The 72089-nt window shown below is 34.9% G+C and overlaps 5 protein-coding genes across 10 annotated transcripts; 3 read left to right on the forward strand and 2 right to left on the reverse strand.

Moving 5' to 3' along the window:
- Positions 1-15643: 15643 nt before the first annotated feature.
- On the reverse strand, positions 15644-28710 carry LOC108469612 (uncharacterized). 5 transcript variants are annotated; one of them, XM_017770543.2, is made up of 11 exons: positions 28568-28710; positions 28395-28468; positions 18482-18690; positions 17761-17912; positions 17406-17501; positions 17248-17310; positions 16988-17056; positions 16762-16864; positions 16601-16672; positions 16310-16398; positions 15644-16220 (listed from the first exon to the last, which is right to left on the reverse strand). In XM_017770543.2, exons 3-11 carry the CDS (start codon positions 18654-18656, stop codon positions 16068-16070), a joined length of 972 nt encoding a protein of 323 aa, XP_017626032.1. In that variant the 5' UTR covers positions 18657-18690; positions 28395-28468; positions 28568-28710; the 3' UTR covers positions 15644-16067. The 5 variants fall into 5 exon arrangements, with proteins under 5 accessions (XP_017626032.1, XP_017626034.1, XP_052887562.1 ...); XM_017770545.2 differs by having other exon boundaries at positions 28395-28464; positions 28568-28697; XM_053031602.1 differs by lacking the exons at positions 28395-28468; positions 28568-28710 and adding an exon at positions 20936-21093.
- Positions 20137-24820, forward strand: LOC108469614 (phosphatidylinositol N-acetylglucosaminyltransferase subunit P). 2 transcript variants are annotated; one of them, XM_053031603.1, is made up of 6 exons: positions 20137-20510; positions 21507-21550; positions 22309-22594; positions 23306-23378; positions 24148-24266; positions 24436-24820. In XM_053031603.1, the coding sequence occupies exons 3-6, from the start codon at positions 22408-22410 to the stop codon at positions 24459-24461; spliced, it is 405 nt and encodes a 134-aa protein (XP_052887563.1). In that variant the 5' UTR covers positions 20137-20510; positions 21507-21550; positions 22309-22407; the 3' UTR covers positions 24462-24820. The 2 variants fall into 2 exon arrangements, with proteins under 2 accessions (XP_052887563.1, XP_017626036.1); XM_017770547.2 differs by having other exon boundaries at positions 20155-20510; positions 24458-24820.
- A 446-nt stretch (positions 28711-29156) lies between the features above and the next one.
- On the forward strand, positions 29157-38905 carry LOC108468282 (protein HAIKU1). The gene is given in 5 exon segments (XM_017769174.2): positions 29157-29288; positions 30618-30701; positions 34870-34945; positions 35153-35946; positions 38672-38905. Coding segments are annotated over 5 exon segments (1320 nt in total).
- A 722-nt stretch (positions 38906-39627) lies between these two features.
- On the reverse strand, positions 39628-40613 carry LOC108469359 (uncharacterized). The gene is made up of 4 exons (XM_017770250.2): positions 40507-40613; positions 40262-40402; positions 39999-40184; positions 39628-39911 (listed from the first exon to the last, which is right to left on the reverse strand). The coding sequence occupies exons 1-4, from the start codon at positions 40585-40587 to the stop codon at positions 39759-39761; spliced, it is 561 nt and encodes a 186-aa protein (XP_017625739.1). The 5' UTR covers positions 40588-40613; the 3' UTR covers positions 39628-39758.
- A 2241-nt stretch (positions 40614-42854) lies between these two features.
- LOC108468280 (adenylate kinase 4-like) lies at positions 42855-45378 on the forward strand. Its single transcript, XM_017769172.2, has 5 exons — positions 42855-42979; positions 43862-44007; positions 44103-44222; positions 44678-44685; positions 45072-45378. The coding sequence occupies exons 1-5, from the start codon at positions 42868-42870 to the stop codon at positions 45376-45378; spliced, it is 693 nt and encodes a 230-aa protein (XP_017624661.1). The 5' UTR covers positions 42855-42867.
- Positions 45379-72089: the final 26711 nt, after the last annotated feature.

Below are 72089 nucleotides of genomic sequence, written 5' to 3' on the forward strand. Positions count from 1 at the left end.
TTTTCTAAGTAAATGGCATTTTTAGTGGTAGTTCTTTACTAATATGGACCAAAGGGAAATAATATTTTGTGTGTTTATTTAAGAGGAAATTCATATTTATTCTAATTTCATAAACGTATTATAATGAATTTTTTAATAATTTTATTATTGGGTAGGTGACATCAAATTCAGTTAATTATTTTATAATAATATAAGATTTTATTATTAAGTTGATATTACTAAATCAAATAAGATCAAACTTAATCAATTACTTTACAATAACTAAATTATAATTGTATGATGATGAAATAACAAATTTATAAGAAAAATACATAAAAACTTAATATAGTTAGGGTTGAAATGATAAGATTAAGGGAATGAATATCGTGATGTTTTAGGTTTAAATATCATCATGTGTATATATTTTAAAAATATTTATAAAAGATAAAATTATAAAAATAATAATTTTAGTAATTTTATAATTAAATTAAAATTAGATTAAATAATAATACTAGTTCAATCAAACTCTTTAGATATAAATGAAATTAGAATTACAAGGTTACCATATCCAATCAATGTGCAATTGTGTGAGAACTGAATCCTAAATGTTGAAATTTTGGTATAAAATTGTATTACGATTTCCATGTATTTCTTCTCTATCCTCTGCTGCTACATAAAAACACTCAAGCATGCCTACTTATATATATGACTTTTAAATATTGTATTATGCATGATGTTTTCATGAGACATGTGTAATTTATTTTGTATAAAAAAAGTTTTTAAAATTTTTGGCGGAAAAATGTTAATATTTAATTAACTTTAGCACTAATTTATATTATATTTTATATAAATTTCTATTTTCAATTTAGAATCCCTAGAAAAAAAATAATTAAGCTCCTTTTCTTATTGTAGTCCTTAGCTTCCAAATTCTTTTACTTCGAAAACTCATACATATAATAATAAAATAAACTTTAGAATTATTATTCTGAGATTATATGAACTTTTGATAATGAAATGCACACATTATTTAATTATCAATGTGCTTTAATATTTGAAAATTATTAAAAAATAAAATTTCAAATTCATTAAATAGACAATCAACTAATCCATAAATAATTTTTTTTTTGGTGGAATCCATAAATAATTTTTTATGTAACAAAAGAAAACCTAATCCATAAATATTTATGGTACCTCATTGATGTATTCCAAGTTATTCAGTTTGTCAAATTAACTTCATGTTAATGTCACATGGTACTGAAATAAATCTATAGCTAAAACCTCAACAAACTTTCCTATTTTTTGGGCTACTACTAATTACCCTTTAGCGATGCAGGCTTCAATTGGGACTAAATTTTTATAATGAAAATCTAGCAACAGTAGAGTTATCAATTAACAGAGGGACTAAATCTCAAAAGCCTGAATAGTACAAGGAGTGAAGGCACATTTAAACCTTTTATTTTCCATAATATCACTCAACCATTAAAAGTGAAGCATATTTTGTCAATAAAAAATTGTTAAAATCAACCACCTAAAATACCCACCTTAACGACCAACCATGTTTTAGTTAAGCTATATCAAACATGTGTTTTTATCTCTTAGAGCTTTTTTTTTTTTTCAGTTTGTTTCTTATGCTAAATTTTTGTATTGATGGGTTCCATAATAAAAACAGTAATTTAATTGTAGGTTAATGTCGTTTGTGATGAACTCTTTCAGGCCTGCAAATGCAACCCTACTTCTTTCAAAGCTGCATCGCACACAGATATCATCTATACCCACCTTTCACTTCAATTTTCCCAAATTGTAAACCATAGTAACAAACATTCCCATAAGTCAGATAAGATAAGAAAAAAAAAAAAAAAAACACCCCATTTCTTCCTTGTCATTTTCTAGTTTTTCTGATCCAACCTGTGCTCTCTTTGTCACCTCAATAAAACTTTTGTTATCCTGTAAGAACTTTAAACTCCAACTATCATTGAACGTGTATTTCTCTGCCAAACCGTACTAATATGGGGTCATGCTTTTTTAACCATATAATACATGGTAATTTATTTCTCGTATATATATACATTGTGGTCCATTGGATTCGAGAGTGAGGTGAACAGTGACCCACAAGAACTCGTGGCCAGAAATTGAATTTTGGGTTAAGCTTAGCTAGCCATGTGATGGTGGAACTGCTGAAGAAGCACTTGTACCATTTATTGCTGGATCATAAAAATACATATATCTTGATTAATTATGGAAAAAAAAATAAGGCTTAGGATTTAGAAGAAAACGAAAGAATAAGAAAAACACATGTTGGTTAAGGAGTTCAATGTCCTTGCTATCGAATTTGAGTCTTGATTTAGTCCGGACACCAGTGAAAATTTGCTGAAGAGTGATGATATTTATTGATAAATATAGTATGTATGCAGTATGTACGATACTGAAATAATTTTAGAGATACTAGTGTTGGACCACTTCACTTCCCTTATCAATTGGCTGAAGCTATCGATGCATCGATGTTCGAGGAGTCGGTAGTACCTACTTTCATACAAATACATGATCCCCTGGTTTATCTCTTTATCTTGTTTGTGTTTTATCAACTATACTGCAGCAAGGAAAATTTGAAAGTACAAATTTCTATATATACAGCATGCAGTGGAGCTTAAAAACATAGGCTTCATACATCTAAGTTCCATGCATGATGGTTTTCAGTGTATCAGATGTCACTTCATTTAAAGTTGTTAAAAGGTAAATACAAATAATTTAGTTGAAGTAAAAAAATTACTGAACCGCAGATGCTGGATGGATCCATACGCGCATCAGTACAGTAGAGAGTGCAGATGGAAAAAAGAGTAGGTTGCAAGCAGACAGTGATGAGTCTATGCATATATGTTGAGAGAGATCTTTGTTTGCTCAACTTGTTACTACTGACAGGTGACTGCTGGGTTCAGTGCTGGTACATTATCCTTTCAGCTTTTGCCCTGTCTACGACCCCACCCAAAATCCGTAAAAGCCAGCCAGCTAAGAGACCAGCACCATTTATAGGGCTTGGAGATGGTTTTAAATTAGCTAGGTCCCCCTTCCCCCACTGATCTTTTAATCTCTTCCCCTTTGCGTCATACATAATAAACGTTGATACATAAATCCAACGAAGAAAAATCCATCAACCATGAATTCAATGTCCCCCCTAGGCCTACCTATTTCATTTATAGCCCCTCATCATCTGCAACACCGTCTTTTTCGTTCTTTTGTTTGATGAAATGAAAACCTTTTTTTTCTTTCTTTTTTTTCCCCTTATTTTCGACCAAGATTCTGATAGTTAAAAAGTTAAGAGATGAGGTACATGAATGGTGGTGGGGTCGTTTAATTAAGATTTTAAGAGTAAAATAAAAGAAGAAAAAGTAATGAAGAGATGCAGCAAGTGAAATGCGTGCATGGGAAGGTGAGTTTTAAGGAATGGTCAAGGTCAGTGCATGGGGTGGGCTCATATTCCCAGGTCACCCACTCTACGCTCTAACAAAGTCAGTAATCATTATCTTTCTCTTATCTTCATCTGCATGGGAAGCCCCCTGCCCCTCTCTTTAACAACCTCTGTAACTGTTAAATACGATCACACTGTCTCCATTAAACTCTGCAGCTAGAAATTAAAGAACCATACTTTGTTAGCCCTTTTGAGCTTGCTGGTGTTTTAGCAAAACAATATTCAAACCTCATTTCTCTCAACTTACTTTTGGCTGCTAATGCTATGATTTTCTCTCTACTTATGAAGAGAAATAACACTTTATAAAAAATCAAGTAGAAATGGGAAAATACTAACCACGAAAAATAAATCAGAAATTTAGGGTTTTACCTGAAGTTCCATCCCTTTATTATAAAATATGCCTTGGGGGGATTCAACCTTTTTTTATACAGAATTACATTAAAAAAGGCTGGGCCTGGGCTCCTCTTCAAAAAAAATTAAGTCTGAAGATGACCAAATTTGGGTGATTCAAAGGGATACTGGGGAAAGGCCCATTTCCATTTTGAATTGGGTAAATATCAAACAAGCTCAATAAAGTTTCAATCTTTTATTCTGCTTTTTGAATTCGACCAGCCTCTAGCTTAAATGGTCTATTTTCAATTACATATTTTAAAAAATAAAAATAAAAATAAAAATTCCTCTATTTCACCTGCTGCACCCGTTTTATCAGCTAAACTGAATAAATCAAGAAAACTAAATTGAATATATTGAAATAATTTGGTTTTCATTATCATTTTCGGTTTGTTTTTTTGTTTTAAATATCCAAATCGAATAAATTGAATCGACCGATTAAGTCTGGGTTCATTGGAATATTGAGAACATAGACAGAATCAAATTGATGTCGGGAGATTGAAGTGTTGCTGGTTACTATGGAAAAATTGAATAAATTTATTTTTAACAAGGATAATTTATGTAGCAGGAACATTCTTAGTGTCACCCTTGCGTGGACTGGTAGTATATCTGATGGCAAGAAGAGCAGGCAATACGGATAAAGGTTGTTGCATATAAGCAAGGGAGGCGGTTGGCTACTGATGGTGCAGTGTCGAGAGTCAATGGAAGCTCGGCAACTAGGGGCATAATTCGAGATGCAAATGGGAAATGGATATGAGGATTGTCACGGAATTTGAGCATATGTTGAGTTCTCCAAGTAGAAGGTTGGGCAATATATGAGGGTCTGCATAAAGCATGGAGTATTGGTTATCGCAGGGTCGTGGTAGCATATGATAAAGCAGAGCTCGTAGAAGTTTTAGTGAAGTAGATAGGAGATACGAATAGTGAAGTTCTGATCAGACATATTAGCCTCCTTTTTAGCCATAGTCGGAAGGTCCGTAACTCCGTTTCCAGAGTATCAATCGTAATCCAAATTGTGCAGCTCATCTTTTGGCAAAGAAAGGACTTAATAAGGAGCCTTCTGTGGTTTACTATGAAAATCCTATAGTTTAGTAGTTTAATTGTGACACATATAACATTCTGCTAGTTTCTGGTTTTTTTTTTTTTCTACAAGACATACAAATATAAAATTACCTAATCTGCTGATTGAGTTTTAGCTCAATTGATATCGGCATTATTTTCAGTGCAGAAAGATGCAGGTTCGAGTGCGTTAAAACACATTATCCTCCTATTTAAAAGTTTAAGAGGAACTATTAATAATTAATTCTAAATATTGTATCAAAAACCTAGATAAAGAACTTATAATAAGGTTAATAAAAGACAAGAAAAATTACCCAACCCAATTATATTATTCACATATAAAACTAAATACCCAAATATAAAATAACTCAATAAAATTAATTAATTAATTAATTAAATATAAAATAATCAATTAATTAATTTCAATAAATAACCCAACTCAATTAAACTATCCAATTAATTATCTAAATAGAAAATTAAATACAAGAATATTAAGTAGTCCAACTCAATTAATTAAATTAATCTAAATATAATTTTCAATGAATTTATTTAGATAAATATATATTAAAATGTTTTACATATAAAATTAAATACCCAAATATAAAAGATCCCAACTCAATTAATTAAATTAGTCTAAGTATAAAATTTTGATATCTACCGAAAAATATATATAAATTCGATAAAAATATTTAGATAAAAATATAATATTTTTAAAATGAGACAATTTTTTTAAATTTATAAATAAATCTTTAAAATACAGATAAAAAACAACCTAACCATAAAATTATTCAATTTTAAATCTAAATTATTGGATTCTTGATATGCCTCTTAACTTATTTAGGTTCTAAATCCACTAAGAGCATTCATTCTTCCGACTAATTTACCTAAAAAGGCTCATTTCCAAGTATATTTACGGAAAGGAGCTGATTACACAATTATTTACTGAAAAGGGCCGCTTTTTGCAAAAGCGCCTACGTGGCCGCATTTAAGAGGGGAAATGCCAGCAAAGCACGCCCTGGGGAAGCGCTTTTTGCCACGTTAGCCAAAAATGCTCTTACGTGGAAGCATTTTGCTGACGTGGCAAAAAAGCTCCCCCAAGGGCACGCTTTGCTCCGTGTTTTTATATGTTTGGGATATTTGCATGTTTAGTCATTAGGGTTTTCAAGGTTAGAGTTTTACTAAAATAAGTTAGGGTTTAGTGTTTAGGTTTTTGTTAAGCAAGTTAGGATTTAAAGTTTTAGTAGATTTTAAAAATAAATAAGGATTTAGTGTTATTTTATAAAAATTATTTTAAATTAGGTGTAATAGGCCTATTTTGCCCGGCCCTGGCCCAAATTAAGGAAACAAAACCAAAACCAAAACCAAAACCAAAACCAAAATAATTAAATAGTCCAAAGTCCATTTACAAAGTTTAGTAGCCCAAACAAACTTTGACCCAAATAAACCCAAACCCTGACCTAAAATTAACCCAACCTTAACCCAAATACAGAAAAGGCCCATTGGCCCGAAACCTAAATAGAAAATTAGACTTAGAAACCCTAGCTCACCCTAAAGACGCCGCACCCCTACGTGCCTTGTCAGCACGTCCACCGCCCGAGGTGGCTCCTTTTCACCAAAATAGCCAAGCCCCCTGCCCCGTTGACTCTCCTGACACCTGCAAACAATGCAAGAAGAAACGACAGAAGCAGTACGAAGATGGCAACAGAAAAACCAACAAACAAAAGCAAAAGGCATAATATTGTATCTCATTCAGCTATAAAGCCACCACAAATGAATGTATTTTAGGGGGATTTTTTTAAATAAAAAAAACAACAGATTCGAAAACAAAAAGATACAAAAGTTTGAAGGTTATTTTCTATATACTCTTCTTCTTAAAATCCTTCCCTTTTTACATACGAAATAAAAAAGAGAATTAAAAAAAAAGGGTTTTGGGGTTCACCTGGGTCGTCTGTCGTCGGACAAAGAATCCTTCCCGATTTAGGCATTTTTAGGCCACTTTCTGGGAAAACTAACCCTAGATTCGGAATCTAGAGTTCAAGAGGGAAAAAGGGAGAAATTTTGGGCTTCCCGGCCACCGTGGACGGCGGCGCCGTTGCTGGCAACTGGCGGCCGCCACGGTGGTCCGGTGATCGAACATGGGTCGGAGACATGTGTTGGCGAGAGAACTTTTGAGGATTTTTGGAGTTTTTTTTTTAAAGAGTTGCTGAAATGATTTTATTTCTGGTTTTTTTATCATTTATACTAAGATCGATACAACGTAATTTTGGGCCTAAACTTCAGGCGCCAAAACGACATCGTTTTAACAATAACCCGCACGTTGACCCGACCAGTCTAGAGGATCCGCGCGTTTTTGCCAAAAGGGTTATTTACCCTTTTGGTCTTTCCACTTTTTTAATGTTTTTAATTCAGTTTTTTTTTAAATTTTTTAATTTACCCATTTTATTTTATTTCTGTTTCACTTCAGTCCATGTTGGAACTGTGCGTTTTGGGGGACGGGGATAATTTCCCATTTGATCCCCCATTTCATCTGCGTGTTTCAAATAAATCTATTATCTTATTTTTTACTCCGACTTTTTCCTTTTTAATTTTGTTTGATTTCAATCTAGTACAGGTTTGATTAATTTCATTATTTAAATTTTTATTGTTTTTTTCTTTTTAAATACTCAAATTTAAATAATATTTATATATTATATTTATCTCTCTATTTATTCATTATTTGTTTTTTTTATGTTTAGACTTGATTTATCATATTTATTTTTTATTATTCTCTTAACCATCTCTTAATATTTAAATTTAGAATCATTTATTTGTCTTATTTATTTGTTTGTTTATTTTTATGTTATTTTTTGATTTATTTTATCATTTTTTTACTCTTTAATATTTAAGTTTGATATTATTTATATTTTCTTTTCATTTATTATTATTATTATTGGTATTCATGTTTTATTTACATATTTCGTTTATTATGTATTCTATTCATTTTTATTTTATTCATTTTATATATATATATATATATTATATTCTTTTATTTTGCTTTATCTTTTAGTATTATTTTTGTAATTTATTTATCTATTTATTACCTTTTAGAAATATAAATTTATATATTATTATTACCGTTGTTATATTTTTATCTCGTCTTTACCATTTTTATTACTTTTACTTTTTAAAATCTAAATTTAATATTATGCATATTTATTTTATTTATTTATTTATTATTATTCTATACGTATTATGTACATATTAAAGTTTGTAAGGTTAATAATTTCTTCATAAATATTTGTTGATTCGTATATTTTCTCACGCCAAAATTTGCTTATTCATCTATTTGTTTCCTTTTACACATGGTTTCATTATTTCATTGATTCTTAAACATCTTTATGTTATGTTTGTTTGTTTTATATCGGGAATTTTCGTCTTATTGCTTTAATTATCGAGACTTATGTCTTAATATTATTCATCTTTGCAATTACATCATTGTTATTATAATATTTTAACATACATCATTACAAATGTCATTCATTTTCACCCAAATTAGTAAAAAAGAAAATTCTCTAATAAAGGCAATATTCTGTGTTTGGAAATTCGAGAGATCATGCCCTAATGTATTGGGTTTCGATTTTTCTCGTTTGACCCAAATGACCGAATATCCTTTTAAAATTAAAACGCATGAGTTTTGAAAATAAAAAGACAAGCTTACTTTTGAAGGTTTAAAATGTTGTGCCCTAACATACTAGATGTGACATTTTATTACTTCGGGACAAGAAGGTTTTTAGCATCCGTTTCGATTTGTTCAAGCAAACTCTTTGTAAAAATCAACATCAATAAAGAAGAGATCGTATTTTAAATTCTTTTCGAGTTTCCAATTTTCGACGTTAAGATATTAATTAATCAATTAGGTACGAATTTTGGGCGTTACGAGGGTGCTAATCCTTCCTCGTACGTAACCGACTCTCGAACCCGTTTTCTCAAATTTCGTAGACCAAAATTATTGTTTTAATAAATCAAAACGTTTTATTAAAATGATCAAACATATGGTGATCTGATCACACCTTGTAAAAAAAGATTAGTGGTGACTCCCCTGCTCGTTTTCATTTTCAAAATAAAAGTCGACCCGTTTTTAAAAAAAATGGTTTCGACATTAGGGTTTATGGTTTTTAAATAAATTAAGTAAATTAGGGTTTTTAGGATTTTAAATAAATTTAGGGTTTAGGGTTTATGGTTTATGGTTTTTAAAAAAATTAAGTAAATTAGGGTTCTAGGGTTTAAATAAATTAAATTAGGGTTTAAGGTTAAATTTAATTAAATTAGGGCTTAGTTTTTTTTAAAATAACATTATGTTTATTTTTTTAACAAAATTGACTATTTTTACCTTGAAAAAATAATTTTGAGAAGACGTTTTTGAACAAATAGTATAAAAACACTTCAAACAGGATGCACTGTCAGCAAAAATACAGAAAAAAGCTCCTACGTGGGCACTCTTTTTCTACAGTAGTTCCTAAAAAAATAATTTTGAGAAGACGTTTCTGAACAATTAGTGTCAAAAACACTTCAAGCAGAATTCACTGTAAGCAAAATTACGGAAAAAAGTTACCACATGGATGCTCTTTTTCGATAGTAGTTCATGAAAAAATAATTTTGAGAAGATGTTTCTGAAAAAATAGTGTCAAAAACACTTTAAGCAGGATGCACTGTCAGCAAATTTATAGAAAAAGCTCCTACGTGAACGTTCTTTTTCAATAGTAGTTCCTAAAATAATTTTGAGAAGATGTTTCTGAACAAACAGTGTCAAAGACGCTTCAAGTAGGATGCAATGTCAGCAAAATTTTTGAAAAAAGCTCCCACGTGGACGCTTTTTTTCTACAGTAGTTCATAATTGACCTTAGGCTATAAACAATGCAAATTTCATTATCAAGATGCACAAGTTACACTAAGAAAAATTAGAGAGGCTAGGCAAAATAGAAATTGAAGATGAGTGAACGTATTAATACTGTTATTTACTATGATGGTGAGGTCCGTGACACCGAGAACAACATTGTTTTTTTATCAAAGAACACAGCGCGAATGGTTTTTAACCAGAGTATAGATTTTACAAAATTTCGTAAAAGAATTAAGCGCAAAATCTTCGAAACGGCGCCAAGTAGGGTTTTTTCTATTAAGTATCGATTTTGTACTTTGATTCATCCCGTGACATATGACTTATTTGATATCAAAGGTGTTCGTAGATTTGAGACGATGGTGCAGACTCATCTCGCTAGTAGATCACCCTATCTTGAGTTATATGTTCAATTTTAATCACCAAATAAAACATTTGCAACTTCAACATCAACTGTTGTTCAAGAGGAATACACAACCCCTAACCGACACTCCGTTAGTGGGAGGCAGAATACAGAAGCGCTTGTGTTTGGTGGCAGTATGAAAAACACAACTCCTGCACGACGCTCGGTTAGTGGATGGGGCATGTACATTGATGGGTCGATGTTTGATGCTGGAAATACGTATTGGGGAATGAAATCAACTTATAGTGGTTGACAATCCACATATGATTGGGGACGTTACAAAACGTCCACAAGAAGGGATAATGTACTCCCTACGACATCCACCGGCGAGGAGACCTTGTATGTTGTAGATGATGGTGAGTTCGATGTGGATCCACCTCGAAAGCTCGATCCTGATGGTACAAAAGTTGTATTATTTTTTAAACTGGAATCTATTCCATCCGAACCTGAAGACATTGAAGGGTGTTCAGATGAAGAAGAAGAAGATCTGCAATGCAGGGCATACTCGCTTCCAGCTCACATGCATAATGTTAATATATCGATAGATGATGTGTTGGAGTTTCCAGATCTACCACACAGAATGCGTGACCATACAGGTTCGACATTGGATTCGGGTGATATAAAAGTTAGTAAGGAGTTTTCTAATAAGGATAGTTTTCTTGGTGATTTGAAACAATATAACATCAATCACGGGGTTAACAGCAATGTGGTTAAATCCAAATCCGAGAAATTTGAGGCCAAGTGTGCAGTGCAAGACGGTACATGTTCATGGAAAATCATGGCTTCTTTTAGGAAAAAGACAAGCTTGTGAGAGATAAAAAAGTACAAAGGTCCACATACTTGTATTGCCGGTACAGTATCACTGAGTGTTTAGGGTTTTGAATAATAATGTTATTACTTAATGTTACATTATTTAACATACTTCATTGACAGGTGTTTCACAAGATCATCCCAAAATGGATTTAGGCATGATAGCTAGCTAAATACTACTGATGTTGAAGGCGGATCCCAGGACTTATATGTCATGTATAATTGCCAGTATTCGTAGCCAACTGAGGTACTCACCCTCTTACTGCAATATTTAGATAGCTAAGCAAAAGACGTCGAAAAAGATGCATAGTGGATGGGTCAGGTGTTGGAGAGGTACGTCTCAGGTTGATAATAGACTTTGAAACGGTCCCTGCATACTACAACGACCGATTACTCCGTGGATGCCAAGTGTTCAAACGTCTGTTCTAGAGCTTTAAGCAATGTTGGGACGCATTTGTGTACTACAAGCCATTGGTACAAATTGATGGTACCTTTATGTATGGTAGATATACCCATCGACTATTGGTAGCTGTGGCACAGGATGTCGATGGAAGAATCCTTCTAATTATGTTTGCAATAACACCAGGCGAGTTAGCTGATGACTGAGATTTCTTTCTTTCTAGGTTAAAGAGGCATGTATGCCTCTAACCTGATATTTGCATTATATCGAATCGGGGCACTGGAATACTAGCCGCAATTGAGCGACATGGAAGCCTATGGGATCGCACACCTTATCGGTATTGTCTAAGGCATGTTGCATGCAACTACTATAGGCAATATCGGTTTACGAATAAACGAAAGTAAGTGACCAACATGGGTATTTAATCTCTATTATTATACTTTCGGTTGTAATATTCAATTTATTATGAATGAAATATTGGTATATAATTTTTGCTATCAACTGATATTAGCAGGGCATGAGATCAATAAGGATTGTTTTTATGAGATGTTAGGGAATTTGCGTTTAGTTAATGATTAAGGTGCAAACTACCTCTGTAACATACCTTTCGAACAATTGACACAAGAATGCAACGACAGTCATATGACCACAAACTGGATGAAGGCATAAATTTTGTTCTAAAAGAAACGTGTTATTTCCCAATAACCTCGGTTGTGCGAGAGACATATTTTCGTTTGATGACACTATTTTCAAAGTAAACAGCAAGTTATAAAGGCCAAATGCAGGGAGGTCATGTATGGTTACAGAAGATATTGCAAGAAATTAACAAGGCGAAAACGCGGGCCAACACGATGTACATTGTGTGTCACGATCGCGACAACCTATGGTTTCGTATGACGGAGTTTGACAGACCGAGCCAATATATTACCAGCGGGCAATATCGTGACACCTGATAAATAGGACTTGCGACTGTGGGACATTTGACGCACTTTGTTATCCATGCGCTAATGCAATTGCCGTTTGTCAAAATCTTCGTTTGGATCCTATGAGATATGTCGATGAACTGTACAAAATAGAATACATGTACAATGTATGGAGACACGTATTCCCACCGGTCTCAGATGAACGTAAGTGGTCATTTGTATTGCTTGCTCCATTTAAGTTGTTACCAAATAGAGAATTGCGTCGAAAACCAAAAGGTCGACCTTGCTCGAGGAGAATACATAATAATATGGATATTCAAGAAAGAACGAACCAATAGAAGTTGTGTGGATGGTGTAGGAACCCAAGTCATACAATTCGATCATGTCCAAATCAAAATAATTGATAATTGCTGTTATGAAACAATGTTGCATTATTTCTATTCCGCCTTATTCAAAAGAACTTATATTTTATTAAAAATATAAAATTAATTTACGATTAAAATATTAAAAACTTCTTTTTATTAAATGAAACAATATAGAAACAACTTCTACAAATATATTAAAAAAATCAATGTATATGCCGGTCGAAATCAGTGTCACATGAGGGTAGACGATGATTACGCGTTATATTCCTCCTTCTTTGCTCTGGTGGGGGTTGTGGTTGCTTCGGCGGAGGTTGTGGTTGCTCTGGTTCTGGGTGTTGAGAGGATGACCAACCTTGGTAGAATAAATAATGTAGATGTGTTTGTATCACCCACGATGGAGGTGTTTGAATCCTATAAGGTGATGGGGAATGGTAATGAGATGAGCTCGCTGACGGTGCATCGTGCGATCCTTCAGGTGACGATGGCCTATATATCATCGGTTGAGTCAGAGTCATCGGGAAAAGAGATTCACCGAGCCATGCATTCCAACCTGGCATAAGATTGGAAACAAGGAAACAAATAAAGATTAGGATACATATAAGGGTTAGGATACGCACCTGGCATAATCTGAAGGGACTGTGATGTGGGTGTCGTCGGTTGAGGCATTGGGCCCGGTGATTGTGTGGGTACTGTTGATGGGCTCGTGCTCGTTCCCTTTCTATATTGATTTATCGACGCCTCTACTTTTCCGACAACAAATATGACTTGCCATGGATCCAAAACCATAGCATGTAATCCAGGGTGCACACTAACTTTGAGACGATGATCAATTCGCGATCAGGTATATGATCATACCGGTTTTCCCAAATTTCGATATATTTTGACCAGAATACTGACCAATTTGTATTTGTTTACCGTAAGTCGATTCTGTACTGGTCATTAAGCACATCAGGTTACTCAGGAATCGGTTATTAGAATCTAAATTGTCGCAACACTCTATCCATCTGGTGCATCTCGACATAGTATAGTTGACCAATGGGACCTTAAAATGCCAAATATTCGTATTTTAAAAGAATTATTTTGGAATTACAGCCAGTATTGCCAGATCATCGTGTGGTGTCCATTAAAACTATATAAACGGGATAAAAATATTAGTTATATTTTATGTATATATATTTTATTTAATACTTACTTGCGCTTCCGACCGTTGGTCTAATAGAAGCTGTGTATCTTCAAGAGTGGTAGGTATTCCAACATAACTCGCTGGATGGTTCCACCTAATTAAATAAATTTTCAGCATACAATTTTATTTTAAATCTATGGAATAATTGTAAAATCAAATAAAAAATTTACCTCGTTATGAATGAGAATGTATACGGGTGGTTCACTCGAGGACGTAAAAATGGAAAGCGAAATCGAGCCCATGATTGCAGTAATGATAGGCAACCTTTAATTTTGGCTTTATTTGGTGGCGTCGCCCTGCACATCTCCCGGTACAATGTTGCCAACACGGCAGACCCCTAACTAAGTTCACCAACTACTCTAAAATCAATGAGTTTCAACAGCTACCTCAGATGTACGAGGTTTCGTGACAAGTCTGGCATCAGATAACCTCAAATCATCTAAAGGATGTATGCCCGGGTATATCGTATTCTTTCTACCTCATTCGAATCATTCTCTGGCTCCGAAAATATGTCTCGTAATCAGCCCATCTCGATCCAACCTCCGTAAATATTATCCGAAAGTGCACCCAAAAGATCATAGCATATGACTCCCCAATCAGCAGATTGAACAGACCCGGTGAGTGTGGCCCCATCCACTGGCAATCCTAATTGTAATTGGACGTCCTCTAAAGTGATAGTACACACTCCGCATGAAAGATGAAATTTGTGTGTCTCCGGTCTCCACCTCTCTATTAATGCGTTGATGAGTTTCGGGTCCAACTTGTATCCTTGGCCTATAGTGTCTGTGTGCCAAAAACCCGCTTCCCTCAAGTAATTTTCTATCAATGGTGATGGCGGACCAGATATATTACGAATATAACATTGTAACACTCGATCTATAGATCGTTATAAAAAATATAAAATACAAATTAATTAAAATTATATAAATGAAAAAATATTAAATAATATTCAAAAATTAAAATTAATTAAAATTACATAAATGAAAAAATATTAAATAATATTCAAAATTTAAAATAAACCGTTATCATTTTCATTTGTTCGACGGAGATATGTTTATGATCGAGATGAATTAATTTCCCGACCATTGCTAACACGATCAAATATTTTTGAAATTATAAAAAATAATACTAATTTAGAAAAAAATTAAAGTAAATAACTAATTATAATGAGCTTTGAGAAATTTAATGAGAAATTTGAGAGCTTTAGGGAGAAATTGTAGAGATTTTTTGCCAAATTGTGACGAAATTATGTGTGAAATAATAAGAGGGGGATTTTTATTTTTTATTTTTACCGTTGGACCCCCAACGATAAAAAAAAATAGTCGTTGGGTTTGAAAACATGCTAACAAAGCGCGCACTTGGGGAGCGTTTTTCGCCACGTTAGCAAAATGCACTTACATAGAAGCGTTTTGCTGACGTGACAAAAAAGGCTCCCCAGGGATGCGCTTTACTAGCATTTTCCGTCTTAAGCGCGGCCACGTAGGCGCGTTTTGCAAAAAATTGTCATTTTCGATAAATAATTGTATAACCGACCTATTCCTATAAATATACTTAAAAATTAGCTTTTTTAAGTAAATTAGTCTATTCTTCCACTGGTAGCAATGATTTTGGAAATTGGGGGTTGCATTTGGCTTGGAAAGGAAACAGATATACAAGGACACGTGTTTGGTTGTTAGCGGCAGAAGCCACTATCAATAGTAACAAATAAAAGCATCACAAAACATTAAATTCCTTCCTTTCATGACTAAAACTGTTTCACATATAGCCAAAGAAGATTGTCAATTTAAAACACTGGTTCCTTTAACTTGTTCAACTTGTCTTGGCAGCCCCACAAATAGAACAAATGCATTGAATTATTATACCTTTGTCTTTACATCACAATTAAACCAAAGTAATTTTCATGGCATGGTATAATGCTTGATCCTTACCATTCTACCATTGTTTTCAATAGCAAGACAAAAAAAAAGAAAAAAAAAAAAGCAGGACTAGCTAGCAGATACCAACTTGGAGAAACCTTCCTTTCTTTTGAAAAAAGAAAAGAAAAGAAAACTGGTATTATTTTGTAAATACATTCAGGGTGCCCTAATTTCCTTCAGCACACTGTTAGTATACATTATAAATGATGTATTAATGCATATTATTTCTACTTTTCTCTAGACTCTTGTGCGATATACAAAATTCCTCCATGCCTTGATTTTTTTTACACATCAGTAGCTTCTTCATAGTTTGGTTGAGTTCTTTCCTTCTGATTTAAGCTGTTGAATCCTCTGGCGTAGCCTTCTCCGGTGGTCATGTATCTTCCAAAGACCATGTCCCAGAATAACGGCGGAGTATATACCATGTGTTATAATAGGTGCAAGAATGTTGTTTGTCTGTAAACAAGCCCAATTAGTTTAGCTGTTCTAAGATAAATGGTTTAGTTGATTCCTCAGCTCCCTAAATAGTGCAACAAAATTGTTACCTCGATCCATTCAAATCCAAGGTAAAGGGCCAATATTCCTTCCAAAAGCGGAGAGTAGATCTTTTTCATTTGTCTCCTCTCATACCAGGCTGCAACATGTTTGCCAAAAAGAAAAAAAAAAAATCAAGGATGAATGCTTACATAAGATACTGTCGGATCACAACATTTAGTTCCCAGTGATGCAATTATATTAGGTTTGCCTCAAGGCCATGGATAAAGATTAGCCTCCTGAAATTTTACAATGGAAAAATACCATTTGAATGAATGATGTTTTATGGGTAGAATGAGCACCTGCGAATAGCTTTTTCAGATCTTCACGAGCAGAACCGGATCGTTGAACTGGTGCAACTACGTAAGTAGGATCTGAAGAGGAGAAAAAATAAAGGAATAAGTAAAAAACTGAACTCGAGGATAACTAAAAATTTCTCAAAAAGAGCAGTGACAGAATCCACCTTTCGGAGAGGCAGCCACATAATATAGAGAACCGGTAAGAGCAGCAGTTATTACTGCTGCAAATGCCTGAGCAAATGGAACAAAGGGAGGTAGCACACCAGTCTGTAATTGCGGAGGAACAAACAAAATCACAAAATTTTCAGTATTGAGCAAATAAAAAAAAAAAAAAGAAGATAAATTATTACCACAGATTAGAATATACAATTCGTAGAACAGAATGTATACCAAAGCTGCCATTCCTCGAGCATCCGAAACCAATTCAGTGCCTCTAAGGAATATATCAGCCAATGCTCCCTAAACATTTTTCAAACAGAAGCAAATTTTTTATAAGTTGATTTTCATTATAGGTTAGAACAGTTGAGACAAGAAGTTCATAATCCAGATATAAAAAATGTGACACTTTCGACATAAAAACCAACAAGTATATGCATAGCAAGCTTCATGAGAAAATTATAGCAGAATAGAGAGCTTTTAAGATGACAGACCTGAACAGCTGCCCTATAGAAAAGCTCCTCTCCAACTGAGCTTGCAGCGACCATAAGTATGAACTACAAAGTTTGTGCAAAGTGAAACCAGTTAGTTGCTAAAAATGAAGCATGTAAGAGGGGATATCTATGCAACAAATACATTTAAGATGGTTTACCTGCCAAGGTGACATTCCATAAAAGAAGCTCCTTAATTCCTCATCCTCGACATCTCTTATTGCACGAGCATGAGGAGAAAGTTTCACTACTTCATCCTGTGACCATGCAAGTTCATCAAAATATAAACTTCTGAACAAGAACCTAAGCTGAAAATCGATGTGAATTTTTTTATTTATAACACCTTGAAACCCCACCTAATCAATTTTTACTTTCTTTGAAAGCATAGACCCATATCTATAATCTTTACCAGGATTCCCATGACTAAAGGAAGAACATGGTTAATCTTAGTCAAGGTCCAATAAGTAATTAGGTAGAAAACCAAAGATAAAACTGACAAGGAAATAATGAAATTACATCTAATATGAAAAGAAGGGCCATGATTGGAGGAGCTGCATAACCGAGTCCTTCAAGAATGGCATCCAATGAAGGGTGAAAACCTCCCATGCAGTCAATTCCAGTAATTGAACATATGAACCTCCCAGCTAAAACCATTCCTCCATATATCCCTAAACACACATACAAAACAAAAAAATTAGAACTATTTATTGCTACTAATTATTCTATTTTACCTAAACAAGACCACCAAAATAGGATACAAGATTGAATAGTTGATAATGCTTTAAATAATCACAAATTTGAAAAATAAAATAAAAAACAGCAGACTTTTTACATCAGTCTTTCTTCTCAGAGAAGGAAAAGTAAAAAATATATACAATATGAAAGAAAAAAAAATATTTAATCTTGAAATTAAACCTCAAAACCATTTTATGGGCAAAGAAAAAGAAAATCCACCTTTACTTGACTACCTTGGACCATTAGCTTTAACAGGAATTCCCCTTTTTTTCCTGTTTCTAGCGGTTTGGGAAACAAAACCTTTAAAAAAGCCCTTTACTTCAAATTAATACTTTCTGAAATTCCTAAGGAAATATAAAGACAAAAAGTTTAGCCTTTAATTAATCAATGTTTGCAATACTTTTTTTCTTTCCATAAATCTGTCATTTATAGACGAAAGTAGGCTCTCTTTTTTTATAGCAAAACCCAAATAATTAATAAGAAGAAGAAGAAAAAAGATTACCAATTCCATAGCTGAGTCTAACAACAGCACCAATTTTATCCCAAACAGGAAAGTCTTCACTGAAGGTTTGATCCAGTGTGGTAACTCCCATGGCACTTCCAGTAAAGCTCTCTCTTTCTTTAATCGCAGCTTCACCAGTGCTTTCCACGGACGCCTTTGCGCACCGTACAGACATTCTCCTCTTCCTCGCCCCAAACTCGCACAGCAACCTGAAATTGGAGTTAGAAGAGGGAGAAGAAACGCAACAGGAACCCAAGTACGGCATCGTCTTGGAAGATAAGGACAGTATGGGGATCCCCATAGCTTGTTTCGTGATTCTCTCTTCCTCTGTGGAGATCGTCGAAAAGTATTGACCGCAAGTTTCCTGTTTTGTATATATTGATTTGAAGTGGAGGAGTGACTGATATTTTGGTGTAATGTAAATTGATTGGGGTTGTTTCATTCGTGGGTTTTTTGCTAGGAAAATCTAACATCACCAATGTTTTAATGACATGTAGCGATAATGCTCGCCACAGTATGGGATTGGGCTCCCACTTTTTTATTTTTGGTGTTCTCCGTTAACGCTTTGAATAAATCAATTTCAACTCTCCCTAGGCAGTATTGAGTATACAATAAAAGCTTTATTATAAAGAATTATAATTTTTAGAGATTATTTTTTTGTATAAATTATAATTATACAATTATATAAAATATTAATTATTATATAAAATTAGTAGTTTGATAAAATTATAAATAAATAAATAAAATTAAAATTAAATTATTGTATGTAATATATTAATTTAAAAGATAATTAATAATACGATTATTAATAAAATTAACAAAAAATAATTATTTTATACAATCTAATATATATACTATAATAATATGAAGTTAAAAAACAATAATTTCTACGAGGCATAATTTCCAAACTATTATTTGTCACAATAATAATCAACCATGTGTAATTGTTAGCTATATTTAAAAATAATAATTCAAAGAAAATTTCTTATAAAAATATAGCCGCAAATTTGGAATTCATGATAGATTCCTTAAAAAATATATTTCCATTAATTTAATACATGTTGCTTACTTTAAATAATACAATGTTATTATAATTAATTAATTAATTAATTAATTTTAAAACATTCTTATTTATTGTTCATCATATCAATGCAGTTAATTTTATTTTCAATATATTATTATTCGTTGTAACTTTTTTGAATAAAATAAATTATTTTTACATGAATACAATATTATACATATATAAATATACTTTATTTTACATCAATATTTTTATATGATAAAACTTAATTTAAATAATGCAAGCTCTAAATGTGCATATATTGATATGTGGATGAATATATTAAACATACACTAAAAATGCAAAATTAAAATTAATTATAATTCTATCTATAATATATTATAGGAAATACAAACTATAAGAAAATTGACACATATATATTAGTAAAATTTTAAACTCAAAATATATTTATAAAAATTGTCATGGAAGAAAACTGAGGGCAACAGTCATCACACCTTTTATGATTAGAAGTCTGTTAATTTCTGTTAATTTTCATTTTTGTTTAATAATTGTAAAACGCTGCGTTTAACTTAGTGGTTAATGAAACGACGCGTTTAGGGGGAAGGTTCTGGTACGACCTAAAACGACCTCGTGTAAGGGATATTCCCAGGTAATAAGAAGGGTACGTTTTTGATGAGCTGTATCAACAGTTGTCAGCTATTGAGAAGCCGTTATCACCCTAAAAACGTCGAGCATGGGCTGGGAAGGCAGTTATCGAATGAATACAGTCATCTTATACTCTTCTTTTCTCTAATCTTTCTCCTCTAATCTTCTTCTTCTTCTTCTCTCTACTACTCTGTTTTTCTACTGCCTAAGGGGTTGCTCCGTGACATATTTTCTGCTCTATTTAGTTATTTATTGCTTCAATTGTTTCCAGATAGAATGAATCAAATTTGACGTTAAGCGAAATCCAATAGTGGGTCTGATTCAATACTCTGATAAATACTTCGATAATGCTTACAAGTACAGGTAATCTAAATTTTCATTCATTTCAGTCTCTCTAGTTTTCTCCCCTTACTTTATCCCTTTTTTTAAAAATTTAGATTTAATATTTTCTATAATTTAATTTCTTTTTATATTTTGATAAATTTTTTGGGTGGAGACTGTATGCGTTGTTCTTCCTCCTGAAATGGCCAAAATATGTTCCTTTAGGGTTTTAATTGTATATTGTTTCAATTTTCAAAATTGATTCCAGTATTAGTGTAATTCTCATAAGGTTTTATACTACAATAGTTTGAATAGAAACTGAATTCTGGAAATTATGGTGCTGAGGTCAGTTGTCTTCATCATATATTGGCATCCTTGAATTAGAATTGAGGCAAGTTTTCAGGCATATTTATTTTGATCATTTGTATAAAATCCTATGTTGACAGTGGAAAGTTTTTTGGCTTCACCTGTTGTGACAGGTGGATGTGAAAGCCGCTAATATTAGGTGCTCGCCAAGTGTTTGATGAATTGTCGCTGAAAGAAAAGACAGGAACAGAAAGAATTTCCAGAGAGAGGGAAAAGAGTTATTGACAGAATAAGAGAGAATTTTAGAGAACAATTCCATACTGGATTTTCTATTCACCCCTTACAGTTTATATCCCTAGATTCTTCTTTACACACTTGACCGCAACAACGACATCTATCTAACAAAAAAGTAAAATGAAAATTGCAAAAATAAAACTAAATAGTAAATAAGAGCTGGGCTTTATTATTGACCCGTGTACTAACTCTCTAAGGACCTAACCACAATCAAATTAAGTGACCCAATAAAGCAATACGACTAACTCAACAGATTTGGAAATTGCTCCTGCATCTTGAATTTTTCTTCTTTGGTTTCGAAAGAGGATTTTAAAACATTTTTGCTGATTTTCATGTTCATTATATTCATGTTTGAATCTGGTAGTTATGTTTATGGATGTCATATTGATGAGTAAAGAAATATTGATTATTGTCAAATGTTCATTTTGTTTTTCTCAGCGTGGATTTGAAAGGTTGCCCAAGAAACAGTCATTTGGATTAAGGTTAGTTTCATTTCCTTTTTCTTTCTTTTTTTGCTCTATCGTGTCTGAATATCTAATTTCAGCACTTTTGTATTCAACTCTCTCCTGATACTTAAAAGGATCTGTTTATTAATATATGAACATGTTTTTAAAAGGATTTTATTATTATTAATATATGGGCAATCTGGAAAAGGGTTTTATTTCTCTTGTCTTAATCATGATAATTAGAGAATATAAGAGAAACTTGTTTTATGAACTTGATTTTAAAATGAAGTATTATTGCAGGTTAGAGTATCTTTTTCGAGGATCTGCTTGATAAAGAATAGCTCTTATAACGATTCACTTCTTTGCTAGCTGCAATTAAAAGGAAAAATAAAAATTAAAAGATTACAAATAAATTTTCTTTTAGAAAGGTTTATATTTGAAAATATCTATATTTATAGAATTTGAGCTTTTTGCTGTGTAAGGGAATATATAGGGTTCAAAGTAGCACTGCATGTTATGGATGATGAGATTAAATTTCATCAAATTTCTAGGTTTAAAAGAGTTGGTGTTGACATTTTTTCTGTTATGAATTCCAATGTAGCAAAAAAGGGAGATTCTTTTTCCCTCTGCAAAATGCATACTATGCATTGCTATTTGGGCCCTCCACCACATTTACCATAAAAAAACAATTACTCCAAAATGATGCTCTCTCATCTGTAATATACATATATGTGTGTGTGTGTTTCCTTTTTCATGGTTTGTCAGTTTTCTGAGTGTCTTTTCCTTTGCTCTAGTCTTCTCTGATCTCCAGCAGGTCAGCTCCACCACATTTACCATAAAAAATTACAGTGATTTGGATTCTACAATATTCAGAAGAAAGGGGAAAAAAACCAATGGAAGAGCCCCATTCAGTGAATAGTCCGAGGACAATCCTCAGTTTTTCAAAAAGAGGGAGAACAACAACAGCCTCCGTCTCATTTGTTGATCCAAATGACGAAAAATCTAATTCTGGGGAACATGGTCCAAAGCCTTCCGAGGTTTATGGCTTTGTTGGTTCCATTACAACAGTTGTTGCTACAGGTCCTAATCTCGTGATTTCCCTCTTTTTCTATCATTACATTGTTTTTTTATCGATGTTATTATTTAATTGTGTCAGATTTTATGTTTATTTCAGGTTTTGTTTAGTTGTGGCTTTTGTTAATTGGTCTTTGTTTCTGGAAACATATCAAGCACTAGATAGCTTTTTTAACTTGATTTTTGCTGAACAATCAACCAAACTGGAAGTATAGTGTTAAATTTCAACGAAACTGAAGCTTGGTGGCTAAGTTTCACATTCACCCATAGCATGTTGACCAATTTCACTTTCACCTCAGTAGTAAAATACGATTAATAAAACAATGAAATCAAGCTATTTTTGGTAGCATGTGGAAATCTAAGTTGGGGTCTGAGAAGGAATATCTTGCACGCTCATTAGAAGAATTCACCATTGTTGTCTTTGTTGGAAGCATTAATATTTAAGTAGGAACTAATGGGCCTAGCTTAATACTGTTATGGTTCTCTAGTGTTGCTCTTCCAGTTAATACTTGAGTATGCTTGTACATTCTTATAAGCTGTGATATCTTAGAAATTGTTAAAATTTTGTTCGTATGGATACACTTATTTGTCCATTGCTCTTTGTAAACCTTAGTGCATAATCCCATTTAAAACTAGATGCATTTGAAGCTATGTAATGAGGGATTTGTTTAAAGGCCTAAACTATCTCACATATTTATCTAACATGTTTTTGCACAGCTATTTACTTAGCATGGGCATATATTCCCGAACCTTGGTTACATTCAATCGGGATCTTCTATTATCCTAGCAGGTCAGCAACATTTCCTTTGCTTACTCAATTTTGGTTTCACATACATCTCTATCCTAGTAAAAATGGATGATATAATGTGGGACTAAGTGGTTTGCTTGAGTGGTAGCTTTTATACATGTTTGGTCGTTTAATATTTGAGGATGATCAGAGATCTAATATTACATCAAGAATGTGTTGAAACTTAGATCTTGGGATTTTATGGCAAATAAAACAAAATGGTAGATTGTAGGAAAGCAAATATAAGATCTTTGCTCAATTGACATGAGGGTAAAAGGAGAGAAGAAAGAAAGAAAAAATAAGGCAGCGGTGGAATGCAGGCAGTCACACACTTATTTCTCATTAAAAGAAGCTGAATTGAACTCTGATATATTCTCTTTGCTACTCTCTATTCAACTGAAAGTTACCATAGGTGTGTATTGGTTGTGAAGAAGTCTGCACCAATCTTGCAATTCCTTTAACCTCATTTTCAATAAGACAAGTCCGTATGGAACCCTGGACCTCTTGAACTTATGTCTTGCTAACTTCCAGCGAAAGCTTTAACCATGACAGGAAGTCCTTGAAATGACGGGATTGAAATATCAAATATGGTAATGGCCAAGTGAACTTTCATGTAAGTTAAACAGAATGTATTGCTAATTTGGGAAGATTCTGCCTTTGTTGAACCATTCACTAACCTTCAAATTAGCTATGTGAAATTTTGTTGCCTAGACCATTGGTGTAACTTAACAATTTTGTTGTGAGGATAATATAGCTAATGTTTGATTTTCAGATATTGGGCTTTGGCAGTTCCAACTTATGCTATGGTAATAATAGTATTAGCTGTTATATTTTATATCGGCCTCAACTTCATGTCAACCCCACCACCAACTTCATTAACCACAATGTTTGGTGAGTTTTAACTTGCTTTTCTATTGATGTGTTAATGGTTTGCATTAGGACCAGACGTATCTATGAGGATACCATATCATTAGTCAAAATGGTTTGTCGAATAAATTTGTTCCAACATTTTCTAAATTCAGTTTTCTTTGCATTGCAAGTGCTTGACTGGACTTTATAGTCTATTTTACACGTCTTTGTAGATGAATTTAGTAGGGAACCTTCAAGCTTTTTGTCTCATATGGAGGGAGATGAACAGCCAATTGAACCCATATCTGATCTTGGGATCGACAAGATTAACGTTCTCATGTTCGAAGATGCTAAATGATACATCCACTCTAGCTGTCCATCTATCCCGTCTCACCATTATTGGATTTAGGGAAGGAAACCGAATTAGTTGGCAAGTTTTGAAGAGATTGGAATGCATAAATTTTGATTGTTCAAGGAAAAAAAATAGGTTGTTTCTTTTTGTTAATGTGATTATGAACATATTGACTAGGCATAGAAATAATTTGTTTATCACTTCAAACAATTAGCAATAAAATTTTTGGCAAGAAATTTTTTAAGGCATTGGTATAGGATCCTTTACGTGTAAGACCAATTGCAATTATGGCAGTATACTGCAATTGTCATTAGGGTTTAGGAGATGTATTTGTGAGATGAATCAAGTCTGTGTTGGGTCATGTGCTCCGTACAATCCTTTCTTTTGTAACAAAAAAAAAAAAAAAAAAAGATCATCATATTGTACAATTTTAAATTGTTACAAGTTTTTATTTCCCACTATATTTGACATTCACATTTAGCTTTGATACCAGTCAATCGAGTAGGGGTGGTTGGTAATTTCAAGTTTTGATTTTGGATGTAAATTCCTTTGGGTTTTTAGTGTCATTGTGGCTTCAAGTTATATGAGTTTGACATTCGGATAATTTGAAGAGTTGAGGATAAAATATTTGCTATTGGGGAATGTAGTATAAGATTTGGTGTTTTTGTGATCGGGGGAATAACATATGTTTTTAAATTATTATGATACAACTTCTAGCTGAGTGAGGTAGTAAAAGTGATATATTCTCTTGTGGTTAGTGTGTTTGTTTAGTTTTTATATGGTAGTTAATGTAAGGTTTTTATATAACCTTCGTGCATGCAGAACGAACATTTTAATTTTGATTTCTGCATTCCTTTTGAGACTGACTTCTACAGCATTTTCTACAAATTTCACGCACATCTTTCAAAGTTTTAATTTATTATAAATTGGGTTTTCATTTCAAAACGTGTTTTCATTTCAAGCAAACTAGTCTCACTCAAAAAATTTAGAGCAATTTAATCTTTCAATTTTGAAAACGATTAATTAAGGATAATTAATCATGGTGTTAATGGCTTTTTCAATTGTATGTAATTTTGATTAGTATAATAACAAATTTAACCTTCGATGTTGACATATTTTGTTAATTTGGTCTTGATGCTAAAAAATTCAACAATTTTAACTTCAATTTACACTTTACAAAAATATTGTGGGCTAAATTTTTAAATCATGACCAAATTGAGAGAATGTGTAAATTATAATAGCTAAATATATTATTATACCAATAAAATTTATTTAAAATTAATGAAAATATTAATCTTGTGATTAATTATTCTTAGTTGCTCACTTTCGAAATTGACAGGTTAAATTGCTTCAAATTTTTAAAGAAGGACCAATTTGCTCAATATCAAAATAAAAGGGAATGAAGAGGTCTTTTACTAATTAAAAACATTCTAGTGACTTTTATAGATATATATATTAATATTTTAGATTTCAATAAATTTAATACTGTGAAATTTATTTTTAAATGTAGGTAATAATTTTTTTAAGAATTTGTATTATTAGATATTGTAATAATACATTAGCAAATAAAAATATTTGATGATGAAATGTATCTATAAATAATATTTATTTAGAAATTTAGAGACGAGTATGTCATTAAATATTTATTTAAATAAGACAATTTTTGCCTCTAAAGGGATGAATTATTTTGCTAATTATTTTAGTATGTTTTCTTTTATGAATTTAGGGACGACATTTTTCTTTAAAGCTTTGGGAATGAAATTTGTCCTCAATTATGAGGACGAATTTCTGCAATAAATAAAAATTAATAGTTGGGCTTGGAAAAAGCTGTTGAATTTAAGGGAGCTTATGTTGCAGGTTAGCGAGATAGAAGGTTCTTATAAAGCTAGTAAAGTTTGGGAGACTACGAGGAACAAGTAAGACAAGGTGCCTTGGCATAAGGTCATATAGGGAGGACTTTCAATTCGTAGGCATTCTTTTATTTCTTGGTTGGCAATTCAAAACAGGCTACCAACTAAAGATAGGTTAATTTCTTGGGGTTGCCACCTTGATTCTATTTGTGTTTTTTGTGGTGTTGCTGGAGCAAAGTTTGCAGGCCTGTTCTTTTCATGAGGAGCATGATTCTTGGCAGGATATGTTCGATTGGGTTCTTAGGAATGGCAGAGGAAGATCTCTTTCTTCAACTCCTCTTAGGCTGGCTTGGTGTGCTTTTCGTTATATGATATGGAGAGAACAGAATAGAAAGCTTCAACAAAGTTCGCCTACATTCTTTTCAAAGAAACTAAAGGAGTTGAAAGGAATAGATTATCTAGATGTAAGTCAATTTTGAATGTTTCTGATTGTTTGACAAGAGAATGGGGACGTAACGCAATTACCGTGCATTAAGTTTGTAGTGCTTTTTCCTTATAGCAAACATTTGCTTTTTTTATTTTTTGGATGAATAAAAATTCTTACTTATCCAAAAAAATACATATATCGCAATATCTTATATTATATGTGACAACGAAAAGCCAAAAAAGAAGAGAGTTCTTTGAGAGAGAGAGTGAAGCATGCAAGTGTGCCAGGTAATGGAGAGATTTTTTTATCATATAGATAAGGTTAAAATGTGCTGTTGGTTTTTATACTTGTATAGAATTTGAGACTCGGTCCTTATACGTAGAAGTTAAAATTCAAATCCTCCTACTTTTTCAATTTAAAAATCCTAGTCTAATTATTGTTGTCGTTGGTAGTTTTATCAAAGTTTATCAATTTAACATTTTCTTTGTCAATCATATATCATGTCATAGGAGGACAACCTAATCTAAATTCCAAGTTGACAAATTTTGACAAAAAATACTTACAGTTTTAATTACTAGACTGAGATTGTTAAATAAAAAAGACTTAATTTTTAACTTTTAAGTATAAAGACTAAATCTCAAGTTTTGTCAAACTATAGGTACTAACAACATATTTTAACCTATAGATACTTATTATAAAGATAGGGACACATGGTAATGATATAATTAAGAAAAAAGTATAGTTTGATAAGAAAAAAAAATAAGGCTAAATAATTACTATAATAATTTAAATATATCTTTTGATTTTTTTTGCCCATCCCTTCACTAAGCCATAAGCATGAACTCAATCCTGTTAAAAATGACTAAAGCCTCCAAGAAGATGATAAATCAAACTTAAAACAATACATTCACCTTCATCAAACTTTGGCTAAAAGCATCAGCAAACTTTGGCTAAAAACTATAATGGAACCTTTATACTCCATATGCAATCAAATTGAAAATTCAAAAACAATACACTCACCTTCATCAAGCTCAAAGCTCATCCTAAGCTACGATCAGTTTAACCACTTCAGAATAAACATAAACATGATCGAATTTGCACCAAAAAAGAAAAAAAAAAAAACATGATCGAATTCAAATGAATTTAAATCTTGAATGCCAAATTTAGCTCAAACTCAGCTGGCTTTGATTACACTCCTATTATTCATAAACGTTAATGCCTTTTGGCTACTGGCTAACATTTTTTGTTTAAAAAACAGAGACACTTTAGCTTTAGCTAAAACTCATCTCGCAAGCAAAGCAATATGCTAATTCAATGAGGCTTTTATTCCATTATCCCCATCACTATATACATCCCAAAAAATGCATGTTAACAAACCACGAAACAAGTAAATCACTAAAAGAAACTATCCATTGTTTTGGGAAAACGTTTCTAGATATGGCAACCTAAAGCTCACACTCACAGCAAACTTCTAAATCGAAGCAACCGATGAGAAGTGAGCCATGGATGTTCTCATAAAATATCAAATCAGATAAACTCACCTTCAGTGGTACGAGGGAAGATAAAAGCGGAAGCTTCGATTGAATCACAACCTTTAAATTTTGGAAATTTCTAGCTTCAAATAACAAATATCAAATTAAACAAAAAGAAGGATTAGAGAGACGAACCCTAGACGAAACTTTGAAATTGTCAATTGGATTAAACAAATTTCTACCTTTAGAAGAACCCTTAGAAACACCAAACAAAGAGAAAATATAGAGGGAAAGCAAATTTTTCTTTTTTGTTTTTCTTTAGCTAAATTTGAGGATAATGGAAACGGGGGATTAATATGATCATGGATGTGGGCTTTTTCATATCACTAAAATTTTAAAATAGAATTGGGTATGTCCTTTTATTTGAAAACGGGCTTTAAATGACCCATTAATAGATTTTTTAGATTAGTCATCCCCAAACTATTTCTTTTTTATTTAAATCGTCCCCAAACTATTTAATTAAACAATTCAAAAGAAAATTTGGGGATATAAATGGAGAATGTTCTTGATATTGTTAAATTAAAGGCAAGGGAGACAATTATTTTATTATCCTCTTATTTTGTCCTTAAAAATTGCTTATTCCGAAAAAGTTTACCAATTTTTAATTAAAATTGTTCTTTCGTCTAAGCATGTCTTAGGGTTTTTTCGTTTCGTTCTTTTTGTCCTTTTCTATCAAGTCGACGATAAACAGTACAGATTAAAGTAGCTTTTGTTTTATTTGATTTTGAATTAAAAGTATTCCAAAAACAAAGAATCAGTATATTGACATCAATGGAAGAGGAACCAGCAAGACTTAATATCGAAGATGAGAAGGAAGATCCAGTTCTGGGGCAAGAAGACGATGCTGACAGCGAAGATGAATATAATTTTTACCTGGTGGTAAGAGTCCTAACTGACAGCATGGTACACTTTCTTTCAATGAGGAATACCCTTGTAGGGTTATGACATCCGTTTGAGGGAGTTACAATTACAGAAATTGAAGACAAAAGAGTGTCATTTCAATTTTATAACATGATTGACCTAAATAGGGTTTGGGATGAAATGCCCTGGTTTTCTAATAGGATTTGAATATCTTCCACCATTTAATGAAAAGAGAGGATCTGGTCCAAGTCCCTTTTTTTCACACAAAATTCTGAGTACAAATCCATAATTTTCCAATGGGGTTTATGTCAGAAGGGATGGCACAATAATTTGGAAATTTCATTAGGGATTTTTTAGATTATGATGTTGTGGCAATAACTAGAGTAATAAAAAAATTCATGCGTATCAGGGTAAGATTAAATGTTCGTCTCTCATTAGAAAAGAAGAATCGTATAATTTATGAGAATGATAATTCTTCATATGTGATCTTCCAATATAAAAAATTGTCTTTGTTTTGTTTCTTATGTAGACATTTAGGGCATAAAGAAAGTTTTCGCCCAATAAAGTTATCTATGAGATTAAAGAGGCAGAATTTGGGTGGGATAGTTCACTAAGAGCCCCATCAAGAAGGGAGGAGCAAGCAATGAGTAGATGGTTGAGGGAAGATTTGAAAGGAGGAGGAAATACTAATGTGGATATGAAAAATAAGAATGAATAAAGGGCCACTAGATTTTCCAATGCAAGGCAATCGGACCAAATTAGAAACACGAGGATGATTACTATTCCTAATAGGATGGTTAAAAACGATGGGTGAATAGGTGAAGAATGAAGTCGAAGGCAAGGGATAAGTTTGGACCATATGAACTCATTAGAGGTAAATCAGGAGCTGGAAGATAGATCGATGGGATTAGTAGAAGGGAAGAAAAGGAAAATGGTGCAACAAAAAGAATACATAAGAGACATTGCTTCTATGTATATGGAGTTGGACAATGATTTATCGACGACCACTATGAAGTAGGCCGACCAGTCACAATAAAAACCTTAAGCTAGAATGCCAGTGGCCTAGGGCAATCGCGGACAGTTAGATGTCTCAAACACAAATTAAGACAAGTTCAGCCTCATAATTTTTTCTTATTGAAATAAAAGTAAGTATGAAAAAGATAGAAAGTATAAGAAGGAAGTGTGGATATGCGAATAGGATTATTGTAGGTGCTAAAGGTTCGAGAGGAGATTTGTCATTAGGATAGAAGGATAACTTGAATGTTACTTTTAAAAATTTCTCGAAATCACCTAATGAAAGATGAGGTAACTAAAGAGAATGAAGAGGTGTGTTGGAGGCTTACAAGTTTCTATGGTTCCCCTGTGGAACAGCTGCGGAAAGAGTCGTGGAACTTATTAAGACTGTTAAAAGGGAATAGTCAATTTTCGTGGCTGGTTGTGGGTGATTTCAATGAGGTAATATATTCTTTTGAGAAAAAAAGGAGGTCGTATGCGTGAAGATAGGCAAATGTCTACTTTTAGAAAAGTTTTAGAAGATTGCGATTTAAATAACCTTGGTTTCTTAGGACAATAGTTTACATGAGAAATGAAGAGATTACCGAAAAACAACATTAGGGAATGGCTTGACAAGGGAGTTGCAAGTTCAGCTAGGTGGAAGATTTTTCCAAGATTTTCGGTTGTTCATTTAAATCATAGCTTTTCTAACCATTATCCATTATTAGTTGTTATAGGAGAAGGGAAAATGGAGAGGTTAATGCAAGGCGACTTTCCTTTTAGATTTGATGCGAATTGGATTTTGGAAGAGGATTTTGAGGATCAAGTTAAAAAAGGGTGGGACTATTATGGGATTGCGTTACCAAAAAAACTTGATGGGTTGGGGAATTCATTAAAAGAGTGGGTGAAAATAAAAAGAGGACTCTGGTATATAAGAAGGGAGGATTTGAATTTAAGGCTTAGTAAGCTAAACAAATGAAGAAACAGATAAAGAAAACTTGGCAGAAATTACCAAGATTAAGTTAACTTTAAACATGGAAGAAGATAAGGAAGAACTTTTCTAGGAGCAAAGGGCAAGTGTGAATTGGCTTCGAATGGGGGATCGTAATACAACATTTTTCCACAGTTTTACCTCATACCAAAAAGGAAAAAATACAATTAAAGGCTTGTAAGATGACAATGGAGTATGGATAAATGATAATGAAAGAATGGTAGAGTTGGCAACCAGTTATTTCAAGGATTTTTTTCTCATCGAAACTTGTACAAAATAATGAAAGGTTGCTAGCTGAGGTACAACTGTGCTTAACAGAAAGTCTGAGCGAAGATTTAATGGAAAAATTTAAAGAAGAAAAAGTAGTGGAAGCATTAAAATTAATGGCTCCACTTAAGGCATAAAGGAGGGATGGACACCCAGCCTTGTTCTATCAAAAGTTCTGACATAATGTGGGGAGCGAGGTTTGTAAGTTTTGCCTTGAGGTTTTGAATGAGCAAAAAGGTATAAAAGAAATAAACAAAACAAAAATAGTGCTAATTCATAAAATACCTGCACCGAAGAATATAGGACAATTCTGACCTATCAGCCTATGTAATATGCTTTATAAAATCATCTCTAAAACAGTGGTGAATAGGTTCAAAAGAGTTCTTAGTCTTTGTATTAAGGAAACACAAAGTGCTTTTGTACAAGGTAGACAAATAACAGGCAACATACTAGTGGCATACGAAGTTTTACATTCATTTAAAAATAAAAAAGGTAGAGGAGGCACTGAAACTAGATATGAGTAAGGCTTATAACAGGGTGGAGTGAAGCTTTCTAAAGAGTATGGTGAGAAGATTAGGTTTTTGCAAGGATTGGATATAATTATTATTATAAGATGTGTAAAAGGTGTCTCCTATTCAATATCCCTTAATGGAATCCAAGGAGAGGACTTCAAACCTTCACGAGGGCTACGACAAGGGGACTTCCTAAGCTCATATCTTTTTATTATTTGTGTAAAAGATTTTTCTACATTATTTGTAGACGATAGTATCCTATTTAGAGAAGCCTCGATAAAATCAGTGATTAAAGAATACAAGGAGGTTTCAGGCCAGCTTGTTAAATTTGAAAAATCTTTAATATATTTTAGTAGCAACGCGGCTGAATGAGTACGAAATTAGGTGGGATATGTGTTGGGTGTGCAAGTCTCAAATAACCTAGAAAGGTACCTCGGTCTACCAACTATGGCGGGAAGACAAAAAAAGAATGCTTTTGTGGATATTAAGGAAAGATTTATTAAAAATATGAGTAATTGGAGTGTGTGTAATTTGTCAATAGGGGGAAATGAGGTGTTCAGTAAGTCCGTTTTACAAGCCATCCCGATTTATACCATGCAGTGTTTTAAGTTGCCTGTTTTGTTTTGACTCGAATTGGAAAGCTTGATGTGCAGATTTTGGTGGCGAAACTTAAAATCAAATAAAGGTATTCCTTGGAGCAGTTGAAGTGCATTGAGCAAACCAAAAGCGCGAGAAGGAATTGGGTTTAAGGAGTTGTCAAAGTTCAATTTAGCCCTATTGGCGAAACAAGGATGGAAATTAATCAACAATCCTACTTGTTTGTTTGCACAAGTCATGAAAGCTAGATATTACCCTCAAGGGGATTTTATAAGTGCAAATTTGGGCTCTTACCCTTCTTTTACTTGGTGCAGCATTTGGGGTGCTCGTGGACTGTTGGAAAAAGAAATTAGATAGAAAATTGTTAATGATGAATCTATAAATATCTGGAACGATATGTGGCTGCCATGGTCTAGAGATGGAAGAATAAAGTGTCAAAATATTAACATTAATTATACTTCTGTTGCGAATTTGATTAACAGTGAAATGGTTTTCTGGATAAGTGAAGAAGTTAAAAGGCTTGTCAATGAAGAGTAAGTAGAAAGAATACTATCGATTCCGCTGACCAATAGCAAGCAAACAGATGAAGTAGTTTGAAGGGGTGACAACACTGGAATCTACACTGCTAAAAGTAGGTATAAATAGCTAATTACAGAAGATAGAAACGAGCTGGGATACAACAGTACAACCCAAACTGAAGATCCAAACAATTATTTTACAAATCTATGGAATCCTAAAGTCCCTAGCAAAATTAGAATAAATCTATACAAGATCACAAAAGATTTTATGCCCACGTTAGGTACTCTTAAAGCCAGAGAACTAATTGAGAATATTTTTTTCCCAGTTTGCAAAGAAGAAGAAGAAACCATAACTCATCTTTCAGAGATTGCAACTTTACAAAACTTGTCATGCAAAAGTTGGGGATAACTCCCTCAACCATTAATAGAGAGCAAAGTTGGAGGTAATGGTTAGTAGCTGATTTTGGTAATAGAAACTCACAAGAATGCTCAATGATTGCTATTGTTTTTTGGGCGCTGTGGTATAACAGAAATATAACACATCATGAATGAATAAAATATAAAGTACAAGAGGTCGTAGGATTTATCAACGCGTATAAACTGGAATTAGAGAAAACAGCAAACTTACCCAAGGTTACACAAGAGACACAAAATGAGAGGTGGAGGCCATCAGACAATAAAATGGTTAAAGCAAACTTTGACGCAAGAGACACAATATCCATGTCTAAATAGGACACTATCATCTACAAATCTATGTCTAATGTTAATTAAATAGATCCATGTCTACAAATCCTATTTAAACATGTTAGAGTCTCTTACATTTCCCATCAGGTAAGCACATGAAGCCATAACAAAACCTTCTATATTTCTAACTATAACTTCTGATATGGATCTATTTAAGTGACATAATATCCATGTCTAATGTTAATTAAATAGATCCTATTTAAACATGAATCTAGTTATAGTTATGTCTAAATAGGATACTAGCATCTACAAATCCATATCTAATGTTAATTAAATAGATTCTCGCTGGAAGACATAATATCCATGTCTAATGTTAATTGATATTAATGTCACAATTTTCTGACCATTTTAGAAACTGGTAAGAATTTAGAGTCAAAGAGTCTTCCACTAGTGGTAGCCTTATTCTATGTTTTACAGCCCCAGTCTTTATAGCTAACAATTTCCCATCCTATGGGTTTTCAAATGGATTGACTGAAAAATTGCATCATCTATTTTAGGCCATATCTGAAAGTTGAACAATAGTTATACCTATCACATGTGAATTTATTAATTAACAAGGAAGAAGAGTCAAAAAGTTCTTCGTGAAGTGGATGAGATAACCTACACAACTACCAAAACCCCTAAAAAAAACCAAACTTGGTCAGAAATGGAGATCATTGAATTTAACTCCATCTGCATACTGACCCATCACGCTTGCTAGTCTCTTTCTTTGATTTTTCGTTTGATTTCATTTGTTTTCATTTTACAAAAAAAAAAAAACCCCAGAGGGGAAGAAGAAGATCTTCACGACTATGGGTATTTTTTATGATTCATTTCGTTTTATTTTTTGTTGCTTTTTACCTTCACAATTATTTTTAGTGAAATTAACGGAATTTAATGATGTGGGTTTTGATTTTGGAGTTAATTATTAAACAAATATTTTGTCTTTATTATTTTATCTGGGATTTGATGTTTCAATAAAAATTTTGGTAGGTTGATTTTGGTTTTTTTGTTTTTTGTAGGAAGAAAATGTTTCTCTTTTTCTTACTGAATCAAAACTAGGTTTGGGATTTGGTTTGGTGGCCTTTTATTCAATCTGTACTTACATTACTGTGAAGAATCTTGATTGTTTGAATTGAGAAGTCAAAACTAATACCCCCTTGTAGATGGCTTTGACAAATTGATTGCTGGTGTTTAAGCTTGGATCCTAAGGTTTTGGGATATTCATTTGAATATTTTTAAATGGTTTGACTTTGTAGGTGCTTGTAAAAAACTGGGATTGACTTTTTGTAGTTCACTTTGCAGTTTGGTTTTTGGAAACGAATAATTCGAAGAATCAGCTTATTGATCATCTAGGTGTGAATAAGACAGGGAAGAATATAAGGAAGAGCCCATTGCATCAACTTAATTTTGGTAATAATGTTACTAGGAAGTAGCCTCAACCTCAGGTTTACAACATCAACAAGAATGATTTTCGGAACATTGTTCAGCAGCTCACTGGTTCACCTTCACGCAATAAGCCTTTGCCCAGACCTCCCCTGAATCCTTCCAAACCCCAAAGTATGAGGTTGCAAAAAATTAGGCCTCCTCCATTGACACCCATGGGTCGCCACTATATTCCAGCTTCATCTTCAGTCCCTGCCCCTGCCCCTGCCCCTGCCCCTGCTCCTGCCCCATCTCATGCACCAGCTTTAGTTCCCCCTCCTGCTCACTATAATAATAGCTTAGTTAGACCTGGTCAATATGGACAACCATCACCTGGAATGTTGCAACCTATGATACCTGGAGATGCTATTTGAGCAAACACAGTTGAATCTCCAATCTCAGCTTATATACGATACCTTATATATCCAAGCCCAGTTGGAAAACAAGTTCAACCTCAACTATACCTCCCAGTTTCGGGTGACCCTCATGTTCCATCACCTTCTTCTGGTTTACTTCATAATCCACCAATGTCAGCTCTTTTTTCCTCTAGAGAAGTCAATGTTGCTGTACCACAAATGCCTAATCCACCTTCTCTACAAATGAATGGTTCTGTTCCACCGATACCAATGAATGGGCCTGCTCTTTTACACTCACCAACTTCTTAGTTTCTGTTAGTACCTCAAGGCTGCAGCTATTTTTAAAATAATAAGACTGCGGCTATTTTTAAAATAATAAGACTAAGTCTTAGGGGGATTTGTTAGCTTTAGTAGCAATTTGAATTTATTTCTTATTGAGGTTGTTACTTAGGACTTGTATATAAGGGTTGCTTTGTTAATCAATTATATTATCCCTTCATTTCATCTTTAGTTCTATATTTTATTTAAGTCTTTGCTAAACCAACAGTGGTATCGAGAGCCATTTTTCTTGAGGGACTTGTGAGAAAAGTTTTGTGAGAGTTCTAAGAGAAAATTTGAGAGATACACTTGTGAGGTTTTTGAGGAAAATGGAATCGAGATCGAGTAACCTGTCCATCTTAGCCCTACCTGTGTTTGATGGAAAGAATTATCAAGCATGGGCTGTGAGAATGCAAGCATACATGGAGGGTTGTGATTATTGGGAAGCTGTCGAGGAAGACTATGAGGTGACTCCACTTCCCAATAATCCAACTATGAACCGGATCAAAATGCACCAGGAGAGAACCACCAGGAAGGCTAAGGCAAAGTCTTGTCTTTATGCTTCGATTTCGCCAGCCATATTTAATAGAATTATGGCTTTTGGATTAGCGGAGGAGATATGGGACTACCTCAAAGCTGAGTATCAAGGAGATGAGAGGATCAAGAGCATGAAGGTGTTGAACTTGATCAGAGAATTCGAGAGGCTGCAAATGAAGGAGTCTGAGTCAATCAAAGAATACTCAGACAAGCTGATAGATATTGCCAACAAGGTAAGAGTTCTTGGGACTGATCTCTCTGATTCTAGACTAGTGCAGAAGATGCTTGTCTCTGTGCCTGAGAAATATGAAGCAACTATGGCCTCTTTTGAGAACACTAAGGACTTGACTCAATTGAGAGTAATGGAGTTGATTAGTGCTTTATAAGTACAAGAGCAAAGGAGGCTAATGAGGTAGGAAGGAAGCATAGAAAGAAGCATAGAAGGAGCATTAAAGACTAAGATGCAGCAAGGCGAAAAAGGAGAGGAACGGAAGTGGAATGGGAAGAAGAGTGATTGCAATAGTAGTTCAGAAACTGTTGCAAAAGGTAATAGTACTGAAAATTATAATAAGTATTCTTCATGTAAGTATTGTGGACAACAGAATCATCCCCATTTTAGGTGTTGGAGAAGGCCAGATGTGAAATGCAGAAGGTGTAACTTGATGGGGCACATTGAGAGGTTTTGCAAGGAATCAAGAAATCAGCAGCAGGGTGGAGTACATGTTATAGTTGAAGAAGAAGAGGATCATTTTTTTGTCGTCTCTTGCTTCTCATCAAGCATTTTATGTGACATTTGGTTAGTTGATAGTGGTTGTACCAATCACATGACATATGATGAGAAGCTCTTTAAAGACCTTGACAGGTCATTGAAGTCGAAAGTTAGGATAGGAAATGGAGAATACCTAGAAGTGAAGGGAAGATGCATAGTAGCAATAGAGAGCTGTGCTGGAACTAAGTTGATTTCAGATGTTCTGTTTGTACCTGAGATTGATCAAAACTTGTTGAGTGCGGGTCAATTGGTAGAGAAGAGATTCAAGGTGATGTTCGAAGAGGGAATGTGTCTGATCCTTGACTCTAGTAGCAATGAATTGTTTAGGATCAAGATGCAGAAGAAGAGGTTCTTATTGAATCCATTTGAGGAGGAACAAGTGGCATCCAAGTGTCAAGAAGGAATGACATCACAATGTAGTGAAAAGAGTTTTGAGCTTGAGATAAAATCGACAGATAATCATATCATGCAAGAACAACTGCAAATCAAGTGTTTTGAGAATGAGGAATTGCATGCAAAGACAACTCTCTTGGAACAGCAGGTGACATCTCTCTCTGATAAACTATCATTTTTTGCACATGAAATATCCGAAGAACATGCTGATGAGCCACGGAAAAAGAATCTATCTCAAGAGATCAAGAGTAATGTGCAACTTTTAGAAGAGAATAGTGGGTTATGTTTCCAAAATCAAAAGCTGACTGAAGAAGCGAAAGAATTGACATCTGTAGATGTTGTTGAGTTTAAGAATTTAGTTGGTAAGGTGATTAACCTTTCAATGCAAAATAAAAAATTGAAAAAGGAATTATTAGCTGCGAGAAGAGTGGTTAATCAAACTATAAATCGTATTAATCGCAAGTATAGTGACAACATAAGATCTTGGAAGAAGGGAAAGCACTCTGGCCACTCTCATGACTTTTCTAGAGCAACTTGTGATGATTTCGAATTATGGAATTTTGATTTAGATGGCATTGCATGCCAGGAAACAATTAGAGGCAACTCTTGAAGCTACACTAGTCGAGAAGGAATTCATAGAAGGTGAATATTGAAGAAACTGGTTTTTAGAGATCAGATGACGGATATTTTACTACATTTTTCATGTTAGTCATTTTGAGTTTCTTAAGAATAAATTTGGTGTCTGCAGCACTTGAGTTAGGAGGAGAATGTTAGTATCTCAAGGCTGCAGCTATTTTTAAAATAATAAGACTGCAACTATTTTTAAAATAATAAGACTAAGTCTTAGGGGGATTTGTTAGCTTGTTAGTAGGAGGAGTTGTTAGCTTGTTAGTAGCAATTTGAATTTATTTCTTGTTGAGGTTGTTACTTGGGACTTGTATATAAGGGCTGCTTTGTTAATCAATTATATTATCTTCATTTCATCTTTAGTTCTATATTTCATTTAAGTCTTTGCTAAACCAACAGTTTCGTTGGCCATCTACTACGGGTTTTATGAATTTGTTGTCCCCTAGATTGCCATATCCATTGCTTTCTCCAGGTGTTCAATTTCCTCCAATGACTCCCAATTTTGCTTTCTCACCCACTGTTCAGCCCGGGGTTTTTGGTCCAGGGCCTCAACCTCCACCTTCCTCTGGTTTTGAGTTTCCACTCTCACCATCTGGTTTCTTTCCCTTCCCAAGTCCTAGATGGAGTGATTAACAATTCAAGTTATTACATTCTCGTTCACATCAATTTCATGTATTAACAACCCCCTCTCATAGAGTTTCAATTGTGAAATATATTGTATACTGCTTGTAACATGTATGTTTTTTTGGTATGTTCTTGGACCAGTTCTGCTAGTGGAGATCATCAGATAACTCGTATGACATCTGAAAAGGAGTTGTAATTTTTAAGTAGGTAGGATCACAGGCATAAAAAAATTATAGGTAGGCAATCTTGTTGAAAAATTCCTGTTTACTTGTATTGCCATGGATTAAATCCTAATTAACTTTAGTTAAATTCTTGTTCAATTGAGTGACATTTGGCAATGAAATGTTCAAACATTCTTCATATTCATCTTTCCATGTTTTCGAAAATAAAGGTTCAATGCTGTTAGAGTTAGACCAAGTCTCCAGATGTTTGAGTTTTCATCATATTGATTTATAGATAAACCATTAATGAAGCAGACAAGCGCGGTTCTCTATCATTTTTCATGAACTGTTTCCTCGTGAAAAGGGAAAGCAAAGAACCATGGGCCTCACTAAAGCATTGCCATATACTACATGTTCTTCCTTTGAGCTTTAGCCTATAGTTTGAACATTTTCCTGTTCTTTGCTTGTAAAGTGTACATGCATTTTTTTTAAAATTTCAATTCTTAGGCCACTGTTAATCAGTTTGGATATCCTTGACAAATCAACAATGTCAAATCCATTTTAAACATATTTCCTTTCCTAATACACCGACAAGATCTTAATAATTCATTGCAACCAAGAGGACAAAATTCATTAAGAAATTGAAATTGGAACATCCAAGTATGTCAACGGAAAGCAAACTAGAAAGAAAGGCAGGTTAATTAGCAACCCAATATTTTCCAATGTGACCATTTGAGAGATGTCTTTTTCCCACTTTTGCCGCATATCTTGTCTTTCTTGTTGCTCCTTTTGTTCCCAACTTGTTGCTTAAGAGGTTTCGGGTCTTTTTGCAGTAGCAGCGTTTCAGACTCTTCCTGTTCAAAACATAACAACTGAATAAAAGACCAGATTATATATTTCATGACATGAAAAAACCAATGGCAATAACAACCATTGTTTACCTGAATTTCAGACCTGGAAAGCAGAGGTTGACGGGATTCCTGTTTATGAAATTGATTTGGGTTGGTGAAGGTTGGTAAGGAACGAGGTATGGATTGCCCTCTGGATCCTCCTCGGCTGGAAGATGCATAACCAGATGTGGATGTTGAAGTGCTGGATGTGCTACTAAATTCCAAATCCAAACATAGCTACAACAACCGACAAGATGATGATACGCAAAGATAAACTACTTTATATTCTGACAACTGAAGACCATTGGTTTTACCTGAAAAACTCTATGTTCAAGAGACGTCACCCTGTCCAACAAGGAGCCTTTGAAGTAAGCTTCCCTCATTGCCAAATCTAATGGCAAGCGTGCCTTTTCCATTCCTTTCTGCAAACTTATTTTCCCTTCTAAATATTTCATCTGCATGCAAACAAAGAACAGATTTAAAAAAGAAAAGAAAATAAAAAGAAACCCAAAGCATAAAATTTGAAGATAAATGCATGTAGTTTATTTTTGGGACTCACAATGAAATCCAAATGATCCAACCTGGAAACAAGAGGCATGGAGGAGTGGTGAGATATTCTTCCATTTTCTATTTCTTTCATTGTAGGGTGGGTTTTTGGGGGGTTTAGATGATTGAAATAAGTGAAATATGCTTTTATGTAAAGCTATTAAGTAAGGAACCGTTACATATTCCCTCCTTTTTCTGTAGTCTGCCTCGCAAGTCATGCGCTAGTTTGTTATGGTACGTGGCCGGATATCTAAACAAAAGCTAGAAATGGATCATACTCAGCCTACATGTTCAATGTACCATCGGCTTATCTCCGTGGATTCTTCTCACCTAATATCAAACTCGGTCTAACATTATCGCTTGCAAATATAACCACAACATACATAAAATCTTTTAAAAACAATAATTTTATTTTATAAAATTTCAATTATTTATTAATTTACTTATGATGCGGGTATGTAAAATCATACACTATCATCCGGTTGAGTCTCAGCTCAATTGACATTGACATTGTTGTTAGTATAGGAATATCTGAATTCGAGTGTGCTGAAGCGTATTATCTTGCTATTTAATAGTTGAGATGAAATTATAGATAATTTTAAGCATTATAAAAAAATATATAATAAAAATTTATAATCAAATTAATGTTTAAAAAATATACACTATTATTATATTAAATATAAATCTATTTAAAACACATGGATATATAGACTGGAACCTCGTTGTTTATGCAATTTAAATATATTCTCGAGTTAACTTATAAATAAATAATTAAATCTATTTCTACCAAAAAAATATTAAATCTACCCATGGATGTTTCCAAAAATATGTATCAGAGATTTAAATATATTCCCGGTTCAAGTGATGGCATTTCTACGGTTAATTTAAAACATGAATGAATCAGAGATTTATTAATTTAATTATTTTTAAAAGTAAATATCTATTGCAAGTGTTACAGGTCTGAGTCTTTCATCATTCCATGAATGACTGAATAGGAGGAAAGGAAAAACAGAATGAGTGAAGAAAATATGAACAATTATGTTAAAAATATATATTTAAAAAAATAAATAATGTTTTGGTTGAAATGAAAGAATTAAAGTTTCGAAATTATAATTTCTTAAGTTCAAATCTGATTATTAGTTGGCTTTTCTAGTTTTATTTTAATTTAAATTGATTTTATATAGAAAGAAAAAAACATTATCACAGTAATATTTGTTAGTTTGCAAAATGAGTGGTTTTAATTCATTTTCAATTGATTTGGTATCTCTTTGTATGAGTAATATTTTAATAATTTAACCTTCAAATTTTATATTTTATTCATATAGGTTATGCATGTCAAATTTAATGTAAATTAAAATTTTTTAATTATTTGTTTTATGAAAAAAAACTTTCAACAGTTCATTAAATATTAATATATAGTATTTTAGATAAATATAATAGAAATATTGAATTGGTTCAAAAATTTACATGTATGATAAGTACAATTATATAAAAAATTCAACGATTAAATTATTAAAATATTAATCGTATAAAAAATACGAAAGAATATAAAACTACTTTAGTTTTAATTTTAATTTTATAGTAGCATAAGCGAATCCCACCCTACACATAAATATAGATTGATAGATCTTAGAATCTGAACCTCTGAATGATAAAAATATTTCACATAATGGTTAGTTTTTGGTAATGGTCTTGTGGTTTGGTTTTGTTTCCTCACAGTTAATTTAGGTGCAGGAACCTTCTCCCATTTTTGTTTGCTTTTTTCTTCTCTATTAATTTAGGTTATTTAAAGAAAAAAAAACTCTAACGGATCAAACAAGCATAAGCGGAAAAAAGAAAAATCCTGAATGGTGGCAAATTCATGTATCAGAAAGCTGTAATGATTTGTCCATTAGGAAAAAGTAAAATCAAATAAGGACCTCAAATTTGCAAAAAAAAAAAAAAAATGCGTGACGAAAAGCACTAGTCCCAGCCATATTGGAACAAGGACTTGTTTTGTAGAAAGCGAAATGTGATAGTAATTATTTATGTGGGTTTTTTTTGTTCATTTACTGGATTCTGTGTTCCAAGTAGAAATACTTTGATGATGACACAATTATTGTTGTTGTTATTACGCTTAGGGTGCGTTTGTTTGGGGATAAAACATTTTCTAGAAAAGATTTTCAGCCTTTTCCAGTATTTGTTTGACTGGAAATATTTTCCTAAAGTAAAATTAATTATAAAATACGGGAAAAAAAGTTCTTAATTTTAGAAAATGTCTTACCATTTCTAATTCGGTAACACATTTTTAGGAAAATTAGAAGTCGATCTTCCCTTTCCCTAACTTGAAAGACTGTTTAAAACTTAGAACCAAAAACCCTTTGAAAGCAAAGAAATGGCGAGTAATTCGGTGAACTTGGAAGAAATACCCTCCGAATCTCTAATGAATGAGCTTCTCCGCCGTATGAAGTGCGCCCCCAAACTCGATAAGCGCCTCATCCACATTGGTTCTCTTTTTTTCCCTTTATTTTTATTTTTGCAATTTGGATTTGATTCTTTTTATTTTTTCAATTCTTTCTTTGAATTTTTTTTTCTAGTAATAACATGGAAAATGGAATTTTCAGATTCCAGAGTTTGTTGAAGTTTGTTCATGTCATATTTTTTGTTCGTTTAAATAGAATTGCAAAAGAATGTACTCGAATTTTCAATGCTCCAAATTTAGCTTAAATTTTTTAACTCTATTTTATTAAACTTTTCATACAATTTAAATAAACAACTATGTCTCTAAAGGCAGAGTCAAAGTGGGGGCACTGGATGAATTTCTAATGATTATTTTTTGAAAAAGTATGAGTGCTGAAATTTTGATTTTATAATATGTAATCAACACTCATTGTTTATGTTTAGATTTATATAAAAAAAAAGTCAACAAAAATGAAACGATTCTAATGCCAACATCGAACTTGTATATTTCTTATGCATCACCTTTTGCCATGCAAAAATGGCACTAGATTCTGCAAGGCTAAAGATGAGTGCCCCTTGTCGGGGTAACGTAGCCCATTGTTGATGACCTGCTAAGATATTGGACTTTCTTTAGTTGTAAAGTTCCACGCAGCAATGTTCAGACAATCGCTTGATCCGAACTACAAATCTTGCTGGCATAGCGTGGAATTTGGGTTGCTTGAAAGTGACTAGAAAGACACTAAAGTTTGGCTTTTACGTTTATTTTTCTCAGAAGTCTCAAATTGTTAACAGCCCGTATTGTGTCATAGCAGCATCACAGAAGCATGCTGCATTCAAATAGCATTCTTTACATATCTATCAATTTACTGTCTCAAATTTGGTAGAAGGATGGCATGTTTCTAATTACAGGGCAATCTTATGATTGACAGGTCCACCTGGATCTGGAAAAGGCACTCAATCACCAATAATTAAAGATGAGCACTGCTTGTGTCCCTTGGCCACTGGTGATATGCTTAGAGCTGCTGTTTCTACTAAAACCCCACTTGGTATCAAGGCCAACAAAGCTATGGATAAGGTCAAATTAGTTCCCCTGCCTATTCGGATTTTTTAAAATACTTCTTACTACTAGTTTGCTAATGACTAATGAGGTGCTTAGCTATTGTTTCTCAGGGAGAACTTATTTCTGATGACCTGGTTGTTGGCATTATCGATGAAGCGATGAAGAAACCTTCATGTAAAAATGGTTTCATTCTTGATGGGTTTCCCAGGACTGTAGCACAAGCACAAAAGGTGATACTTTGTCTATAATCTTTACACTTGCACCTGCCTTCCCTAACCAGAGAACCTTGAATTTTCTTAATATAGACCATGCTTCTAATATAGACCATATCTTTGAGCTTAAACACAGATGTAGAAACTTGAAGGTTATGAATTTGTAGATCATGTAGGGTTTAGTAACAAATAGTAAACCAGACCAAGTAATGAGACTAATAAGGTCTAAAAATAGGCCTTGCAATTTGGCAGTTACATTGCAGTTGCTTTATGGATAGCAACTCTAGTTTGATAACAGGGGGTTAGTTTTGTTGCCTATCTTCTAGGTTTCCATTTCATAATTGTTAAAGTGAAGTTTCATTTCCCTTAAATATTTTTCAATGGATGTTGATGAGGCGGTACGTTGCTTCTCTCATGCTTGTGGTCCTTTTGGTATTAATTTTTTTAACTTTTGAATATTTGTTTGTTTTCAGCTGAGCAGGTTTGTCTTTATATTTCCATGCACCTATTTTATTTTTAGAATACTAGAGTGCTGCTGCTTTCTTATTTTTATTTCCTATTTCCTTCGACAGGATCATTTACATCACAAAATTGCTGAGTGTTACATATCCACGGGAGAAAAAGTGCTAGCAATGCAGTTCATTCGAAAAAGTGCTAGCTAAATTGTTGAAGTCATTAAGCTCATTAGCCAGGTATGTAGGACCTAGGCCTAACATTTACCATCTCGTTTGGATGTAAACCCAAGTATTGACTAAAAAGTACGACCTGTGAAGATTCGAAACATGCTGCGGCTATGGAGATAGTTCTCAAACTAATGATATTTCACTTTAACAAGTCTCAAGTGTATCCTCATTAATGATATTGCAGGTTATTAAGGATTTTGCAAGTGGTGAGTTTGTTTGACTGTGATGTCAAAATTGAAGACTATTTGCTAAAGAGTTATTACAAAACAGCTTCATTGATTGCAGCTAGTACCAAGGGAGCCGCCATTTTCAGTGGAGCTGATCGTAGTGTAACAGAGCAAATGTATGAATATGGAAAGAATCTTGGCCTATCATTCCAAGTTGTTGATGACATATTGGATTTTACACAATCAGCAGAGCAGCTAGGGAAACCAGCTGGTAGTGATCTAACAAAAGGCAACCTCACAGCACAAGTTATAAACATGGCATGAAGTTGAAACTTGTACCAATGTAGAACAGCTTTCTTACGATATTAATTGGTTCCTTGTCACTGGTTGTATGTTCATACAAGGCTTTGAGCTTTGACTTGAGCTCCTAGTTTCAATGTCTTCTGTCTGAGAAAAAATAATTTCTCTGTTAAATTAAATTGATGAACAATGAAGTTTTTGTGGTCATCAATATTAAGGTAATAAACTTCCATTATGTATACAAGGAAAACCTATGTATTGGAACCCACCATTCTTTGAAAAGTCAAATGGGGTGGGCACCGAAAGTAGAAAGTAATATTGGTTGGTAAGTTGGGTTAAAAGTTGGCATGGGATAATTGCAATTTTGGTCCCTAATTGTATAGGGACATTGCAAGTTGATCCTTGAACCTCAACTATAAATAGGCCTAACCATTTCTTACTTTCTTCATCCCATAATTGCCATTCTCTACTTAAGGCATTATTCTCTCTCTCTATTTGTAAATTTCACTTGTAATTTTTGGAGTAAAATATATTTGGTAGTGCCCGAGGACGTAGGCAAAATTTCTTTGAACCTCGTTAAAATTCGGTGTTCTTTATTATTTGTTTTGCATATTTTGTGAATGTGATTGTAGTGATTTATTGTGCTATTAAATTACGATAGAGGGATATTCTGGCTAGGAAAGACTTGGTATTTAAGTGATCTTCGTGATCTACCTCTCTTTCCTGGGAATTGAACTTGGTGTGATTTTTCAGTACAATAATTTTACTCTTTCACACGCTTCCGCGCAACAATTGGTATCAGAGCCAGATTCGTACTTGGGGAATACGACCGTTTACGTAGTTGGGATTGAGGAGAAAAATGGCAGCAGCATCGTCATCAGCAAGGACTACTGTGACAAATGCAAAATTTGAAGTAGAGAAATTTGACGGTACCAATAATTTTGGTATGTGGCAATGTGAGATCCTGGATGTCTTATGTCAGCAAGAGCTAGATATAGCCCTTGAAGAAAAACCTGACAAGATGGATGACAAGGAATGGGCCAAGATCAATAGACAGGCGTGTGGTACAATCCGCCTATGTTTGGCCAAAGAGCAGAAGTACTCGTCATGAGGGAGACATCGTGAAGAAGTTATGGGATACACTGGAAGAAAAGTTTCTAACGAAAAGTCTTGAAAATAGGCTTTATATGAAAAAGAAACTTTATCGATTCACGTATGCACCCGGTATGTCGATGAATGACCATGTGAACTCATTCAATAAAATTTTAGCAGACTTGCTAAATTTGGATGAGAAATTTGAAGATGAAGACAAGGCATTATTGTTGTTGAATTCTCTTCCTGATGAATATGATCATCTTACCACCACATTGCTTCATGGGAAGGACACGATCACATTTGATGCAGTCTGTAGTGCGTTGTATAGATCTGAGACTCGAAAGAAAGATAAAAGAGATCACAGAGATACAACCGCAGAAGTCTTAACAGTAAGAGGTCGTTCACACAGCAGCAAATCTGGTAGAAGGGGAAAGTCCAAAGGGAGACCCGCCAAAGATGAATGTGCCTTTTGTCAGTGAAAAGGGCATTGGAAAAAGAATTGTCCTAAGCTACAAAGGGCAATGCTATTTCTAATGCATGTGTAGAGGAGCATGATGAGGAGTCGACTTTAGCTTGGTTGGCATGGCAATGGCATGTCAAGCGGATGAGTAGATTTTGGATTCGGGATGTACTTACCATATGTGTCCTAATAAGGACTGGTTTTCTAGTCTTAAAGAGCTAGAAGGTGGAATTGTTCTTATGGGCAATGATAGTGCTTGTAAGACAATGGGAGTGGGTACAGTCCAATTGAAGAATCACGACGGCTCAATCCAAGTCTTGACAGATGTTCGCTACGCACCTAGCTCAAGAAAAATCTCATCTCATTAGGGGCCCTAGAATCTAAAGGGCTCACAATCACTTTGAGAGATGGATTACTAAAAGTAGTAGCTGGGCAATTGACGGTGATGAAAGGCACAAGAAGAAATAACTTGTACTTTTTAAATGGAAGTACAGTTATTGGATCAACATCAACAATTTCTACAAAAATGTAGATTCAGAGGCTACAGATTATGGCATATGCGATTGGGACATCTTTGGTGAAAAAGCTTTGCGACATTGGCGAAGCAAGGCTTGTTGAAAGGTGCAAATTCTTGCAAAATGGAATTCTGTGAACATTGTGTTCGGGCAAGCGAAGAGGGTAAAATTTGGTCCAAGAATTCACAATCTGAAAGGAATTCGGACTACGTTCACGATGATGTGTGGGACCTACCAAAGTAGCTTCTTTGGGAGGTATGCACTATTTTGTTACTTTTGTTGATGATTATTCAAGAAAAGTATGGGTGTATCTAATGAAAAGAAAAAGTGAAGTTTTGGATGCATTTCTGAAATGGAAGAAGATGGTGGAGACTCAGACTGGTCGAAAGGTCAAACGACTTCGATCAGATAATGGTACTGAGTACAAAAACGATCCATTTCTACAAGTATGCCAAGATGAGGGCATTGTGCGACACTTCACTGTTCGGGATACACCACAGCAGAATGGGGTGGCAGAACGCATGAATCGAACTATACTGGAGAAAGTTCGATGTATGTTGTCCAATGCTGGATTGGACAAAGAATTTTGGGCTGAGGCAGTTACATATGCGTGCCATCTAATTAACCGTTTGCCATCAGCTGCAATAAATGGAAAAACTCCTATGGAGATGTGGACTGGTAAATCTGCTACTGATTATGATTCTTTACATGTATTTGGTTCCACTGCATATTATCATGTAAAAGAATCTAAGTTAGACCCAAGAGCAAAGAAAGCATTATTCTTGGGTATAACTGATGGAGTAAAAGGATACCGTCTCTGGTGTCCTAATACAAGGAAAATTGTTTTCAGTAGAGATGTGACTTTTGATGAATCAACCATGTTGAAGTACAAGGATTCACAAAAGGATGACAAAACCAGTAGTACTTTGCAGCAGGTGGAGCTTGAAAAGGTTAACGATGATCCAGCTAATATTGGAGGGACAAATGATGAAGAGGTTCCTACCTAAGAACCTCTACAGCAACAAGATTCAATTGCATATAGAAGGCCAAGAAGAGAGATTCGTAAGCCTGCTCGCTTTGATGATATAGTGGCCTATGCACTTCCAATTGCAGATAATGATGTTCCTTCTACTTACACAGAAGCAGTAAGTAACCCTGATGGTGTAAAGTGGAAGCAAGCAATGAATGAAGAAATGCAGTCTCTTCATAAAAATAAGACCTGGGAGTTGGTGACACTACCCAAGGGAAAGAAGGCAATTGGATGCAAATGGGTATATGCAAAGAAGGAAGGATTTCCTGATAAAATTGAAATTCGATACAAGGCTAGATTGGTAGTAAAGGGTTACGCTCAGAAAGAAGGAATATATTACAATGAAGTGTTTTCTCCAGTTGTGAAGCATTCGTCTATTCGGATTTTGCTAGCCTTGGTTGCGCAATATGATCTTGAACTAGTTCAGCTTGATGTGAAGACCGCGTTTTTACACGGTGATTTGGAAGAGGAAATCTATATGACTCAGCCAGATGGATTCAAGGTTGCTTGGGAAAGAAAATTGGGTTTGCAAACCGACAAAGTCGCTTTATGGATTGAAGCAATCTCCGAGGCAGTGGTACAAGCGATTTGATCAGTTCATGAAAGGGCAAAGGTACACAAGAAGTAAATTTGATCATTGCGTGTATTTTCAGAAGCTACAAGAAGAAACTTTCATATACTTGCTCTTATATGTTGATGATATGCTAATAGCATCTAAGAGCAAAGTTGAGATTGAAAGATTGAAGACTCAACTCAATCTCGAGTTTGAGATGAAAGATCTAGGAGAAGCTAAAAGATTCTCGGCATGGAAATATGGAGAGATAGAGCTCATAATAGAGTTAGCTTGTCTCGAAGCGATTTGAAAAAGGTACTACAGTTAGCTTTGGCATGAACGAGCGACAAAACCTGTAAGTACCCGTTGGCTTCTCATTTCAAGCTTTACGCACAACTATCTCCTTCGACGAATACGGAACGAGAATACATGTTGCAAGTTCCGTATTCTAATGTAGTGGTAGCTTGATGTATGCAATGGTGTGTACAAGACCCGACATTTCACAAGCGATTAGTATAGTGAGCGGTATATGCATAATCTCGAAAAGGACATTGGCAAGTCAGAAATGGATTCTACGGTATATTCGAAGACCGTGGATGTTGGATTACTGTTCAAGCAGGATAATACACTTGGTAAAGGTGTTATTGGGTACGTTGATTCTGACTATGCCGGTGATTTGGACAAGCGAAGATCAACCACCGGTTATGTGTTTACACTTGCTGGAGGACCAATAAGTTGAAGTCTACACTACGTCTACAATTGCATTGTCAACCACGAAGCCGAGTACATGGTCAGTAATGAGAGGTCAGAAAGGAGGCTATTTGGTTACAAGGTATGGCTAAAACCTTGGGGTTGGTTCAGAGCATATTAACGTGTATTGTGATAGTCAAACCGCTATTCATTTAGCAAAGAATCAAGTCTATCATGCACGCATACAAAACATATCGACGCACGATTCCATTTTGTGCGGAAATTATTGAAGAGGGAAAATTTGTCTTCGAAGATCAAGACTGCAGATAATCCCGCAGATATGATGACCAAGGTGGTATTGACAACCAAGTTCAAACATTGTTTGAACTTGATTAATATCCCGCAAGTTTAACAGTTGAAGAAGGCACTATCAAGTATTGTTGTCAAAAGCGAAAGAATTGTGTGAAGATAAGATTATCCTAATCAAATCTTCAAGGTGGAGATTATTGAATCCACCATTCTTTGAAAAGTCAAATGGGTGGGCACCGAAAGTAGAAAGTAATATTGGTTGGCAAGTTGGGTTAAAAGTTGGCATGGGATAATTGCAATTTTGGTCCCTAATTGTATAGGGACATTGCAAGTTGATCCTTGAACCTCAACTATAAATAGGCCTAACCATTTCTTACTTTCTTCATCCCATAATTGCCATTCTCTACTTAAGGCATTATTCTCTCTCTATTTGTAAATTTCACTTGTAATTTTGGAGTGAAATATATTTGGTAGTGCCCGGGACGTAGGCAAAATTCTTTGAACCTCGTTAAAATTCGGTGTTCTTTATTATTTGTTTTGCATATTTTGTGAATGTGATTGTAGTGATTTATTGTGCTATTAAATTACGATAGAGGATATTCGGCTAGGAAAGACTTGGTATTTAAGTGATCTTCGTGATCTACCTCTCTTTCCTGGGAATTGAACTTGGTGTGATTTTTCAGTACAATAATTTTACTCTTTCACACGCTTCCGCGCAACACTATGTTATAGGGGTTTCTCTTTTTTCTTCTTAAAGTATTTGTATTTGACGTTTATCTAAAAAAATGTGAATATAATTTGGTTGTTTTCAATTTATGACGGTTAATATTCTAGCTTAATAATTAAGTATTATTATATATTTAATTTGATTCATTTATTGCAATATATGTAAAAACAATTTAAAATATAAATTTATTAATATATGTAAAAACAACTTTTTCAAAAATATTTTCAAGAAATTTGCCAAATAAAAGAAAATATTTTACACAGATTCATCTAAACACCAGAAAAGTAAATCATTTTTTAGAAATTATTTTTCAAAAAATATTTTACTGGCAAACAAACGGAGCCTTATTTTATTATATTCCGTGTTCGGCCTTAGTCCACTTTCCTTCATTTAATAACATTTTTTACACATTATAATATAAAAGAAAACAAAGAGAGTTGATGGGTGGGACGTATGTCCAACTATGCTATTTAAGCGTTTAACAAGGCCAAGAGGGACACAGCATAAAAGAAAGAGTTTAAACACACATTATGGCTTCACGCATAGGGAAAGATATGTGTGTACACAAGTTTAGAGTTAGAATAAAATCTAAAAATTTGCAAGCAATTCAAAGAAAATTATTTTATGAATTATGATATTCAATCTCTAGATATGAATTTAAGAGTTATTCAAACTTAATATTGGATGACTGCTCCATAAGTCATTGCAGCTTGATTTTAAAATTGAATTTGGAGATATGTTTGCTTGAGAATTTAATTTAGTTTCAAGATTATTTGAGATTTCATCTTGAATAGGTTGAATCCGCTTCATTGATCTTCCAGACTTACTCATAATTAAAATTAATTTATTTAAAAATATTTTTATTCTAATAAGTACATTAACTAGATATTCTTCTTATAATGGTCTCATGTATTTATACGGCTTTACTTTCACTATTTTTATACTACTTTAATTTTTTTTAGACTTTCTCATCCCATTATAACTAGACAAGTACATTAACTTTTTTTTTTCCTTTCTTACCCAAACACTTTTTTACCTATGTTTTACTTCCTCCTCTGTAGAAGTTCCTTTATATATGCTTTACTTTTGTCTTTGCCTTTCTTTTCTACAAAACCTTCATTTACAAAGTCTCCATCATCATCATCATCATCATCATCATCGTTTGCATATAAGTGAATAGACAGAAAGTCCAAGAAACTGCATCATGACTCCAAAAAAGACAAGTATGTTAAAAGTCTCATAAATTATCATAATTAAATGCTAAAGTTCTCCTTTTTATAGGTTTACAAAAATTCTTGTATATGATTTTTTTTTTGTTTCTAATTCAGGCCAAAAGAAAGTCTAGTAGTGTCCCTTTTTTAACGTGTCAAGGTGTGTTTGGTATATATCTGGCCATGTCGGTGCTTCATAGAAGAAAAGTTAAAAAGTTCTCCGTGAAATGGATGAGAGGACCCACACAATCACCGAAACCCCCTCAAAAAAACCAAACTTGGTCAAAAAATGGGGATAATTGAATTTGAATTCATCTGTATACCAACCCACCGCGGTTGCTAGTCTCTTCCTTTGATTTTTCGTTTGATTTCATTTGTTCTCATTTTACAAAAAAAAAAAAAAAAAAAAAAAGAGAGGGGAGGAAGAAGATCTTCACATCTATGGGTATTTTTTTATGTTTCATTTCGTTTTATTTTTTTGCTGCTTTTTACCTTCACAATCTTTTTTAGTGAAATTAGCGGAATATAATGATGTGGGTTTTGATTTTGGAGTTAATTATTAAACAAATATTTTGTCTTTATTATTTTCTCTAGGATTTGATTTTTCAGTGAAAAGTTTGGTGGGTTGATTTTGGTTTTTTTTTTTACAGGAAGAAAATGTTTCTCTTTTTCTTACTGAATCAATACTAGGTTTGGGATTTGGTTTGGTGGTCTTTGATTCGATCTGTGCTTATATTACTATGAAGAGTCGTGATTGTTTGAATTGAGAAGTCGAAACTATTACCCCATTGTGGATGGCTTTGGCAGATTGATTGTTGGTGCTTGAGCTTGGATCTTAAGGTTCTGGTATATTCATTTGAAGCTTTTTAAACGGTTTGACTTTGTGGGTGTTTGTAAAAAAAATTGGGATTGACTTTTTGTAGTTCACTTTGCAGTTTGGTTTTTGGAAATGAATAATTCGAAGAATCAACTTAATAATCATCTAGGTGAGAACAAGACAGGGAAGAATATAAGGAAGAGCCCATTGCATCAACCTAATTTTGATAATAATGCTGCTAGGGAGTAGCCTCAACCTCAGGCTTACAACATCAGCAAGAATGATTTTCAGAACATTATTCAGCAGCTCACCGGTTCACCTTCACGCAATAATCCTTTGCCTAGACCTCTCCAAAATCCTTTTAAACCCTAAAGTATGATGTTGCAGAAAATTATGCCTTCTCCATTGACAGCCATGGGTCGCCCCCATATTCTAGCTCCAGTTCCTACCCCTACCCCCTCTCATGCACCAACTTCAGTTCCCCCTCCTGCTCACTATAATAATAGCTTAGTTAGACTTGGTCAATATGGACAACTATCACTTGAAATGTTGCAAATATATGACTAACTCAGCAGATTTGGAAATTGCTTCTGCATCTCGTTTTTTTTTTCTTTGGTTTTGAAAGAGGATTTTGAAACATTTTTGCTATTTTTCATGTTCATTATATTCATGTTTGAATCTGGTAGTTATGTTTATGTGTAATGACCCATTTTCAGTACCACAAATTCGAGCTAGAAAAAAATTATTTTAATATTGTGGCATGGTCTATATTATGATAGGAATGTTGCATGAAAATTTTGATAAGAAAATTTTATTGATTATATGGTTAAATTGATTTAAAAGGATCAAATTTAAAAAAATGCATTCTTGGGACTCCGTTCCAGTAAATCGGATAATAAATATTTACGAATTTAGTTGTGTGTCTAATTAGATTTTGATTAGGTGAATTTGACTTAATTAGAAGTAATTAGGAAAAAGGATTAGATTGAAATAAGTGTGAAAGTTTAATTATAGGTTAAAGAAAGTAAAAAAGACTAAATAGGTAAATATGCTATTGTTATAAATTGAGGCGGTTTAACATTGAAAAATCTAAGATATTTTTAATTTAAAATATATATTACATTTTATTTACTTAATTAATAAGTATGTTATTATATTATATTATATTATTATTATATATATATAAAACAAAAGAAAGAATAGATATAAGAAAGAAACAGAATCGAAACAGAGAGAATAGGGAGAAAGAAAGAAGAAAGAAAAAGAAAATTTGGGATTTCAAGGGTTCAAACTTAAATTGGTAAGTCAATTTAATTCATTTTCTTGTAATTTTTGAGTTTTATGATCCTAGAACAAAATACTATTAGGTATATGTTGAAAATTTGAAAGTTAGTAGATTTTTAATGTAGTTTATATTGAATTAATTGATGAATTAAAGATTGAATTGATGAAAATTCAAACTAGAATTGGGAAAATGATTAAATTGTGAAATAAGTTATAAGTTTAATGCAATAAAGACTAAATTGTAAGAAATTCAAAATTAAGGTTGTAACGCCCCAAATTTGATAAATTTGTTTCTCTCGGTTTCTGACACAATTGTGTATCTGGTTCAATAATTAAGTGTTTTGGGTGTGTGTGAAAGGTTCCAAGTTCAAGCTTTGTATTTGACAAATTTTGGCTTTTTCCTAAATTAAACCTTAACTTCTAGTTAGCAGGCTTATATTAAGTATTTGTTATGTCATATTAAAATGGGTCTGCTGGTCTGATGGTTAGGTGGAGCGTTTGATTGCATGAGGTCTTGAATTCAATTCCTGGCATTGGCTTTTTTTTTTTTGCACGTTTATAGGGAGGAGTGTGAGTGGTGATAGAATTCTGAGTAGTGGAGATTTGGTGGAGAGAATTAAAGGAGAAAAGATTAGGGGGATATCAGAATATCCCATTTGGTTTCTTTTTCTTTTTTTTTTTTTTGCAAAATTTGAGTTCCCCATCTCCCTCTTTGCCTAAATTCCCATCTCCCTTCCCCTTCCCCTATTCCTGGTTCATTGTTTTCATTGGTTTCCAAGTTGCCTTCAGTTGTCCTACGTTGTTATCGCGCGTTCGGTAGGTGTGTAAGTAACATTTTGGTTCTCGGATTGTACAATCATTATTTAATGAGTTTAGTTTGTGTTTAGGAGGAGGTTGAGAGGCTGGAAGTCGCGCTTCTTCGTACTGAATCGGGATTGAGTTCGATTGTTATCGGTAAGCCATTTATGCATTTATGGGATTCTCTATTTCAATTCGGTTTTATTGCGTATCAAGTGTTAACCTGGTATTTTTCGATTAATAATAGGTTCTAGAATACTCGGGGTTATCTTAGCTTCGAATCGATACCAGGTGTGTACCCAAAAATATAGAAAATGAGAATCGGCCAAAGCCGAAAAACGAAACTATCGACTTCACACGGGCGTGTGGTCTTCCATGTGGTAGGCTGTGTGGCAGTACACGGGTGTGTGATTGACGAGCCAAGCCGTGCGCGTAAGACACAGGCGCATGAAATGGCCGGTGAGGCTGTGTGCGAGACACAGGCTCAACCAATTGGGCCATGTAAGCCACATAGGCGTGTGAGCCCACACGGGTACACCAACGGGCGTGTGGAATTTTGGGCCAGGCCGTGTGATCCACACGGCCAAGGCTAATTTGGGCTGTGTGGGCCATACGGGCAAGCCACATCAGCGTATGAACCTATTTTTCTGAAATACTCTGAAAGGTTACTAGGGTCACCTAAGTCGACTGAGACCTATTGTAGGGTCGGTAAGAGTTACTTGACCCGTGATTACGTTATTTGACTATGTGATATATGTGCGCTAGCATGTTACTTTTAGCATGTAGACCAATTTGTATGTATGATCTGTTAATTGTATACTTGCATGTCATGTATTGTATGCTGCATTGCATCGGGGCTGGGTTAATGTATATGGAGGAAGTATTCTAAAAGTCTCTTAAGCCTGATATCTAGCAGCACAGCTGCAATTATCTGATTTTGTGCCGTATTTCGATAAAACATGGTGTGTAGGGATGTGTGGGTCGATTTTATCCTTACATGGTGTGTAGGGTTGGACGGAGTTGGTATGTAGAGGCTGGTGGGTAAGACTCTATTATTTTGCTCTGTTATGCATGATATATCTAAGATGGGCTAAGGTTTAGTTTATATCTGATTATGTATCTGAGAGGACTAATGTTTACTCTGGTTCTGTAAAGGGTTCAGGCTCGAATTATCTGATAGTTGAATATATGACTGATTTCTGCGGTTGTGTATATTTTCTGTGGGGATTACATACTAAATTTGCGAAAACTCACCCTTTTTCTGTTTAATCTGTATAGGTAATTCCTAGACTTGACAGGTTAGTGCAGCGGAGGACTTAGCGGAGGACTATTTTCTGTTTACTTATGATTTAACTTATATTTGGGGAAAATTTGATGTAATTAAGGCCTTTACGGATTTTTGCTTAATTTGGGATTTTGAAATGCTTTACGGTTTTTACTGATAGTAGTAGGAAAACTCAAGTTTTTAAAAGAACCGAATGTTTTACAAAGCTACCACGCATACGAAAATGGTTTTAAAAGCTTCCACGTAAAAGTAATATTTTAAAACAGATAAATTAAAACACATTTTTTCGGACTAAGTATAAGCTAATAATCGGAACGATTTTAAGGTCAATGCGGTTTCAAAAACATTCTCATGTGACATCGCCAGATTCGGCCATAACGTCCAGGCCAGGTTTGGGGTGTTACATTTAGTGGTATCAAAGCTAGGTTTGAAAACTCGGCTGTGGATTTGGGTTTTAAAAACTGATTTTAAAGAAACGATTTATAAATAATTTGATATATATATTTTTTGAATAAGTATGTGGTATACCGAGTCTCCAGCGTCGATCCTGTAAATTTTCTAAACCTCTGTTTAGAATTGTCTGAAAATATTATTAGAATATACTGAAACTACTTTGGTTAGTATATTACACTGAAAACACTCTAGAAAGTGTAAACTGTAAACTGTAGTGAGACTACGAATCGCGATAACAGACTCTAAACATTCTGATACTGTACTGTATAAAATATCTGTTAATACAAATAAATTCTGAAATTTAAGATGAGCACACGTGGTACTCGTGGATGGGGTACTAGAGGCCGTGGTAGGGGCCGTAGAGGGGCCCAAGCTGAGTCCTTGACATCTGATACTATTCCAAATCTGGATACTAGCGAGACGCCGGTATCACTTGCTACAGAGATTTGGTTTGGGTCTCATGATCGTGAGGCTAGGGATGACGCACTGTCCCGGTCCATGCTACGGATTTTAGAGAGGGTCGTTGGGCCCAACACTAGATTTGGGGGCCGGAGGTCGGTTATGGAACGACTCCAGTCCAATGGGGCTGAGTTATTCAAGGGCGCTACTGGAGTCGCCCCTAACGTGGCCGAGTATTGGATGGAGGCCATGAAAAGAATTATGGATGACCTGAATTTATTACTGAGTAGAAGCTTAAGGGAGTTGTGTCTCTGCTTCTCGATGAAGTGTACCAATGGTGGTTGACGGTTAATGAGGGCAGTCAGCCCGACCGATTGACATGGGATCTTTTTAAGACGAATTTCCAGAATAAGTATGTGGGGGCCAGTTACATTAACGCGAGGAGATGGTAGTTCCTTAATCTCACCCAGGGAGACCATACGGTGGCTGAGTATAAAGCCGAATTCCTGAGGCTAAGCCTTTATGCGCTAGACATGGTGGTGTCTGAATATGAGTGATGTGTCCGTTTTAAGGACAGACTTAGAGATAATCTGAGGGTGCTGATAGCTTCGCATGGGGAGCATGAGTTTGCTATTTTGGTCGAGAAAGCCAAGATTGCTGAGGATGTTAAGCGCGCGGAGCGCCAGAACAGAGATCGCGAGTGGGGTAAGAGCAAGAGGGATTCAGAGCCCTCGAGTTCTGGATGAGGCCTAAGAAAAAGGCTAGATCTGATGGGCCAATGAGAGTTGGGCCTCCTGTTGCACGTATTGGGGTGGCGTTGTGTGGGCACTGTGATATACACCATTTGGGTGAATGTTTACTAGGGCGTGCTTGAGATGTGGGTCGACTGAGCACCATGTTTGAGATTGCCCATTGAGAACTGATCAGATGCAAGCTCCGGGTTCTGGTATTGTACGGCCACTGAGAGTAGTTCACCAGCCATCTAGGGATCGAGGTCAGGCTAGGGGTGGTAACGGCACAGGCCGAGGACAGAGAGCTCTGGACAGAGGTGCTGGACCGTCTGAGGTGAGGCAGCCTGCTTTGGTTTATGCTGCTCGTTGCATTGACGACTGAGATGCTCCGGACATCATTAAGGGTACATTTTTAGTATTTGAAGTACCTTATCTTGCACTGATAGACATAGGCTTTACACACTCATACGTAGTTAGTACTGTGTTTGAAAGCTTTAGTATTCCGGTTGAAAGAACTTTTAGCGAGGTAACTGTTATGAGTCTGTTGGGACAATCAATTTGAGTAAGCAAATTGTTTAGAGACGTCCCGTTAGAGGTCTAAGGGATAGTATTTCTGGTTTATCTAATGTAGCTTCTGTTTAGGGAGTTCGATCTGATTTTGGGAATGGAATGGTTGGTTAAACACCAGGTGAGTTTGGATTATGGGATGAAAAGGGTTTTCTTGAGGACCAAGGAGGACAGTGAAGTAGTGGTGATTGGGGAACGACGTGACTATCTGACAAATGTGATTTCTACTTTGGTAGCAGAAACGTTAGTGAAAAAAGGGTGTGAGACATTCTTGGCCTACGTCAGTATTTTTGATTCTGTGGACTCTTCGGTTAAGGACATCAGAACTGTGAGGGATTTTTCAGATGTGTTTCCTGAGAAATTACCGGGGTTGTCTTCGAGCTGTGACGTATAGTTTGGGATTGAGTTGATTCTTGGCACAGCTTCGGTGTCTATCGCCCTTTTCCGAATGGCACCGAAAGAGCTAAAGAAACTTAAGACTTAGGTTCAGGAGCTGTTAGACCGTGGATTCATTCGTCCTAGTGTGTCTCTGTGGGAAGCATCTATTCTATTTGTAAAGAAGAAAGATGGGACAATACACATGTGTATCGACTATCGGCAACAGCTAACAATGAAGAATAAGTACCAACTTCCGAGGATTAATGATTTATTCGAACAGCTAACAATGTATCTGAGTTCGGGTTACCATCAGTTGAAAGTCAAGGAGGCCGATGTGCATAAGACAACATTTAATACTTGATATGGACATTATGAGTTCGTAGTTATGCCCTTTGGTTTGACTAATACACCAATGACATTTATGAACATGATGAACTGTGTGTTTCAGCCTTATCTTGACCAATTTGTGGTGTTTTTTATCGACGACATTTTGGTATATTCTAAGTCTGAGGACGAGCATAATGAGCATCTCAGAGTGGTTCTATAGATTTTTCGTGAGAAATAGCTGTATGCGAAGTTCAGCAAGTGTGAGTTCTGGCTTCGGCAAGTGACATTTTTGGGACATGTGGTTTCAGTCGAGGGGAAGTCGAGGGGATTCGTGTTGATCCTCGTAAGATTGAGGCTGTGTTGAGTAGGAAACAGCCGAAGAATGTGTCTGAAATCCATAATTTTTTGGGGCTAGCAGGATATTATTGATGACTCGTAGAGGGGTTCTCCTTGATCGCAGCTCCGTTGACTAAGCTTCTGCGTAAGGAAGTTCCTTTGGTTTGGACTGATGCATAGCAGGAGAGTTTTGATAAGCATAAGACTGTTCTGACTCAAGCTCCTATTTTGATAAAGCCTGAGCCTGGTAGGGACTTCATGGTCTACAGTGATGCATTGCATGTGGGTTTGGGTTATGTTCTGATGGAAGAGGGAAAAGTAGCTACTTATGCGTCTCGACAGCTCAAGACTCCTGAGGCTAACCATTCGACGCATGATCTGGAATTGGCAGCAGTAGTCTTCGCTCTGAATATTTTGAGGCACTATTTGTTTGGTGAGAAGTGTACTAGTTACACTGATCATAAGAGCCTCAAATATCTCCCCACCCAGAAGGAGTTAAATCTTAGGTAGCATAGATGGGTTGAATTGCTTAAGAATTACGGCTGCATTATCGAGTACCATCTTGGTAAGGCCAATGTGGTGGCCGATGCGTTAAGCCATAGGGCTATGACTGATCTGAGAGCGATGTTCGCTCAACTGAGTCTTTTCGATGGTGGGAGTCTGCTAGTTGAACTTCAAGTGAAACCGACATAGATTGATCAGATTAGATATAAACAGTTGGAGGACAAGTCTCTGAAGTTGCGTTTTCGTCAGGTAGAGAGTGGTGTTACTATAGATTTTGAGATTAATAAGGATGGGGTATTGTGTTTCAGCAGTCGAATTGTGTATCGAATGATGAGGACTTGAGACAGTCGATTCTAAGGGATGCGTATAGTAGCGCTTATGCTATGCATTCTGACAAGAATAAAATGTACTGTGATTTGCGAAAGTTGTACTGATGGCCAAGTTTGAAGCGTGAAGTTACTGACTTTGTGGCTCGTTGCTTGACTTGTCAGCAAGTTAAGGCTGAGCATCAGTTACCTTCGGGTTTGCTGCAGCCGGTTAAGTTACCGTTATGAAAATGGGAGCGAGTAACGATAAATTTCGTTAGTGGGTTACCTCTAACACCCACTAAGTAGGATTCTGTCTGGGTCATCGTGGATCTATTGACCAAATTTGCGCACTTCATTCGGATAGTAGGCAAGTGTACCTATCGAATAGTAGTATAGTTTTAGCAAGATCGGATTGTCGAACCCAAAGGAACTAAAAGTACTAGTAATGACTGTCTTTTTTATTATCTAGCCTAAGAATAATGAGGTTTTGTTTTAATTAACTAATTATCTAAACTAAGAACTCACAGAGCAAAGAATTGGGGAATTGCTTTTGGGAAAAATTGATTGATTTAAGATAATACCTAAGGACAAATCCACCTAGACTTTACTTGTTATTCTGGCTCCGAATCGGGCGATTTATTCATTCAACTTGTTCCGTAGGGATCCCTAAGTTATGTTATTATCCCTATTCAAGACTAATAACGTCTAATCCCTAGATTGAATAACCGAGACTTTTCTCTAATTAACACTCTAGGGTTGCATTAACTCGACCTATGGATCCCCTTATTAGGTTTCACCCTAATCCGGCAAAATCTTATCACCCTATGTCTAGGCGCGCAATCAACTCCGTTTAATTATGATAAATGTACTCTTAGCCAGGGTCTATTCCTCCTCTGAATAAAAGCTTATCTTGAATTAGTATCCTGGGATATCAAAACAAGAATTAAGAACACATAATTAAGAACAAGTTAAATATTTCTCATACGACTCAGAAAATAATATCAAGATTCGTCTTAGGTTTCATTCCCCTTAGGTATTTAGGGGTTTTAGTTCATAACTAAATAAGAAAACATCTCAGAAAAATAATGAATACAAAACATAAAGAAAACCCAAAACTCCTGAAGGGGAATTGAGGAGAGATCTTCAGTCTTGATGATGAATCCGACTTCTGAGATGAATCAATTGGCTTCATTGGAGAAATTCCTTCATTGGAGTAATTCCTTACTCCCTATTCCGTGTGTCCCCTTTTCTCCTATTCTAGGGTGTATTTATAAGCTGTGGAATGCCTAGAAGCCCTCAAAATTAGCTTTTTCTGAATTGGACTCAACTTGAGCTCGGTAGGGACACGCCCGTGGCACACGCCCGTGTTCGATTACTTCAGGCCGTGTTCGAGCCTGCCAAATTGACACGACCGTGTGGTCTAACCGTGTGAGGAGGTCCAGGCCGTGTTGATTTCGTACTTTGGCCCATTTTCTCTGTTTTTGGCTCGTTTCTCGTTCCTTTCGCTCTTCTATACTCTCCTAAGTATAAAACATGAAATTAAAGCATTAGGAGCATCGAATTCACCAATTCTAATGAGAAATCATCCATAAAATGCATTAAACATGGGGTAAAAATATGTATAATTTACGGTTTACCAAATACCCCCACACTTAAGCATTTGCTTATCCTTAAGTAAAATTCTCAACTCATAATCAAAATAAACTCTTCTCAACTTATAATTTCTATCGATAATATCTCAGAATAATCTATAGGTAATCATACATTGAGAATTCAACTAAAAGAACATAAAAGTTTCAAACATTCCAAGTTGAGAATTTAATCATGCAAACATAGGTGTCTCTCCGCATCTAAGTAATTACCTTTGATTCAGAATATCACAGAGTTTCACATCCTCACTAAAGATTTACTCAAATCAGTCGAGGTGGTTAAGGACAATAAATGAAGTGCTCAATGGTCAATAATGAAAAGTCATTACCATAGGCTTGCATGAAAATCAAATCTCCACCACTATAATTTAAGATGATACATTAATCAAAAAGTCTTTAGAGGGTTGTAGTGCGGCTTGGTAAGGGGGGTGTAGTCATAAGCTGAAAGAAAGGGTTAGAATCGAGATTAAATTGAAAAATTGTCTAACTAGAAAAAGAGTTAGTCTTCATTTGCGTACAACAGAGCTTCTCTCAGAATATGAAATTACAGATATGTATACATAGTTTTTTTTTTTTTTTTTTTTTAAGAATAAGTTAAATACATAGGCTAACTTATTACAAACAAGATATAGCTAAGCAATTTCTTCAACTCAAATCTCGACAAAAATAGGGATCAAATTAATTTAGAGGATTTCAACAATAATGGGCTAAGGGTCAATATTAAGGGTAATACAAGAAATGGCTTATTAAGCTCAAGGGGGTTTACTAGGGGTTAATCGTGGAGGTAGGCTTTTCATGGCATGAGTGGGTTAATCCTAAGTGCCTTAATCATTTTGATATATCAAATCAAATGGCGTGGTCTCGACATCCATAATCAAGCAAGTTCTAGAATAACAGTTCAATACTGACGCACTCAAAGCAATAATAAAAGTGAGCATGAAAGAATTTATAGATGCTCAAAAGGCTCAAAAATCTCAGAAAAAATTATGGCTTTTTGATGTTTAGACTCGTGAATTCCAATTCAAAGTAATACCTAGGCTTGGGGAAACAACTTATAATTTTAAATTCTTAAAAATCAACTTATCATGCTTGATTATCTAATGTCTTAAAGTTTAAACAATCAATGCATAAATGCCTATGTTTTAATTCAAGATATATCAATCAAAATCGTAAATCAATTAAAATTTATCCTAAATATGATATGAGAGCTTTTCAAGAGAACAAGGTAATCATTTAGGGATTTTTCTGATAATGAAATGAATGCCCCCCACACTTAATATGTACATTGCCCTCAATGTACAAAGATAGGTATTATAGAATATAAAAATAAGATAGGGAGAGAAGTGCAACTTCCTGTATGGTGAATTCCTCGAACTGGAGTTCTGGAGAGGAATCGGTTCGAGAGTGTAGGAGGATACTCCGTCGGTCGTACAGGTTTATTAGGCCATAAGTCCTGCACCAAAAGAATATTATATCTAGTGGTAGCTATGGTCGTGGTCGATCAGGACATGGCAGTCGTGGAGAACTTTTCTCGGTGGAGTTTTAGTTCCTATGTGACGATGAGCTTAAGAGCTCTATATAACTGTGATAAAATTAGGAACTTTTTAGGGGATATTAGGAAGAATAATTACTCAAAAAGAAATAACCGAGTTTAATAATTAAAAATAAAATTTCTAAAATATAATAAAAATAAAAAATATTTTCAATAAAAATTAAAAACATAAAATAATAAATAAATATTTCTAAACATCTTCATCGCTGGATGGTTCGTGAGGTGGGACTGGCGATGAGATGTGGAGGTGCTGACAAATCTGCTGTAGAGTAGCATCAATGTTGTCAAATCGTTGAAAACACTGCTACTCAAATCGGGTGAGGCGCTCAGAGATGTCAGCATATGAAGCCCCCGCATGAACTGAACGAGAGGGTGGTGGTGGCTGAGTCGATAGGCCCTTGTGCTGTGGGGGGACATCATCAGGAATGTCCTCGTAGGCCTCCTCCTCGGTAGATTGGGCGAGGCGATACTGGGGAGGATAAGTTCCTTGGCGCCTCTCGATCATGCTCATGCTAAGCATGCTCGAGTTGCCTTGTGGAGACATCTGGCCGATGAGGGTGAAGGGTGATTCTTGGGCCGCGGTGTTAAGGAGCCCAAAGTGTCACGCCAGTCGGGTCATGTAGGGGCCAATGGAGATAACCCCTTCGATGTGGCATGAGCATGGTGATATAAGTAAAAATGGCAAAGAATGGAATGCAAAATACTATATGAATGAAAAGAGATGTCAACACAATATGCATGATTATTTCAACTATCCTAGCCATGAATATTTACTTCTAACTAATTACATGAAGTGTAGGAATCATGTAATGAGTAAGATTTTAAACATGAGAAAGATGATAACTTGTTTGATAAATAAATTTATGTGATTATCAATATGGAAATAACATGAAAAACATAGATTAATATGATAAATAGCATTATAAATCAGTGAAATAAAAGAAAAAGGAGTAAACAAATGCTAAGGGAAGAGAGTGGGCGTCGAGAATGGAGTTGTAGGCGGCGCACAGGCGTAGCAGAGAGGCCGTGTGGAGTTGTAGCGGGTAGGGTTTGGGTTTTTGAATGGGGAAGAAAGTGAATAGTACAGGGTATTTATAGATTTTTGAGGCACACGCCCATGTTCCCCAATTTCAGCCCTTGTGATTCTCGAATTTCAAATTTGGGCGCGTCTGACATTTAGTAGACGCTCGTGTTCCTCGGGCGTGTAAGTTCACACGGCCATGTCACACAGCCGTGTCTAGCTTCGTTCACTTCTCCCACATCCGTGTGTATAATCCCCACGTCCGTGTTAATTTAACAGGTTCGACCATGGTCCACACGGGCGTGTCGTACGCCTGTGTTGTTTTAACAGGTTCGCCCACAGTTCGTCCACACGAGTGTGTGGCAAGCCCGAGTTGGGGAAATCTTTTGCCCTGTTTTCACACTACCTTAAGCACGCCCGTGTGCTTGGCCGTGTCTCTGTGAAAACACCTGTATTCAAGATATCTATTAGTAAGTTAGGAGTTAAATACCAAAATTTAAAGAAATTAATAATGTTAGCGCTCGGGTTGCCTTCCGAGAAGCGCTTATTTATAGTCTAAGCTCGACTTACCTCTCCGTTCGAATAATCATGGTGGTTTGAGGAGTTTATTCTCCTTATTCCTGCTATCAATCTCATCAAAATAAGGTTTTAAACGGGTGTTGTTTACCTTAAAAGTTTCGAACTTGGGATAACTCACCTCCTCCGTACCGAATGGAAAAATACTGAGTACCGTAGAGGGATTTCCTCATTCGGTGTGGTAGTGGCGATGTGGGGATTTGCAGCATTTAATAAGATCTTATCACCAACCTTAAGTTGATTTGGAGAGGTATCGGGCTCGTTTTGGCGCAGTTTCGGTTTGTTAGGTGTTCTTGGTTTGTGTGTCCGCCATTCATCAAGTTCCTAGATTTGTAATCTTCAATTTTCATGAACCGGTCTTCTACTATTTCTTGAGAATGACTCATGTACTTCCTTCAGACTTATTTTCTGCAAAGTTGGTTGCACCATATTGTTAGTTTTAGTTGAATGGGTTAAATGATCACCTTTAATTCCCGACGTGTTGCCAAAATTGCGAGCTTGAAGGGTGATTGTTTCGTCTCCCACCCGGAGTGTGAGTTCACCTGTGCCAACATCAATGATGGTTTTAGCAGTTGCTAAAAAAGGCCTTCCTAGGATTAAGGGAGTGTTGCTATCCTCTTCTATGTCTAGAATAATAAAGTTAATGGGAAATATAAATTTATCGATTTTAACTAGCACATCTTCAATAATACCTCTAGGGAATCTTATAGATTTATCTGCTAATTGAATGCTCATCCTAGTCTATTTGGGTTTTCCGAGACCTAGTTGCTTAAACATTTTGTAAGGCATGACGTTGATACTAGCCCTAGATCAGCCAATGCATAATTAACGTTTAAACTACAAATTAAGCAAGGAATCGTAAAACTCTCTGGATCTTTTAGTTTGTTGGGTAGTTTATTTTAGAGAATGATCGAGCAAACTGTGTTCAACTCCACATGTGACGCCTCGTCCAACTTTCACTTATTTGCTTAAAGCTCCTTTAAAAATTCCATTGCGTTTGGCATCTGCGATAGAGCTTCAATAAACGGTAAGTTAATGTGTAATCTTTTTAAGAGTTTAAGGAATTTACCAAATTGTTCATCTAAGCGGTCTTTTCTTGTCGCGTTGGGGTATGGCACACGAGGTTTATATTCGATAGTCACTAGTTTATTTTTATTATAATCTACCTCACCTTGACCTTTGCTTACCATAGTTTCGTGCCTCAGTTCTGGTTCAGGCTCAACGACTCATTCGTCATCTTGAATATTAATTGCGTTGAGCTGTTCCCTTGGGTTAGGTTTGGTATTACTTGGCGAGCTACCTTGTGGTCGTTCGGAGATTAGTTTGGAAAGCTGGCCTATCTGAGTCTCGGTGTTCTGAAAATGAGTTTCTGACACTATAGGAACTTTAAGAGCATCTCTTCAAGATTTGGCTTCCTTTCTTGTTGGTAGAGTGGTTGTTGGTAGCCCGGAGGATGTTGTGGTCTTTGATTTCTTTGACCGCCCCACAAGAAATTAGGGTGGTTCCTCCAACCTGCATTATAAGTGTTACTATATGGATTGTTTTGAAATAGAGGATTATTACCCATGTAGTTTAATTGCTCGTTATCCATGTTGTGGCCATAAGGTTGGTATTCTGAATGGTTTGTTCCACTGCTACTTGCTTCGCACTGCATTACTGGGTGAATCTGTGAAGAATTAAGAAAACCATCAATCTTTTTATTTAAAAGTTCTACCTGATTAGAGAGCATGGTGACCGAATCAACATTATAAACACCGGCTGTTTCCGTTGGCTTTGTCCTCATGACTTGCCACTGATAGTTATTCAGTGACATCTCCTCTATAAACTCATAGGCATCTTTCGGTGTTTTATTATTGATGGTTCTGCCTGCCGTTGCATCAACCATTTGCCGAGTCAAATGATTCAGACCATTGTGATCTGTTTGTACTTGGAGCCAAAGCGGTAACCCATGGTGAGGGCACCTTCTCAGAAGGTCCTTGTATGTCTCTCATGCATTGTAGAGTGTTTCTAAATCCATCTACACAAAAGAAAAGATATCATTACGTAATTTAGCCGTTTTAGTCGACAGAAATATTTTAGTAAATATTTTTCAATCATTTGTTCCCAAGTAGTAATTGATCTTCGTGGTAACGAGTTCAACCACTGTTTAGCTTTGTTCTTCAATGAAAAGGGAAACAACCAAAGACGAATGGCATCATCAGAAATGCCATTGATTTTAAATGTATCTCATAGTTCTAAAAAGTTGGCTAAATGAGCGTTGGGATCCTTATCCTGCAAACCATCAAACTGAACAAATTGCTATATCATTGGAATAGTGTTAGGTTTTAATTCAAAAGTATTTGCAGCTACAGCAGGTCTAACTATGCTCGATTTAGTTCCTGTTAAAGAGGGTTTAGCATAATCATACATAGTGCGTTGAGTAAGATTTTGATTAACCGCAATTACAGGAGGTAGCTGATTGCCTTGGTTTTCTGCCATCTCTTCGGTTGGGGGTTGAGTATCGTCTTCTTGCTCGTTCTCCGTGTATCTTAAGCTTCGCCTTATTTCTCTTTGGTTTCTACATATTATGCAATCGATTTATTTGTTAAAAAGTAATGGTCCCGACGGGTTTCTTCTAGTCATAAACTATGAAAACCTGCCAAGAGAAGGAAAAAGTAAGTTAATAAATAATAATTAAATTAAATTTAATTGCAAGAAAAATAAATGGCTAAAGTAATAAAAATTAAGCCTTCCTAATATCTTAGTTCCCCGGCAACGGCGCCAAAAACTTGATCGCGTTATTTTGTGATAGGTTTTAAAAATTTATAATTAATCATTCTTGAAACTAACTATTATCGCGATGTAGGCAAGTGTACCTATTGAACAGTAGTATAGTTTTAGCAAGGCCGGATTGTCGAACCCAAAGGAACTAAAAGTACTAGTAATAACTGTCTTTTTATTATCTAGCCTAAGAATAATGGGGTTTTGTTTTAATTAACTAATTATTTAAACTAAGAACTTACAGAGAAAAGAATTGGGGAATTGCTTTTGGGAAAAATAGATTGACTTAAGACAATACCTAAGGATAAATCCACCTAGACTTTGCTTGCTATTCTGACTCCGAATCGGACGATTTATTCATTCAACTTGTTCCGTAGAGATCCCTAAGTTATGTTATTATCCCTATTCAAGACTAATAACGTCTAATCGAGACTTTTTTCTAATTAACACTCTAGGGTTGCATTAACTCGATCTATGGATCCCCTTATTAGGTTTCACCCTAATCCAGCAAAATCTTGTCACCCTATGTCTAGGCACGCAATCAACTCCGTTTAATTATAATAAATGTACTATTAGCCAGGGTCTATTCCTCATCTGAATAAGAGCTTATCTTGAATCAGTATCCTGGGATATCAAAACAAGAATTAAGAACAAGTTAAATATTTATCATACAATTCAGAAAATAATAACAAGATTCGTCTTAGGTTTCATTCCCCTTAGGTATTTAGGAGTTTTAGTTCATAACTAAATAAGAAAACATCTCAGAAAAATAAAGAATACAAAAAATAAAGAAAACCCAAAACTCCTAAAGGGGAATTGAGGAGAGATCTTCAGTCTTGATGATGAATCCGACTTCTGAGATGAATCAATCGGCTTCCTTGGAGTAATTCCTTACTCCCTATTCTGTGTGTCCCATTTTCTCCTCTTCTAGGTTGTATTTATAGGCTTTGGAATGCCTAGAAGCCTTCAAAATTAGCTTTTTTCTGAATTGGACTCAACTTGGGCTCGGTAGGGACACGCTCGTGGGACACGCCCGTGTTCAATTACTTTAGGCCGTGTTCGAGCCTGCCAAATTGACACGGCCGTGTGGTCTGCCCGTGTAAGGAGGTCCAGGCCGTGTTGATTTCGTACTTTAGCCAATTTTCTCCGTTTTTGGCCTGTTTCTCGTTCCTTTTGCTCTCCTATGCTCTCCTAAGTATAAAACATGAAATTAAAGCATTAGGAGCATCAAATTCACCAATTCTAATGAGAAATCATCCATAAAATGCATTAAACATGGGGTAAAAATATGTATAATTTACGGTTTATCAGTAATGTCATATCAGAATGGGCCTGCTGGTCTGATGGTTAGGTGGAGTGTTGATTGCATGAGGTCTTGAGTTCGATTCCTAGCTTTGGCTTTATTTTTGCATGTTTATGGGGAGGAGTTTGAGTGGCGATAGAATTCTGAGTAGTGGGGATGTGGTGGAGAGAATTAAAGGGGAAAAGATTAGGGGATATCAGAATATCCCATTTGGTTTCTTTTTTTTTTTTGTAAAATTCGAGTTCCCCATCTCCCTCTCTGCCGAAATTCCCATCTCCCTTGCCCTATTCCTAGTTAGTTGTTTTCGTTGGTTTCCAATTTGTCTTCGGTTTCCTGAGTTGTTATCGCGCGTCGGTAGTTGTGTAAGTAACGTTTTGGTTCTAGCACTGTAGAATCATTATTTAATGAGTTTAGTTAGTCTTTAGGAGGAGGCTGAGTGGCTAGATGTCACGCTTCTTCGTACTGAATAAGGATTGATTTCGGTTGTTATCAGTAAGCCGTTTATGCGTTCATGAGATTCTCTATTTCAATTCGGTTTTATTGCGTATCAAGTGTTAACATGGTATTTATCGGTCAATAATAGGTTTTGAAGTACTCAACGTTGTCTTAACTTCGAATCGATACTAGATGTGTACCTGAAAACATAAAAAACGAGAATCTACAAAAGTCAAAAAATGAAACTGTCGATGCCATACGGACATGTGGTCGCCCTTGTGGTAGGTCGTGTGGTAGTACCCGGGCGTGTGATCAATGACCTAGGCCATGCGCGCAAGACATGGGTGCATGACACGGCCGTGTGATAGCCGGTGAGGCCGTGTGCGAGACACGGGCTCAACCAATTGGGTCGTGTTGGCCACATGGGTGTGTGAACCCACACGAGTACACTACATGGGCGTGTGGAATTTTGGGCTAGGTAGTGTGATCCATACGGCCAAGACCAATTTGGGCTGTGTAGGCCACACGGGCAAACCACATAGACGTGTGAGCCTGTTTTTCTAAAATGCTCGGAAAGGTTGCTCGGGTTGCCCAAGTCTACTGGGACCTACTGTAGGGTCGGTAAGAGTTACTTGACCCCTGATTTCGTGATCTGACTATGTGATATATGTGCTCTAGCATGTTACTCTTAGCATGTAGACTAATTTGTATGTATGATCGATTAATTGCATACTTGCATGTTATGATTGTATGTTGCATTGCATCGGGGCTGGGTTAATGTATATGGAGGAAGTATTCTGAAAGGCTCCTAAGCTTGATATCTAGCAGCACAGCTGCAATTATCTGATTTTGTGTCGTATTTCGATAAAGCATAGTGTGCAGGGATGGGTGGGTCAATTTTATCCTTACATGATGTGTAGAGTCGGACGGAGTTGATGTGTAGAGGCTGGTGTGTAGGACTCTATTATTTTGCTCTGTTATGCATGATATATCTGAGATGGGCTAAGGCTCAGTTCATATCTGATTCTGTATCTGAGAGGCCTAATGTTCACTCTGGTTCTGTAAAGGGTTCTGGCCCGAATTATCTGATAGTTGGATATATGACTGATTTCTACTGTTGTATATATTTTCTGTGGGGATTACACACTGAGTTTGCGAAAACTCACCCTTTTTCTGTTTAATCTATGTAGGTAATTCCTAGACTTGACGGGTCAGTGCAGCGGAGGACTTAGCAATGACCACACGGTTTTCCACTTTGACTATTTTCTATTTACTTATGATTTAATTTATATTTGGGGAAATTTTGATGTAATTAAGGCCTTTACGAATTTTTTCTTAATTTGGGATTTTGAAATGGTTTACGGTTTTTACTGCTAGTAGTAGGAAAACTCGAGTTTTCAAAAGAACCGAATGTTTTACAAAACTACCACGCACATGAAAATGGTTTTAAAAGCTTCCGCGTAAAAACAGTGTTTTAAAACAGATCAATTAGAACGTATTTTTTCAGACTAAGTATAAGTTAATAATTGGAATGATTTTAAGGTCAATGCGATTTCAAAAACACTCTCATGTGACATCGCCAGATTTGGCCATAACATCCAGACAGGGTTTGGGGTGTTACAAGGGTTTATTAGTGAAAATTTGAGAGTTAAGTTAAGTTAAGTTACAAGTAGAATTTAAGTAAAAAATAAGGTATAGATTGTAATTGAAATAGAAATAATTTTAGTTATGGATTAAATTGAAATGTGAGCTAAGGTAAGAAATGATGAATTTATTATATCATACATGTTTATTTTTATTAAATAGTATAGGAAAGTCATTTGATTGTTTTTCTCTAATATATAAATGTCATATGTTTTATATGAAATTGAAGAGAAAGAAAAGAAAGGAGAGGACCTAATTGAAGAAAAAGGAAAAGAGAAGGCTAAGGAGTGAAGGAAGACATCATCTCAACCTTTTTGTTGTAAGTACTACAAGATATTTTTGAAATTATTTTATTTAAATGCTTATATTGTAGTATAGAATTACTTAGAAATAAAATGTAAAATATATATTTAAATTTGTAAATAAAAATAAAATAAAATAATAGATTGTGGAACTATGAAATTAATAAAGAAAATTATAGATGGAGAATATAAGATGGTATGTTGTTTGACCATTAAGTATTAATGATGTGACAAAAGCATATATGTGAAAAAGGTGTGATATTTGTGAATTGTGAAATGTGCATTAAATTGTAAAGATGGAGAAATGAGAAATCTTTTTTTAAAATATTTTTGTAAAGTAGTTAAATGTATGAAATTCAGTTTTAATGCCCAAGTAGATGGAATTTAGAACTACTAGGATATTAGGGGCATGCCATTCGCTCTCTGATTATTAGCACGTCAATGCTCTTTGTATAGCACTTTAGTGCTCTCTGTTCATTAGTGCATAATAATGCACCTCTGTATTTGTTCCGTATATCCGGTGTGTTATATAAAATCTACTTTGGGCTAAGAATATGAGTTGTGAACAAAAGCGAATCATCAACGTGTTAAGGTAAGTTTTATAACTTACAAAAAGATAAATTAAATTTTATTAATATAAGGCATAGCTAAAGAAACTTATATGTATGTAAAAATGTATTAACGGAATGAGTTTAAAATATTTTATTAGGATTTAT

This window comes from Gossypium arboreum, chromosome 8 (assembly GCF_025698485.1).
Source record: "Gossypium arboreum isolate Shixiya-1 chromosome 8, ASM2569848v2, whole genome shotgun sequence".
NCBI classification, from domain to species: domain Eukaryota; kingdom Viridiplantae; phylum Streptophyta; class Magnoliopsida; order Malvales; family Malvaceae; genus Gossypium; species Gossypium arboreum.

Excerpts from the sequence above, each read along its gene's own strand:
- LOC108468280 (XM_017769172.2), top strand. The coding sequence starts at position 42,868 with ATGGCGAGTAATTCGGTGAACTTGGAAGAAATACCCTCCGAATCTCTA. Across the intron at positions 42,980-43,861 it reads TAAGCGCCTCATCCACATTG|GTCCACCTGGATCTGGAAAA; the intron begins GTTCTCTTTTTT and ends TATGATTGACAG. Across the intron at positions 44,008-44,102 it reads CCAACAAAGCTATGGATAAG|GGAGAACTTATTTCTGATGA; the intron begins GTCAAATTAGTT and ends ATTGTTTCTCAG.
- LOC108469612 (XM_017770541.2), bottom strand. The coding sequence starts at position 18,923 with ATGAAACAACCCCAATCAATTTACATTACACCAAAATATCAGTCACTC. Across the intron at positions 17,311-17,405 it reads ATGGAATGTCACCTTGGCAG|TTCATACTTATGGTCGCTGC; the intron begins GTAAACCATCTT and ends CAAACTTTGTAG. Across the intron at positions 16,865-16,987 it reads CTCGAGGAATGGCAGCTTTG|ACTGGTGTGCTACCTCCCTT; the intron begins GTATACATTCTG and ends CCGCAATTACAG.
- LOC108469614 (XM_017770547.2), top strand. The coding sequence starts at position 22,408 with ATGGAAGAGCCCCATTCAGTGAATAGTCCGAGGACAATCCTCAGTTTT. Across the intron at positions 23,379-24,147 it reads ATCTTCTATTATCCTAGCAG|ATATTGGGCTTTGGCAGTTC; the intron begins GTCAGCAACATT and ends TTTGATTTTCAG. Across the intron at positions 24,267-24,457 it reads TTCATTAACCACAATGTTTG|ATGAATTTAGTAGGGAACCT; the intron begins GTGAGTTTTAAC and ends ACGTCTTTGTAG.
- LOC108469359 (XM_017770250.2), bottom strand. The coding sequence starts at position 40,587 with ATGAAAGAAATAGAAAATGGAAGAATATCTCACCACTCCTCCATGCCT. Across the intron at positions 40,403-40,506 it reads TGGATCATTTGGATTTCATT|ATGAAATATTTAGAAGGGAA; the intron begins GTGAGTCCCAAA and ends GTTTGCATGCAG. Across the intron at positions 39,912-39,998 it reads TTTCCAGGTCTGAAATTCAG|GAAGAGTCTGAAACGCTGCT; the intron begins GTAAACAATGGT and ends TGTTTTGAACAG.